General features: G+C 56.5%; 2 protein-coding genes across 7 annotated transcripts in view; both read left to right on the top strand.

Annotated features, from left to right (window-relative positions):
- Window positions 1-7,087: 7,087 nt before the first annotated feature.
- Window positions 7,088-52,396, top strand: TLN1 (talin 1). Of its 2 annotated transcripts, XM_063295938.1 has the most exons (57): window positions 7,088-7,153; window positions 17,530-17,696; window positions 18,938-19,035; window positions 19,808-19,937; window positions 20,124-20,276; window positions 20,367-20,509; window positions 20,716-20,843; window positions 21,074-21,134; window positions 21,500-21,604; window positions 21,815-21,970; window positions 22,590-22,691; window positions 22,944-23,020; window positions 23,107-23,287; window positions 23,534-23,647; window positions 23,744-24,061; window positions 24,706-24,804; window positions 25,295-25,345; window positions 26,115-26,282; window positions 26,617-26,911; window positions 27,053-27,219; window positions 27,513-27,641; window positions 27,755-27,868; window positions 28,340-28,453; window positions 28,561-28,695; window positions 28,942-29,070; window positions 29,178-29,280; window positions 29,643-29,851; window positions 29,935-30,054; window positions 30,806-31,003; window positions 32,563-32,702; window positions 32,902-32,995; window positions 33,108-33,197; window positions 33,508-33,630; window positions 33,753-33,896; window positions 34,121-34,282; window positions 34,777-34,917; window positions 35,030-35,211; window positions 37,796-37,928; window positions 38,264-38,365; window positions 40,350-40,520; window positions 40,682-40,831; window positions 41,249-41,350; window positions 41,518-41,637; window positions 42,092-42,238; window positions 42,365-42,531; window positions 42,622-42,805; window positions 42,892-43,017; window positions 43,174-43,290; window positions 43,387-43,572; window positions 43,990-44,097; window positions 47,581-47,686; window positions 48,058-48,182; window positions 48,932-49,057; window positions 49,145-49,207; window positions 49,685-49,867; window positions 51,306-51,434; window positions 51,523-52,396. In XM_063295938.1, the coding sequence occupies exons 2-57, from the start codon at window positions 17,567-17,569 to the stop codon at window positions 51,652-51,654; spliced, it is 7,680 nt and encodes a 2,559-aa protein (XP_063152008.1). In that variant the 5' UTR covers window positions 7,088-7,153; window positions 17,530-17,566; the 3' UTR covers window positions 51,655-52,396. The 2 variants fall into 2 exon arrangements, with proteins under 2 accessions (XP_063152008.1, XP_063152009.1); XM_063295939.1 differs by lacking the exons at window positions 7,088-7,153; window positions 25,295-25,345.
- Window positions 52,397-65,973: 13,577 nt separating this feature from the next.
- TPM2 (tropomyosin 2) overlaps window positions 65,974-68,083 on the top strand; it is an 18,855-nt gene continuing 16,745 nt past the window's right edge. For 4 of the 5 annotated variants that reach the window (XM_063295925.1, XM_063295927.1, XM_063295926.1 and 1 more), the window contains exons 1-2: window positions 65,975-66,219; window positions 66,634-66,759. In XM_063295925.1, coding sequence (XP_063151995.1) covers window positions 66,106-66,219; window positions 66,634-66,759 — 240 coding nt within the window. In that variant the 5' untranslated portion in view covers window positions 65,975-66,105. Of the gene's footprint in view, window positions 66,220-66,633; window positions 66,760-68,083 lie in introns of all 5 variants that reach the window. The other variant, XM_063295934.1, reaches the window with a different exon arrangement.

Below are 68,083 nucleotides of genomic sequence, written 5' to 3' on the forward strand. Positions count from 1 at the left end.
CTGAAAGTAACAAAATCAAATTTTAACCAAGTGCAAACTGCTTCCCTTGGGAAATAAAAATGAAACGCCGGATGGGGTTCCTTGGCTTGGTAGCAGCGCTTGCAAAAAGACCTGGAAATACAGGTAGTCCTCAGGATAATTGGGACAAGAAATTCTGTTGTTAAGCAACACAGTCAAAACACACAGTGTCATGTGACCGCATTGCTTAGTGACGGCAGTCCCAGCAGCCATCGTAACCAGAGGTCTGGTGGGTTGTTAAGAGGACCTCATGTGACCAGAGCCCCAGGCAAGCAGGCAAGCGCTGTGGGCAGGGCTGTGTGTGTGGGAGCACTATGGAGTGTGGAATCCCTGGATTTCCTATTCCGCAGTGGGGCACCTTGGGAGAAGGGACGGTCGCAAATGGCAATCACGTGACCGTGGCTCGCTGCGACGACGTAATCACAAGCCAGGCAGTGAAGTGCCTGGATCGTGATCACGTGACAGTGGGGATGCTGCGACAGCTGCAACTCTAAGTACCAGTCATAAGTCCCCCTTATTTAACGCCATCATAACTTTGATGGTTGCTGAATGAGTGGTTGTATCCTGGGACTACCTGTATGCACACTGAATAGAAATTGGATATTTTAGGCTGTATCAACAGAAATACTTCACAAATCACGGCAAGTAGTCACAGTCACCCACGCCCTAGTCACCTCCTGTTTGGACTATTGCAATGTGCTCTTCATGGGTCTGCCCTTGAAAAGTATCCGGAAGCTTCAATTCATTCAAAATGCAACAGCCTGCATAGTTTTCCACAAGCCTGGACTTGTGCATGTGCCACCTCTTTAGCGGGAGCTGCATTGGTTGCCGATTTGCTTCCGGGTCCAATTCAAAGTGCTGGTTATCACCTTTAAAGCCCTACATGGCTTGGGGCCAGGTTATTTGCAGGACCGCCTTTCCCCAGTCACATCCACCTGGCCCACTAGAGCGGGGAGGTAGGGCATGTTGCGGGTCCTTCAGTTAGGGAAGTACATCTCGGGGGGCCAAGGAAAAGGGCCTTCTCTGTGGTGGCTCCCTCCCTTTGGAACATCATCCCCCCAGATATAAGATTGGCCCCCTCCTTGCTCCTGTTCTGGAAGGCCCTGAAGACATAGTTCTGTCAATGGGCCTGAGGAGCCCAGGCTGCTTTGGAGCCAATCCAGTGGCTGGTATGAATGTATTTGCTGCTGCCGGGGGGTATCTATTGTGTTTTTATGGTTTTTAATTCTGTAAGCTGCCCAGAGTCACCGTGTGTGAGTTGGGCAGCCTTATAAATCTGTTTAATAAATAAATTTAATTAATAAATGCATCTTTATTTTGCTGTGGTGAGACCCCACCTCCAGTACTGTATTCAGTTCTGGGCAACACGGTTTAAGAGAAGTGGAAGTTTGTTCAAAGACGGGCAATGAGGCTGAATTGAGGAACAGAAACCAATGACTATGCAGAAAGATGGAAGCCGCCTTGAGAAGGGAATGCAGGATCTGATGGCCTTCAAAGACCCGAATGGAAGGAATGCCAAGACCCGTCTCTTCTCATTCTGGCATGCAAGATGCAGATTAATGGATTTAAATTAAAGACAAATTTCAACAGACCCACTTCTTGGGAGGAATAATGAAAGAGGGCAAGTGCTCTAATTTCCTGCTTTTGAACATCCAGAAAGATTTTTTTTCCCTCAGTGGTAAAATGTTACATTAGATTAAATGGGCTTTTGGCCTAATCCACAGGACCTGGTTACAGACTGCATTGTGCCTCAGTTGCAGCCTCTGTTCACCTTCCATATGCATTGCTTTACATCAGTTTTTTAGTTTGCAATGAACTATGCAATACGGGCTAACCTGAATGTGAAGAAGACAAAGATGCTCATAAATGGGTCAATAAACAACGTCACAATAAATGAAGAAGAAATTGCAGTCAATTTGCAGTCCACGGCAACTAACAACAACATACACTAGACTAAGATACAGTTTTAGAATAGAGTACGGAGCAAATACTGTAAGGAATATGCCAAGGTTGCATAATATTGCTTTATTGATGTAGAATAGGTATGAGAAATGCTAGACTCAAAAAAATAGAAACTGGAATTAAAACTGCATCAGCCATCTGATATGCTAAGAGCTGAAAGCAAGGAAAACAGTGCAATCTCTTATTGAACGAATAGCGTGCAAATCCGGTCCGCTGCCAGTATTTTAACAGTCAAGATTATGTCAACTGGCAATACCGACCCAATACAAATAAGCGAAGAAGCTAAACTAGTAACAGACTTAATCTTCCAAGGCTCAACAATGCAGATAGATTCTCTCTCTCTCTCTCCACACATGCACACACACAGAGCTGGGCTCTTGATTACATGCCATGAAGTTGGTGTCGATTCTTAGCAACCACACGGATAGACCTTCTCCAGGATTATCTGTCCCACCTGGCCCTTCAGACCTTACAGCAGGGCACCCGTCGCCGCCGTGATTGAGTCCATCCCCTTTGCTGCTGGTTGTCCTCTTCCTCTCTTTCTACCTTTCCCAGCATTACAGACTCTCAAGGAGTGCTGGGTTTTTGCATAGTGTCCAAAGCACAGTAATTTGAGCCTGGTCATTTGTGCCTGGACTGAGAAATCTGAATTTGTTTGATTATCTGTTTTCTTGGCTATCCATGGGTTCTCAGGGATATTCTCCAACACCAAAGTTCAAAAAGATCAATATTCTTTCTATCCTGCTTTGAGAGACTTATATGCCACTGGCATGTTGAATTAACTAGGTATCTCTTTCTGTGCTTCAGGAAGTATGTGAAAGATCATTAGCTGAGTCTTTGGAAAATTCACTACCAATTCTGATACCTGTGCAAATTCCTCCAACTCCGTCCTAATGTATGTTATAGAATGCCCCAAATCTGAAAGAGTTAGGAATGTGTCATCAACAACTAAGATTAGCAGATAGTTTTCTTATTTTTATCTTTAATTCCCTTGTTGTCATACCATGCTACTGCTAACGTTTCTATAACAGAATCAGACAGCAAAGGTGATAAAGGGCAACCTTGTTTTGTGCCTCTTGAAAGTGTATATTGTTCCAAGTCATGGTTATTCATTCTTTTCTGAGCAAAACTACAAATCTGATCTATTATGTTTGAGAAATATCGCCCAATTCAAATTCCTGCAGTGTTTGCTTTAAAAAAATCCCTTCAACACATCAAAAGCTTTGAGAATATCCAGTGGCATGATAATGTAACTGATAATATTCAACCATTTCTTTATAAGGCTTGATATACTGTATTCCTTTTAGAGATAAATCCTGACAGGCTGGGATGTATATTTTTTCTATAATTAATTTGGGATGATTAGCTAAAATCTTAGTATATAATTTATAATCCATATTACGTTATTTTGGATGTTCATCACGTTAATGAGAGAAAATATCTTTGGCACAAGAAATTAAATATAAAATGCCCCTGTTAAACCATTGGGACCTGGGAACTTAGCATTTTCAATACTTTTAAAAAACTTCCTTAACTTTTGAGAAAGAGGAATTAAGATACTGCATATGTCATATTCATCGTTCCAATGTTCTGGGTACATCGTAACGTTTCGCATGTCAGTTTCCTGATCCGTGTTTGTCATTTGCTGGGAGGGGTGTTGCAGCCGTGCCGGGCTGTAATCTCTTTGCTGTTGTTCTGGAATGCGTGTTTGGGTTATGACATGTGTTCAAGGTTACTTTCCCAGGCCGATGTCTAACGCTCCTCAACACCTGGGAGGGGGTGGTTGCTATGGCAGGGCGAGGGGCGGGATCGGGTTTGGAGCGAGGGGTTTTTAGTTTGTATTTGGCGCGCTTTCTCTCATTCTCAGCTTTCTCTGTATTTGCATACTATTCTTTCAATAAATCAGTTTCCATTCAGAACCTGCTTGTGGACCTGAGTATGTTAGAATAGGCAACCATTACAGCATATCAATTAAAGATAAATTTGGTAAGTTTATTTATTTTTGTGCCTTCAGGTGTTTGGCCCTGGCCTCCTTCTTCCAGGGGCTGAGAGGGAGGGACTGGCCCTGAGTCCCCAGTTGCATTTGTGCCTAAGGCTGGTATGGAAGGTATGGTTTCCTGCTATCTAGCCTGGTGTCCTAAACATTACACCAAACTGACTCTTTTTTCTATGCATGAACATACGTCTTTTAAAAATTCAACAATTTTCAATTAATGTCTTTAGTATTAGTAATAATGTGGCCCTAGAAATTTTTCTATTGCTCTTACATTTTTTTTCTTTTGATTTTTAAAGTTTTGCCAGTAGCCTTGAATTTTTATTATCAAAAATAAGAGTTGTGTTGAGTTTCTATAGTATCTTTTTTTCTTTCTAAATGATCCAATATTATTATATTTTGCTCATAAATTCTTAATCTCCACATGTAATATAGTTGGCCCCTGCATACTTTGCTTTTTCTCCCCCATGTTCTTTTGGCGTACGCCTTCGCCTCTTATTATAGATTCCTGTCAGTCTTGCAACAGTCCAAGAAACTAGGGAGGGTCCCTGCTTGAGTCATTCCATCGAGGGTTGAATAAGGACAATATCCTGACTGTGGCCCAGAGTGGTGTATAGTCTTCAGCCTGCTCTCTGGAGACCCTGCTCCCCTCCTCCTCCTCCATTTTTTCTTCTTCATCACTGGAGGGCAGTGCCACTTCAACTCTCTTTAGGCCTTTATTCCTTTTCCTTTCCTGGACATCTCTGTTAATTATTCTGAACAGCTAGAGAAGTTTTCAGCCAAAAGATTTTAACAGAGCTGGATCAGGAAGTAAGCAATCAGCTCGGCACGCTATCTTTCCCCAATGACTAGCCGCTCCCCCATTCCTCAGCCTTTTCTAAATCATCTCCCTTTCCATGTCAGGCTCTGTGTTGGATAATCTCAAGCATTATTTTGCTAGCATGTGAAATTAAAGATACTGTATGATAGTTTCCACACTCTGTTAAGCCTCCTTTCTTTCATACTGGCTGCTGCGTCACTCTCCAGATTTGCTGGCATACCTTGATTAGAATGTTTGCTTATTCTTCTTCTGTTTCCGTAGATAATCCATCAGTTCCTGCAGCCTTCTGACTTGGAAATCACTGGAGTGCTGATCTAACTTCATCTTCTAGTACAGGTAATCCTTGACCTATGACCATTCAGTCAGCGACTGTTCCAAGTTATGATAGCAAGGAACAAATGGTGGTTACGACTGGTCCTCGGAGTTCCACCTGTCCCAGCACCCCAGCGGTCATGTGATTGTGATCTGGGTGCTTGGCAACCCATTCACACTTACAACCGGATGCCAAGTGCCCTGTGATCACGATTGCCATTTGCAACCTTCCCCAGAAAGTCAATGTCCCCAAGCCAGCAGGGAAGGTCGCAAGTTGCAGGGGTAAGTCTCCCCCATCCATGCACCCTCCCCCATCCTCTCTGCACTTGTGCCATGCCGGCAACTCACACACCCCAACCCGTGCATCCTCTCCCCATGGCGCCTCTTGCAACCTCCTCGCACCCTCCCTGACCCACAGGGCACTTCTCATGCACCTCCTCACACCCTCCCCAACCTGCATGGTGCCTCCTGCATGCCCCCTTGCGCACCATCCCTGACCCATATGGCACTCTTCATGCACCCCCACCCTCTCTGACCTGGGCAGTGATTCTTGTGCACCCTTGCCAACCCATGCAGTGCCTCTCACACCCGCCTCACAACCCTCCCAGACCTGTGTGGTGCCTTTCGCACACCCCCTCACTCCCTTGCTGACTCTCCCTCATACCCCCCTTGCTCCCTCCCCCACCCGGCATGAATTACATGACTGTGAAAGCAACTCTATTCATCTTCCATATCCCTAATAGCAGACCGTATGATGTTCTGACCCAAAGGGTCTCTTTCAGTTCTCTGATGCTGGAGCTGTCAGTGTGTAAGCGGTTCATCTTTCACTGGGCTGGGTTTCCCCATGTTTATGCTTCTTCAGTTCCCTGTTCCCAATGTAATTCTGTCTTGGCAGCTTCAGATTTTCTTTCCCTGCATGGCAACGTCTGCAGCTAGAGGTCCCAAAGGCTTTAAACTAGACTCATGATAAAGGAGTACTACTCAGAAAGATCCTCAGCTTTATCTTGGTAGCACATTGAGGGCCACCTGAGCAGAGCAGCCCGTCCTCCGGCATGGTATCATCAATATCTTGCCTATCCCTGGGTTTTTCTAGGAGAGGTTTAGCACTACCTTTTCCTGCGCAGCATGAATTGACACCTCTGCCGTTGTTGCGCTGAAAGCAATCTTCCGCCTCCAGTATCTTCCTCTATTGCTGCTGCCCGAGAGAGCTGCCCGCTTGCTGTGCAAGCCATTTGCGCCACAGGTGGCCCTGTTGAGGGTGCCCTGCTGATGTTCTTTGCTCATTCCTCCCAAGAATACACACGTGTGCAGGCAGACCCACGGTGAAGCCGCACAGAGGGCGGGAGGGGGCCGGGCCCTTACAGGCAGGCATCCTGACATGCCCAACTTGGTTAAAAACGTAAGGGTGAAACCGAGCCCCTAGAGCAGCGCTTCGCAAGCTTGGCCGCTTTAAGAGGGGTGGACTTCAACTCCCAGCATTCCCCAGCCTACAAGTGGGCCTTGAGGTCAGCAAGGCTGGCTGGGAAATGCTTGGGGTGGAAGTCCCAGGAGCGCGAACCCTTCACAGGCTGCGCAGGGAAACCCACCGCTGCTCGAAGGAGGGTCAGGCCCGCCAGGGAGAAAGCCTCGGGCGGATGCGGGTCGGCACCCTGTGCGGAGAGGCCCGAGGACTCGGCTCTCCCGGCCCTCCCGCGGCGCAAGAGGGCCCGGCGCCCGGCCTTTCCCTAGGCCCGACGGCGCGTCCACGACGGGAAGGAGGCCACCTCCAGCGCCGGGCTCAGTGGGCCACGGGCCGGGCGGGCGCGAGCGGTTCCCGGGCGCCCCTCCACCGGCCTCGGCTTTGCCGCTCCGGAGGCGGGGGCCCCGGTTCGGCGGCTGCTGCAAGGGAAGTAAGGGCCCCCAGCACAGACGGCCCGCGGCTCCGGGCATGCGCCCTGGCGGGGGAGGCGCCTCCGGGCGGGGCGGGGCCAGGCGGGGGGTGGCGCGGCCCTCCCCGCCCTCGCTCACAGCCCTCGGCCCGCCGCCGCCGCCGCCGCCGCATCCCGCAGGTAGGAACTCGCCGCTGCTCGCCGGCAGGCCGAGCCCAGCCGCGCCGCCGGACCGGCAGGGAACAGTCGCCGCCTCTGGCGGCGGGCGAGGCGCGCCTCGGGCCCCGTGGCGCCCGCCTTCTCCTCGGGAGGGCCCGGAGCCCCCACTCCGCGGCCGAGGAGGACCCGGAGCGCCGCCGCTCCTCCGCCAGGCTCCGCCGCAGACGCAGCCCGGCCCCTTCCCTTCGCTTCCTTCCCAGCCCGGGGTTGCGAGGTGGGGCGCGGGCGGGCGCTCGAGTTGGCTCCCGGGTGGGCCTAGCCGGGCCCGCTCCAAGTTTTCCTGGGGCGGCGTGTTGCCCCCTCACCCCTCGGGGTCGGGTTTGGGGCGCGGAGAACGCCGGGTGGGTTCCGGCCGGCCTCCGGGCTTCGCGCTGCGGCTCTGCCTTCGCCCGCCGCTCCCCACCCCCGTGTCGGGGCGGTCCGGGGAGGGCCGCGGGGTCTCGCGTGAATGTCAGTGGCTCCTGGAGGGAGGCGTCAGCGCGCAAACCCCTGTGGGGGGCCAGGAACAGGGGCGCCTCCCTCGGCCTTGGGGCGCCGTTGCAGAGAAGCGCGCCGCCCCGCAAGGCGGCCCCCCTTCCTTCCTCCCCCCTGCCCCGCCTTGGCATTCCCGAGGCTTTCTGCCCGCCCCGCGGGCTCTGCTGTCCGCGGATGGCGCGAGCGCCTTGAAGCTCGCGGGCCCGCCTGTCTCAACCGGCAGCACTTTGCCCGGGTCGATCTCTTTCCGCCCCCCGGGCCCCGTTGCACCCCTCTTTGCTGGACACGGGCGCGGGGTGGGGGCGTCCTGCCATTCCAAGATAGGACATCCACGAAAACTGGGACACGGACGCTTTGGGGCGCATCGGAGGCTAAAAAGAGACACTTTGCGGCTTCAACACGCAGCCCCCCACTTTGCAGCCCTCAGATCCCTGACCCGTGTAAATTCCACTCCTACTTTAGCCTAGTCTACTTTGCAGGGTGGTGTTTGTGTGGAACAGCAGGAGAGGGAGAACCTTGCCTGCCCCTTAAATTCCAGGAGGGGGAAGAAAGGCGGGGTTTAAATATTGAGCGGTATGTGAACAAAATAGTCCCTTTTATGGTGCTGTGCTCGTGGGGGGGGGGGCAGGCCAGGGCCTGAGGGAGGGGCATTTCTCACTGGTGACGGGTCTTTGGATGAAGAGATCTCTGTTAGATTTCTGAAACTTATTTTAAATAGAAGAGAATATATGTTGCTAAGGTCTGCAAGCAAACTAAGCTCAGAGAGTACCAAGGACTCCATTTTTTAAAAACTGAACAGCATGATAGGGTTATAGCACCAGTTGTGTCTTGTGTAACAGCATGCTCCAGAATTAGCAGGCGAGTGTTTACAGGAAAAAATAAAACCACAAATGGCCAAGGTTGCAGGCTTTGTCAGATGTTTTGGGCCTTTAAGCCATTAAGATGACTGCAATTATATTGAATCTTTTGAAAACGGAGTTAAATTTTAGCTAATCTGTTTCTCTGCAGTAATCTACTTTCATTTACCACTTTGCTCTTTAAAGCGTTCTTTGACGGCTGCCAAGTTGTGACTACGTTTTCCATTCCTTTCTAAAGCTGCGCTTCCTTGGTGGGGGCTGCTGAGACCACCCAAACTTGCTTTGCGAGGAACTCTAGGACCCCTCTGAGACCCCTCTGCCCTAACCCTAACCCTCTCCAGGAGCTTTATGACCTTGGGCTCCCTTGGGGCCTTCTCCTCTTGCACCGTGCAGTGCTGGCTGGTGTCTTGAGCAGAGCAAGGCAGCAGGGCGGCAGCTGTGCCCACATGGATGCTTCTGGAGGTAGAGAATGCAGCCAGCCTTTTCTGCCACCTGGGAGATGCCTTGTAGGGCTCAGCTTGAAAGGGCACTGCCTGGGGTTGATGGCTGCAGCTCTGCATCTTCCTTGTTCTTGCCTTATCCCTGGAGAAGTGGGGTTCCCCACTTCTGAATGCAGAGCCTTTGACTGCAGCTGTAATGTCTGCTTCACTCAGCAATGCCTTGGGGAGGCAGCCCCCCTGTCATATGGGCTGCCTTTAGAACTTGGGTTAGAGCCCCTGAGAGATGCAGAAGGGCAAGGAAGCTCTGTGAGCTGGCCATGGAATGGGGTCAGAGGAAGAGTGGCGAGCCTGGGAAGTGGGTTACGGTGCTTCCCCAGGGTGGGGGTTTGACTGTGGGAGGGGGCATTGTTAGGATTGCGGGTCCCCTTCACTTTGAACATCTGACCCAAGAGTAACCCAGGCTCCCCCTCTGTTGCGGGCTGCCCTCTTCTGCCATCTGCCAATTCTTGGTTGAAAAGCCGCTCTGTGGTTCTCGCTGCCTCCAGATAGAGGTCCTGCAGCTGCCCCCCCCCCCCAGCTGCTCCTGCTGCTGCCTTCTGCTTCCCCAGCTGGAGGCCTGGGTCAGAGGTGGCTCCAAATTCCATATTTGGTAGCAGTCATTGCTGACTCTTTTGCCGTGGGAGGGGACACTTCTAGCCCAGTTCCTCCTGGCTGGAGTCTGCGGGTTGCTCCTTTGGAAAGGCCAGGGTGAGGCGCAGCTGAGAGCACCTTGCAGGGTTCCAGCTGGAGGCTCATGGCAGTCATCCCACAATGGCCAGCCGGCCTGGTTGCCTTGGTTTTCTTTAGCAGGCTGGCCCAAGGCCAGCATTGGAGGAGCAGCGGCACCTTGGTCGGGCCATTGACAGCATCTGTGGCTAGGAGGAATGCCTTCCTTAGGATCGACCAAATCTCTGGAGTGCAGATGCCATCAAAGGCGGGGCGGGGGGAGAGAAGCAAGGCTCATTGGCCACCTCCCTCCCTCCACCTTCTGGATTCTGGCTCAGGGAGAGCGACCATGGGGACAGCTTCTGGAGGGAGGAGGTCCTGAGCCTCCGACTGCTGGGGGGTGGATTCACTTCCCCTTCCCTTCCCTCCTTGGGCACCCCCGAGAGGCATTGGAAGGGGCGGCCTCCTGCTGGGGCCCCCTCTGCTTCTCAGGCCACAGCAGGCTCCCCTGCTCTGCCTCCGAGGGCCCCTTTGCCCTTTCCGTGTGTGCTCCTGCGTCTGCTTCTCGCGAGGAGGAGGCTGTTGCAGCTGTGAGCTGGACAAACAGGAAGTGAGTGGGCAGGCAGCCGACGGGGGAATGTCCTGGAGGTTCTTTTGGTCATTCTGTCCTGCAGAGTCAGGGAGCGGGCGTGTCCCGCAGCCTGCCGGTCTCCAGCAAGGCCGAGTTTCAGAAAGGGTGCAGCTTCCTGAGAAGCGGGGCTGTGATGGGCAGCACAGGGCTTCCTGGGAGGCAGAGGTTGGGCTTGGAATGGCACAATGCGGGGCAGGCTCCCTCCCCCCTTAGCAGGGAGGGGGGCAAGTGGAACGGAAGGAGGCAGAGCTCCCAGGTTTTCAGCGGCCTGTAAACTCTAGCCCAGGCTGCGGAGCAGTGGAGGCCAGGCGGGTGAGCTATTTCCTGCTGCGTTCCTCTTTTGTGGATGACTGGGTGCACTGGCACAACGGCCTCTTGTGGTTTGGTGGCTGCTGCTGCCGCTGCCCCAGCTCCCAAGTGTGGCAGGGATCCTTGCGTCTTTGGGAAGTTCTGTTTGCAGTCGTCTGATCCTACTGATTCAGCCGCTCAAAGGGAGCAGCCACCCTGCTCCCTTTGAGCAGCGCAGAAAGGGCAGGGAGACCTGGCTCCCAGCGATGGAGAATGGTGATTTGGCTGGCTTTAGGGTGCTCCCCCTTGCGCTGGGGCTCTCGGAAGCCTTTGGCCTGGGTGCCACTGGAATTGGGTCCCAGCACAGCTGGCTTTGGCTTTGGTTTTCCGGGGAGCCAGGGGGGAGGGGGAGGAGATGCCTTCCCGGTTGCCTGCTGCTGCGTGGTCCTCTGAGCTGGGATGGGCTTTACTTTTTGAAACTTGTGTTCTGCCTTTCCAGGGCGGTGAACCATAAGCTAAAGCTGCCTTGCGTATCAGTTCCTCCCATGGTCTTCTTCCAGGAAGAGGGGGGTTCAGCTCCACCACCTTCCTGCAGACCCTTCAGGTGGGCATACTTCCTGCTCCGAGGAGTCCTCTGCCTACCCCCGTTCCAGGAAGAGTAGAGGGCACTTGGTTCCCTCATTGCCTTCTGGGGCCCCCAGTTCCCTTCCCTGTTTGGGCCCCCCGTCGTCATCAGCCCCGTTGCAGACAAGAGCAGAGTCTTGGCAGGTTCTTTGTTCTGTGCCATGCACTGAAATGCAGAGAAGGAATGCAGCAAGGCTCAGCTTCTTGCTTCCTCGCTTCCCCTTGCTGCTTATTTGTTCTTAGGTTGCTCATATTCCTGCCAAGACATTCAGCGGCCCCACTTATTTTCAGGCCACCAGATGCTAAGGCTCTACTCTCCCAGATGTTCTCTGGGGCTCAGAGTTCATGGACTGAGGGTGAAGGGATAAACCTGTAGCAAACATCTGGACAGGCAATCTCTGCAGATTTACTGGGGAAAAGAATCTGTGCTGCATTTTTTAATTGAAAACTTCAAAGTAGTTAATGACTTGACAAAAATCTTCAAGGCCTGGTTAGAGTTAGGTTAGAACCCAGTTCTAGCATTGGAAGGAGTCGTGCAATGCAGCTGGTCCAACCTTTCCCAGTCTGTGGCTGCTGGTGGCTTGGGCCCACCCGTGCTCCCTCCACCCTTCTTCCACTGCTGGTGATTCTGCTCTGGGTGAGTCACCCCCCCCCCCCCCGCTTGCCTGCTCTGCGATTCAGGCCTGAGAGCCCGCAGGAAGTGTTCGTTCTGCTGGCGCTCTGGTGCTTGGCTCTGATTGGTCCTGGGGCCCTCCTGGAGGGCGGGTCTCCACACGTGCTCCCCACTGCATGCGAGGTTAAATTTGAATGGCGCTGCCTCTTCCCGCGGGGCTTGATGCCTGTGCATGGGCTAATTCCCAGCTCGGAGGTTGGCAACTCTTTCACTCCCAATTCCCCTCAACAATGTATATGTTTTTGTTCTGTGGAAAAGGCCCACCACCCATGAGAGGGCCGGGGGGGAGCAGTGGGTGCCCACTCTGAGCAAAAGCGCAAGGAGAGAAGGACAAGGGTTGGGGGTGCACTTGACCTCGGGTGGTCAGTCACTGGCTGCACTTTAGTGCTGTCCCCACGTCCTCCTCCAAACATACATCCCTCTTTGAAGCTGCTGCTATTACCCCTCCAGGAATGTACTGCTTGAGGCAAAATGTTCCTTCTGGGAAATCAGGGTGGGGAAGGGGGCACTGAGTCAGCCCCCCCCCCCCCCCGCCAGTGCATGGCTCTTACCCAGCCCATTCTGCAAACAGTTTGGGGGAAAAAAGAATTCCCTGAATTTGCCAGAGCAGCCTTAATCCTCATCCCCGCCCCCAGCATTTGAGGCCCATCTTGTTTCTGCTGTTTGTGAAAGGGATTAACATCCTGCCCTTCCGTTTCAAAAAAATGACTCTCAGGATGGCTCGCCACCCTTGTGCACTTGCACAAACACATGCAGCGTCTGCTGCAGTTGAACATTAAAAGGCCGAAGTAGAGGCTCTTTGGAGTACCACAGGATGCCAACTTATTGCCTGGGGATAAGTGCAAATGCTGTCTGTGGGACTGCTGAGAGCCAGGGGAGGAGTGGGGAGGCAATGTTGCTGGGCAGCGGCCTCCTCTTCAGCTGCCTGCTGGGAGACCAGCCCTTGCCCTGCTCTTTGGCCTCCCGGCAAGCCTTATCCTTTGGCTGGCCCTGCATTCCAGCCAGCAGCCCTGCTTCCCCAGGCGATGTCCCAAGAGCTCTCGGCGGCCTTTGGTGGGAGGGGGCCCCTGGGTTTCCCTCTGCTGCCCCCTGTGCCATCTGCCTGGTTCCTCCCTTAGTTCAAGGAGACACTTCCAGGGTACAAAAGCAGCCAGCAGTGCACGTTTCTCTTGGAAATACTGGCTGCTGCTGACCCTGCTGGGTGGGGCTGTGGGGAAGAGCTGGCCCTTGTGACCCCACAGCTTCTCCAAGTCAGTGGCCAGGGGGATCTTCCCCCGTGGCCCAGCAGGGTGGAATCAATATGAGCCCGAAGCTGGCACAGCTGGAAAAGAAGTGCCTGAGGCCGTTCACTGAGAGGCAGAACGGGCGGCAAAGGCAAAGTGTTGCTTGCTGTGTTGGGGTGGGCGGAAGAGACGCAGGCTTAAGCCCAGAATGACAGCTCAGTGCGGCTGCTCTGCAGTGGCTGGTCTTTCCTGTTCTAGGCAATGGCTGACCATGCTGCTTCAGCATCAGTAGCCAAGGCAGTGAAACCGAGCTTCATCCTTGCCCCCCGCCACACCCCATTAGGCTCCAAATTTCAGGCTTGTGCTCCTGCAGAGCAGTGTATTGCCCTACGCAGGGTGAAGCCCTGCCAGGCAGCCCCTTCTGTCTCCCGGCTTAGCTGCTGGGCCACTGCCCCAAACACCTTGTACCCTCCTCTGCCTCCTCCAGACCCTTTGAGAAGCCTTGGCTGGGGGGCATTGCGGGGCAGGGCTCACTTGGGCCAGCCAGGTGGGCCAGATGCTCCGCCAGCGAGGGCCAGACGGGCTGTGGCTCCGGTCAGGGCTGGGGGCTTGGTCATTTGGCGAAGGTGCTGCCCGTCTTGGCGATTGCGGTGAGCAAGTCTGGGCTTCTCATGAGAGAGCGGGAGACATGCTGTTTTGGGGGGAGTTGTGTCCTCCCACGTAAGGGAGTCTCTTGTAGGACGCAGTTCACGGAAGGGGGCTGGGCTGGAGATTTCGTGGAGCCAGGCGCGTGGAAGCAGGGAGAAGGGAGGTGACCTTGGGCTCGAGTTCACTGTGGTGTTCGCCGGCAGCTAACAGGTGGTGTCGCATTTGTGCTGATCAGAGCTGGCCAGGCGGGCTGCAGGGCTGAAGAAACAAAGGGGCTGCCCCCCGCCCTGTTGAAACTTGACATGTGGTCTGCTTTTCCTGTGGGCAGTTGGGAACGAGGGTTGGGGGCAGCATGAAGGAGGAAGCACTCGGGGAAGCTGATCAGAGCATGACTGGAGAATCTCTTCTGGGGACCGGGAAGGAAAGAGCAGGTCCCCCTCCCCGCCCACTTGGCTGCTGATGCTACTTCCTCTTTTGGGGGGGAGGGTGCTTAAGCAGAGGCCTGGCCCCGCCTTCCCCTCCCCAAGAAACCACAGAGCCTCCTGTTTCTGGCATTCCTGCGGCCGAGCGAGAAGCTGAAGATGTTTCGCGCCTGGTCCAATGCACGGAGCCAGCCAGTGAGAAGGTAGGGGCCTCTGACTGGCGTGCTGCAAACAAACGTCTTTTGGGCATGCCAAGAATGTAGCCCTGGAATGACTCCCTGGAAGGCGCAGCGGGGGGGTGGGGCGGGAGCGCCTGCCTCCTAGGCAGAGGCTGGAGAGACTCTGGGGCGCAAGCAGGAAGGAACTTGCCCCCATTTCCAGCTGCCTGTGGACTGGGGTCTAGGAACAGCCAGTGGATGTAGGAAGGAGGGGCTCGGAGCCCCCAGCCCTTGAGAGGCTGGCACTGCCACCTCTGGCGAGTCCCTTGGGCCTTTCCCTTGGGCCTTGCATTGGTGGGGAAGCCCAGGGGCTGGGCCATTCTGGGGTGGGGCAATTAGAGGGCTTGCTGGCTCCTGGGTCAGCTGGGGTTGGGGAGCGACATCCCAAGGAGGAGCTCGCAGGTGTTGAGCCAATAAATGCCCAGTGAAGACCTTGCAGCAGCAGTCAGAAGGCCTCACAAAGTGGAAGGGCTCAGGGTGCCCAAAGGCTTGTGCCAGGTGGGGGGGCAGGCTGCTCCGTGGAAAGCCCCCCTTTAGGGCCTTGCAGGGGAAAAGTCCTCGCAGGGATTTCCGCAAGCCAGTTTCCTGGCTGGTGGCCTCTGCTGTGGGCAGCGTTGGGCAGAGAGCTCCTGTCCCAGTTACCTGGTGCTTGGGAGAGGCCTGGGAGGTAGTGGCCTTTGGCAGAGCTGCTGGGTCTCCCAGTGTGGCTCCCTGCCAGATCCATGTGAAAGTGCCTGCTTTGCCTTGGTGCCTGCAGGGCATTTGGGGCAGGCCTACAGGCGTGTGGAGACCCCGGACTGCCTCCTGCCAACCTTGTACAGCATTCCTCTGAGCTGGTCCTTCAGGTGAAAAATGGTGCCTGTTTCTGGAGCTGTTTGGAAATGAGGGTCCATTCCACCTGCAACTGCAAAGTGACCAGCGGGGGTGGGGTGGGGGTCTCATAAACCCTTGGACTTCAAGGCCTTTCATGTGGCTTGGCCTGCAGGGAGAGATGGCCCCGCTTCCAGCTTATGATCCTCCTGCAATACCTGGCTCTGGCCCCCCCACCCCAAATCTGGTCTTGATCTCATGTGGCTTCCTTCAGTTTCTCAGAAGTAAGAACGTGGGGGAATGAGGAAGAGCCTTTCCCACTTTGGGTTGAGCTATGGCTGAGCCCGGCCACTAGGGCATATTTTCTGCTTTGGGCCTCCTGCGAACGGCCATGGAAAAGATGCCCTTGTGGCTGGGCTGGCTCCTATGTGGAGCAAGAGCTGCCCATCTCTGCCCAGGTGCTGGGACGTGCTTCCTTGGGTGCCCTCACCACACCTGGATGCTTTGGGGGCGAGAGGTGGCGGGGGCATCCAGACACACCTAGCTGGTGGGTTCCATTTGGGGGTGGGGCCTTGGGGAGTGGGGCGTGTCCTGCTCGGAGAGGAAGTGGGGCTGGCCTTGGGGTCAGGTGAGAGGAAATGGGCTGAGCTGCTGGGGCGCAGATAGGAGAGTCCTGCCCTGGCACAGAGGCCAAGCGGGAGGGCTTTGTACCTGGAGTGGCTCCCGGCAAGGACTGAAAAGGGGTGGGCAGCTGGACGGACCAGCCAGATTCAGGTACCCAGAGCAACCCTACTGGGGGGCCACAGGAAGTACTTGGTTGGAGAACAAAGCAGAAGCCCCCTGCCTGCTCCATGCCCCCCTGCAAGGGTGGGGGAGGAATCCCAAGCTGGGAGCCTGTCCTCTGGGCTCAGGGGGAGCGACTGTTCTGTATGGTGCCATTCTGGCTGTGGGCAGTGGCCCAGAAGCCTGAAAGGTGAGTGGAGCCCGTGGTGGTAGGTGATAGGCATCAGGGTCCAACTTTTCTCTCTAGGTGGTGGGGCTGATGGGTGCACCTTAGCAGCCACCCTCAGAGCTTGAGGTTCAGAAAGGCATCCCCTCCCTGGAACCCAGCTGCCAGCCCCACCCTCTGTCTAAGCTATAGGAAGGCAGTGGGACATGGATTGGATGCAGGTGGGGTGGGGAACAGCACAGTGTTGTGTTGGCGCCTCTGGTTCCTGGCATGGGTTGCCCTTCCAGTCGGGCGGGGGGGGGCTCCTCTTTTGCATCAGGAAGCACATCCCCAGCTTTGAACCAAGCTGGAGAACTCCCTCCCCTGCACCCTCTCTCTCCTGATGTGGCTGTGCTGGAGATGGTCCTCTGCGGCCCCCTGTTTTCAGGCACCAGCCTTGCTTTGTGCCAGAGGCATTGGAGGGAGCCTTCGGCTGGCGGGGCAGGGGACTCACTCTTCTTAGATGGCTTGGGCAAGCAAGGCAGGCATCGGTTACCAGGCAGGGCCCCCGGGGCTTCCTTCCTGCGGTTTCCTCTCACCAGCTGTCCTGAGTATAATCTGCTTCCTCCGGCCACCGGCCTTATCGGCTTTGCTCCACCAGGATGGGCTTCCTCCTGCGGGCGGGACTGCCACTTCATTGTGATGTGGCACATCTTCCCCTGCAGGCTCCTCCTGAGCAAGTGTCAGGACTTTGGGGTGGCCACATCCTCATGCTGCCCTTTCCTGCCCTGGGCCTGACACCCAGTGCATGGGTGTGAGATCTCTGCTCTTCTCCATGGCGCTTTTAGTAAAAGGGGAACTTCTGGGGCGGTCATGGGACATGGGGTAAGCAGGGCAGCCTGGGAAGGGCCGTGGCTTCAGAGGCTGGCCTCTCCAGCTCTTGTCTCGACTGCTGCCTCCCCTCAAGCGGTTGGAGTAACTTGCACTGGGGACCCCAGGCACATCCGAAGAATGCTGGCTGGGCTTATTTGTTACTGTTGAGAAGCCCTGTAACCCTTCCTGAGGCAGAGGAGCCAACCTGCAGAATGTCCATGGGATTGGGCAAGGAATTGCCATCTCAGTCCCCACCCACTTTCCCCTGAGGGCTGGATGCAGTCCCATCCGCCATTCCTGAAGCTGCCTCTGGCCCCCTCCCTGTGGGAAAGAAAGGGTTCCGGGTCCCACCGGGTAGAGCTGCAGGACCATGGGAGGCTGAGCAGAAGCGTGAACCGTTCTGGCAGTGGGGTGGCTTTGACCTGCTTGAGATGGGGCAAGGCCCATCTGTGGGTGTGCTCGCCTCTCTCCCCCACTCGTGGCACCCAGGGGGCTCCCTGCTCACTCCTCCCTCCTCCTCCAGCAGGTGAAGCAGGACAGGGGACATCCCAGCTGCCACCATGGTGGCCTTATCACTCAAGATCAGCATCGGCAATGTGGTGAAGACGATGCAGTTTGAGCCCTCCACCATGGTGTATGATGCCTGCCGCATCATCCGGGAGCGAGTGCCGGAGGCCCAGATGGGGCAGCGTAAGTGCCAGGAGCCAGGGGACATTTTCCCCTTGGGCTTCTTCCTGCCTTTCCCACGCAGGGGAAGTACGTTTGCTCATCCCTAGAAGTTTGGCCTGGGCGGGAGGCGGGGGGTCCCATGCTCCCGTGGGGCTGGTCTTGAAGGACTTTTCCCCATTCTCCCTCTAATGCCAGCCCTGTATGTAGGATGGTTCATGGAAGTCTGCTGGAGGGGAAATCTGTCTCCTACAGATAGATGGAGCAGCGACACCCGTGCCCTGCAAAATCTGAAAGGCTGAGAATACCAGAATATTGCTGGCCTGCGGCCTTCAGTCCTGGACATGGGGTGGGAGCCGAGGGAATGCTGCTGCTGTGGGCAAGCGGAAACCACACCCAGCATGGGGAGCAGGTCCAGGTGGGGTACCAGGAGGAACTTTCTGAATGTAGTAGTAGCGATCAGCCAGTGGAACAGGCTGCCACGGGGCCTGGTGATGACTCCTAGGCTGGACTTCTTCAAACAGAGGCCAGGTGGTCATCTGTCAGAAAGGTTCTAGGCAGTGGTTCTTAAACTGTTTGACCCGATTACCCCTTTTCCCAGTTTCAAATAATGTCATTCCCGTCACAAAAAACAGTTTCTTTTGTTTTATGCAAGCATCTTGGCAGAGGCAGTTCCAAACAGTCCTCAAGTAATTGCTCCGTTATCACTGGTATATGCCTAAATTACCCTCTTGGGTGTAGTTGCCCCCAGTTGAAGAACCGCTGCTCTGGTGGTTCCTGCACTGAGTGGGGGTTTGGGTAGATGACCTCTAAGGTACTTCCAAGTTTTAGGATGCTATGTTCTTTATCATTACTGGTATATTATTTATTGATTTGATTTAGAAGGCCACCTAACTCCGTAAGACTGGGTAGTGTACAACATTAATGTTTTTTAACTTTTAACAAAAACGTTAAAAAACAGATGATAAGAAATGCAAAGCTTGTCTTTCTGTCTGTCTGACTGAGCAGGCCTTCATTGAAGAAGGAAATCTGAAGGGGGAGGAGGATGGGCTGACCAACAAGGTGCTGCAATTGGCAGGGAAACTGGGCACGCAGAGCATTGGGGCCCGGGGGAAGACAGGACAGTTCCTTCTTGCACCTTGTCCCTTGCTCATGTGCCTCAGGCTTGGGGGGCATCACTATCTGACCTCAACCCCCCCCAGTGCTGCTGGGGAGATGCTTTGGGGTCAGTCCTGGGCCAACCCCACTCCCCGTTCTTCCTTCAGCCAACGACTTTGGCCTTTTCCTCTCGGATGAAGATCCCAAGAAGGGGATATGGCTGGAGGCCGGGAAGGCTCTGGACTACTACATGCTCCGCAATGGGGTAAGTGCTTCCTTGCAAGGGGTTTACTGAGTCAGCTAGGAGGGGGTTACCTTGATTCCCAAGGGCTCTGGGCTAACTGGCAGAGGGTAAGGTTGAATGCTCTGATCGTCAGAAACAGTCAATTAAGGGCTCATAGCCAGCAGCTCAGGGTGCCCCCCTCAGGGCTAGCATGGTCTTGACAGGGTGCAAGTGCCCAAGAGCAAAGCTGCTGCTCCAGAAATGCCTGCTGGAATTCCCCTGGAATTCCCTGCTAAAGACGGACCGGCTGAGGGACCGGTTAGCTTTTAGATCCTCAGCCGCTCTGCCTTGCTGGGATCCAGCATAACCTTCCTTCCTGCTCTGGATGCCAATAACCTCCAAGCCCCACGTCTCTTCTGTGCAAGTGTGGGGGGTGACTCCTGCATATTGATGACTCTTACCTCCTGCTGGTGGAGGACCTCTCCAAGTGGTGGGGAGAAGGCTGAGCCTTGCAGCATCCCACAGTGACTTAACCTCTATCTCCCCACCCCAACTGGAGCTGGCCACTCTAGGAGGAGCAGACCCACTCCAGCACAGTGCCCGCATTCCCAACTGAACCAGCCCAGGAGGATGCCAAGTCTGATGGCATAGCAGCCAGTCAGGAGGCCCAGAAGGACCTGGAGAGGGACTTGGTCGCTGCCTTCTTGGCTCCCTTGTGCTCACTCTTTCCTGCCCCCTTTGTTGTCTGTGCCCTTTCCCCCCAGTTGTGGCCCTGGCATTTCTTGACTCCCCACCCCTAAATCTGACTTCCCAGGACACCATGGAGTACAAGAAGAAGCAGCGGCCCCTGAAGATCCGCATGCTTGATGGGACGGTCAAGACGGTCATGGTGGATGACTCCAAGACGGTCACTGACATGCTTATGACCATTTGTGCCCGGATTGGTGAGCAGCCTGGTGCCGTTTCGGGGAGGAACGAGGAGGCATTTGCTATTCTGTGGAGTCCCTTCGCCTCCAAAGCCAGGCGGGACAACCATGTTGGCCAAGCCAAGTGGGCCGCCAGGCAGCTCTGCCTGTAGCTGTGGCCAGGGCTACTTTTTGCCCCTTGACAAGGCTGCTTTGTGCCCCCAGGCATCACCAACTATGATGAGTACTCCCTGGTACGGGAGATCATGGAGGAGAAGAAGGAGGAGCAGACAGGGACCCTCAGAAAGGATAAGACCCTGTTGCGGGATGAGAAGAAAATGGAGAAGCTCAAGCAGAAGCTGCATACGGACGATGAGCGTACGTGAGGGCCGGCCAAGCTCGGGGGGAGATGTGGGGGCCGGAGGGACCCTCAGCAGCTCTGAACGCCTCTCCTGCCTCCTCGTGCAGTGAACTGGCTGGATCACGGACGCACTTTGCGCGAACAGGGCATCGATGACAACGAGACGCTGCTGCTCCGGCGGAAGTTCTTCTACTCTGACCAGAACGTGGATTCCCGCGATCCGGTGCAGCTCAACCTCCTCTACGTCCAGGTGCCCTTCGCTCCCCGCTTCCGGGGCCTTTCCACGGCTTTCTGAGCTGGGCACGGCCCCTGTCCCTGCCCCGCCCGCTTGGGGGATCATTGCCTGGGTGCATAGGAAGGAGGCTGCTCGGGAGGGCCCAGGTCTCCAGGACAGAGCAGGGAGGAGGGTTCCCGAGGAGACATCATGCCATGCTGATTGTGCTCTTCCGGCCTCAGGCCCGAGACGACATCCTGAACGGCTCTCACCCCGTCTCCTTCGACAAGGCCTGTGAGTTTGCCGGGTACCAGTGTCAGATCCAGTTTGGTCCTCACAACGAACAGAAGCACAAGCCGGGATTTTTGGAGTGAGTCTGCCTGTCTCTGTAGCTTCCCGGCAGAGCAGCCGGGCGGCCGTGGAGCAAGGTCCCGTTGGGTCATTTCCCCAGACAGGGTACCCTCAGGGTGCAGAGTTTGCCACAGGTCCCTGTTCCCCAGGCTGGGCACCTGTCCATTCTGCTTGAGGGCCAGATGGAGCTGGGAATTCAGGCTTTGTACAGCCCCTCTCTGATGTGCGGCTCTCCTTCCCTTCTTGTAGCTTGAAGGACTTTCTGCCAAAGGAATACATCAAGCAGAAGGGTGAGCGGAAGATTTTCACGGTGAGTGGGAGGCCAGGAGAAGGCCCTCTTGAAACTGGAGCTTGCGGGCCACGTTCCTTCCTGCCCAAGCTGCAGAAGAAGTGTGGCTGTTTTAAAGGGGACATCTGCAGACCTCTACTTTTTATTTATTTTATTTATTAATCCAATTTATCACCGCCCATCTCCCAAAAGGGACTCTGGGCGGTTTACAATAAAGCTTTTGCAGCGCCTTGGAGGCCTGGCCGGCATATGGGACAGTTGCGGGATTCTGCAGAAGAATGGCTGGCAGAGCAGCTGCGATTGCGCTGAAGGGCTGGGGGAGCGATGGGGCAGGGGCCGGTAACTTGGGAGCAAGGGGATGCAACCACGTGTTCTTCCCCTCCCAGGCCCACAAGAACTGTGGCAACATGAGCGAGATCGAGGCCAAGGTGCGCTACGTGAAACTTGCCCGCTCGCTGAAGACATACGGTGTCTCTTTCTTCTTGGTCAAAGTAAGCTATATTCGGGCCCACTTTGGCCCGGCCCCAGGCTCCAAGGGGGCGACGGGAGGGCCCTGGGCTGCGGTACAGACCGTGCTGCTCAGAGGCTCTGGGGGAGGGGAGGTGTCTGGCTCCCACTGGGGCCTGGCTGGGGCTTTCCTGCTCCAAACCGGAGTGGAGGAGAGTGGGACGCATCCTGTGATGCTGGCACCTCCCTTGCAGGAGAAGATGAAGGGGAAGAACAAGCTGGTCCCCCGTCTCCTGGGTATCACCAAGGAGTGTGTGATGCGGGTGGATGAGAAGACCAAGGAGGTCATCCAGGAGTGGAACCTCACCAACATCAAGCGCTGGGCAGCCTCCCCCAAGAGCTTCACCCTGGTAACGGTTTCTCCCTCCCAGCACCTGGGATTTCCCCAGTCGATAAAAGAACAGAGTGATAAGCCGTGCAATTGATCTACTGCAAGAGATGCGAGAGTTCGTTAAGCCACCGGGGCCACAGAGTCCCCCCGTCTGGCCCCTGAAGCCTACAGGCTTAAGGAAGATCTAGAGGGGAGGGGCTGCCCTGGCCTGTTCCCTGGAAGTGTGGGGGGGAAACGCCTGGATGCCCCAATAGGGGGAACTCTCAGAAAGTGCCCGGCCTTCCTGGGGTGTGCAGGTTCTGCCTGGGTCCTGCAGATCCCCAGGTCCCTAACCAGACAGGGCTTTACAGGTAATGCCACTCCCCAGGGGAGGCCCTGGCTCAGCTTTCAGATCCCGGTGCCTGCTTCAGCACGTCTGAAGCCGCAGCAGGCTGGCTAGTGGCGCCAGCGGCCTGGCGTTTAAATCTGCCTGAGGCCGGCTGCAGAGGAGGTGGTTCTTGCTGGCCCAGGGGTGGGGGAGTCACAGGGAAAGGCGGTTGCTCTCCTGGCCACCGCTTCCAGCAGTAGCATCGGGGGTGGGGACAGCAACCTAGCAGGAAGTTCCCCCTCCAATGGTTGCCTTGGCTTTGGCGTGGCAGGATTTTGGGGACTACCAGGACGGCTATTATTCTGTGCAGACCACTGAGGGGGAGCAGATTGCCCAACTCATCGCCGGTTACATTGACATCATCCTGAAGAAGGTGGGTCTCCGGTGGGGGTCTGGGCCAGGAGGGGACCACAGTGACCCAGGGCAAGAGGAGAGCTGTCGCGATCTCTGCTGCTGTTGCCCAGACCAGGGGGTGTCTTCAGGCCGCAACCTCACTGCACGCGGGGGGGCGGGGGGCGGCCCTGCCCTGTGTGGCTTGAGCTGCTGTTGGAGGCAGTGGGGCCAGGGCCGCTGGGTCCGGGCCTCGGTGGTGAGCAGGGATAACTGCTGCCTCTCTGCCCTGCAGAAAAAGAGCAAAGACCACTTTGGCTTGGAGGGGGATGAGGAATCCACCATGCTAGAGGACTCCGTGTCCCCCAAGAAGTAAGGCTGGTTTCACCAGAGCGGGAGTGAGCTTCTGGGGGGGCAGGGGAGTTGGGGCTGCACCTCATAGCCTGCTTGCCTTGTAGGTCAACCCTTTTGCAGCAGCAGTTCAACCAGCTGAACAAAGCTGAGCACAGCTCAGTGGCCCTTCCAGTTATTATACGCCCAGGTGCCAGTGGGCCAGAAAACTTCCAGATGGGTACCATGCCCCAGGCCCAGCAGCAGATCACGAGTGGCCAGATGCATCGGGGGCACATGCCCCCTCTGGTAAGGGTCCTGGGCTGCAGGCTCGGCTCTGGACCTCCAGAGATGGCTGCTTGCACAGACCTCAGCGCCACCAACTGTGTGCCCTGTATCTCCTGTCGCTCGGGGTCTTGGCCTTGGGACTTCTCCCGCCCTCACAAGCTTGGTGTGCTCTTGGGGAATGGGAAAGCAGCCCCTGCATTTCCCCCCTCACCCAGTCCTGCTGCTTGGGAGGACAGCGGCTCACCCATCTTCCACTCTGCCCTGCAGACGTCTGCTCAGCAGGCCCTGACCGGCACCCTCAACTCCAGCATGCAGGCCGTGAAAGCTGTGCAGTCCAGCCTGGATGACTTTGAGACACTCCCACCCCTGGGACAAGACGCGGTGAGCAGGCTGGGGAGAAGGGCAGCCGAGCATCTGTGGGGAGAGGGCTCTCCCGGGGCAGGACTCCTAGAATGACTCCTGCTGCTCCATTCTCAGGCCTCCAAGGCCTGGCGAAAGAACAAGATGGACGAGTCGAAGCACGAAATACATTCTCAAGTCGATGCCATCACCGCGGGCACAGCTTCGGTGGTCAACTTGACCGCCGGCGACCCGGCAGAGACAGACTACACAGCCGTGGGGTGTGCCATCACCACTATCTCCTCCAACCTGACTGAGATGTCCAAGGGGGTGAAGCTGCTGGCAGCCCTGATGGAGGATGAGGGTGGCAACGGGCGGCAGCTGCTGCAGGCGGCTAAAAACCTGGCTGGGGCCGTCTCAGAACTGCTGAAAACAGCCCAGCCGTCCAACGCTGAGGTGAGTGGTGGAGGGACTGGACTGGGAGATGCCCCAAAGGGAGAGCTGCCCCAAGAGGCTTCTGCTGTGGGAGACCCAGGGCAGGGTAGGAGCCGGGGGGGAGGGGCACTGGTTCCCGTTCCTCTTGGGCATGGGACCTCTCTGGGATCTTTGGGCCGATCTCTCCTTCTTGGCCCAACCCACCTCACAGGGTCATTGTGGGGTAGATGGGGAGGAGGGTTGAGCCCCTGTGCAGAAGGTGGGTACACATCAAACAGAAAAGAAATCTGAGGAGGATGTGAACTTGGCACTGCCCTCTGAGGTGGGTGCCGTCCCTTTGTACTTCTCGTCCTGCCCAGAGGTGGCACTGAAGGACAAGAAGCAGAGGTTGGGGAAGGTGGCACGGCCTGAGGTCCAGAGTCAGCCTCCAGACAGCAGCCCTGGGTGAGGGGCTCCGGGGGTCCCTGCGGGGGCATTGGAGGTTTTCTGGTTAGGCTTTCATCTCACCACACCCAGGCTCCCTGCTGCAGCTGCCTTCTTTGTCCTTTGGAATTGCTCTCAGAGGGAAGGGGGGACTGGCCATCTCCAAGCAGGTTGTGGTGTGCCTTTCTCCGGTGTGTGTGGCCAGGCCGAGAGCTGACGTGAACCTGCTTCCTCCCTTCCAGCCCCGGCAGAACCTGTTGCAGGCAGCTGGCGCGGTGGGGCAGACCAGTGGAGAGCTGCTGCAGGAGATTGGAGAGAGTGACACTGACCCCCATTTCCAGGTAAGACACGTGCCAAGAGCACGCTGATCCCGTCTTGTGATCAGACTGGCCCAGGAGTGGCTGAAGGGCGTCTAGGGGACTGCAGTGAAGCTTATAGGAGGGAGGCTGGGAGAAAAGGCAGTGGGTAGTGAGGGGGAACAATGGCCCCCTTCTGACCCCCAAAGGGGTGTCGCAAAGAAGGCCAAGACCACCCTGGTGGGCATACAGACCAATGAGTTTGTTGAGCAGTCCTGCCTCCGCTCTGGGGAAGGCTCCCTGATGGTCAGAGCAGTTTCACGGCGCAGAGCGAGTGAGCGAGCTTGCCCTGCCTGGAGGACTCTGAGCCTTTGCTGGGGAGGATCTGCGATGGGGGTTCCTGCCCTGAGCAGGGTGGAACTCGGTGGGGCTCAATGGCCCAGAAGGCACCTCCCAACTCCACGCTGGGCAGCCAAGGCCCACGGGCTCAGCCCGTAATCTCTCTCTCTCTCACGTTGCGGATGTTCACGCACAGATGGTGGAGAGCCGGCACCTCCGGACCTTGTCCGCCCCTGACGCCAAGACGGTAAAAGGGCTCGAGCTGGGCTGTGGCTGCGCTCCTTGCAGAGCCCCTGCCCTCTCCGCCCGGTCCCCAGTTGGTGTGCTTGCCAAAGCGGGTTCCTGTGCAGCTTTCTCTCTGCTGGGCTCTTCCAAGCCAATCTTGGGCTAGGCTCTGTCTGCTGCAACCCCTCATGCACACTCACACTCACACACCCCAATCTAACCTGAAAGCAATCACTGCAGATCTGGGACTGGGTGATGCAGGTCCTGCTCTGGGACTCTGTAGGACGCTGCTGCATTTGGCAGCTAGTCTGACCTGCTTTGTCGGGGGAGGAAAGAGGGAGGAGGCCTGCTACTCTCCGCAGACCCAGAGGCAGGGCCCCTTCTGGGGACAGGGGTTTTCAGGGGGCCAGCCCAGGAAAGGAGGTGCAAAGTGAGTGGGAGGCTTCCGACTGGTGCAAGAGGGGGCTTACCAACTTCTGGCCTTGGTACCACCTGTTCCTGAGGCCCCTGCCCCCAGCTTTGGCTGCCTGAGCTTGGTGACGGGCTTGGTGTGCAGTGCTCTGGGCCGGAGGTTGAGGCTGCTGGTGGTGGAGACTCGTTACTCACTGGGAAGGCTGGCAGGAGAAGTACAGCTGCCTCCGGGCAGGAGACCTGGGGGGAGTGCGGCTGGGGTCCGTTCCAGTGGCTGGGTGGCCTTAGTTTAAGGGGGGAAGGAGGGGAGGGGACAGAGACCCTGCACTGGACATTTCACGAGCTTCTTGACTGTGGCCTGATTTGCCCTCCTTCTCCAGGACGTGCTGATGCAGCTAGCCAAGGCGGTGGCCAGTGCAGCTGCTGCTTTGGTTCTGAAGGCCAAAAACGTGGCCCAGAAGACGGAGGACTCGGTGCTGCAGAGTCAGGTGATCGCGGCAGCCACGCAGTGTGCTCTCTCCACCTCCCAGCTGGTGGCCTGCACCAAGGTGGGTGCTTCCGACTTGGGATTTGGGTGGTTGATGGGGCCGGCCATAGCGGCAGCACGGGCCCCTCCCTTCTTTGCCTGGGCCAGGGGAGCAAGGGCCAGCGTCCTCTCGTCGAGAGGCTCTCTCCCCCAAGGGGGGGAGGCCCGCCCTGCTGCTGCTGCTGCTGCTGCTGCTGCTGCTGCTGCTGCTGCTGCTGCTGCTGCTGCTGCTGCTGCTGCTGCTGCTGCTGCTCCAGAACACAATTCAGCCCGGGCAGGCTCAGTTTTCCTCCACTGGAGAGGTCACCAGAGAGCCTGGCTCTTGACCTGGTCCTCCTCGCTCCTTCCCCTGGCAGGTGGTCGCTCCCACCATCAGCTCCCCCGTCTGCCAGGAGCAGCTGATCGAGGCTGGAAAGCTAGTGGCCAAGTCGGTAGAAGGTTGTGTGGATGCCTCCCGGGCAGCCACCTCTGACGAGCAGCTGCTGAAGCAGGTGGGCGTGGCCGCCACCGCCGTGACCCAGGCACTCAATGACCTGCTGGAGCACATCAAGCAGCATGCCACGGGCGGGCAGCCAGCCGGGCGCTACGACCAGGCCACTGACACCATCCTCAACGTCACCGAGAACATCTTCAGCTCCATGGGAGATGCCGGTGAGAAAGTGCCATCTGCAGAAGCAGCCCTGTCTGCGTGCCCCAGAAGCGGAGGGTGGTGCCGGCAGTCGGGCACTTGATGGAGTCCTCCAGGAGCATTGTGGCCCCCCTTACGGCCTCCCTTGCTCTTCTCCCCCCCAGGAGAAATGGTTCGCCAGGCCCGCATTCTGGCCCAGGCAACATCTGACCTGGTGAACGCCATCAAGGCTGATGCGGAGGGGGAGACCGATCTGGAAAACTCACGGAAACTGCTGAGCGCCGCCAAGATCTTGGCAGATGCCACGGCCAAAATGGTGGAAGCAGCAAAGGTCTGGCACTTTGTATGCGTGGGGTAATGGGGCATTTAGACAGGCAGTGCCTGTTTGACCATATGGTCAGTGCTGGACCGGGCACAAACGGCCCTCTGTCCTTGGCAAGCAACAGCTGGGAGGCGGTGTACCTTCTGGGGAGGCAGAGGCGTGACCTTCCCCTGCAGGCTGACTTGCGGTGAGCCCCGCAGGCAGCCTCCTCTTGGGGGTGGCTGTTCAGAAGAGCCGCCCCTCTGGGACGGAGCAGAGGGGGTGTGTGAGCTCCTGATGTGGGCCTCCATCGTTCCTGCCAGGGGGCCGCAGCTCACCCAGACAGCGAGGAGCAGCAGCAGCGCCTGCGGGAGGCAGCCGAGGGGCTCCGGATGGCCACCAATGCTGCAGCCCAGAACGCGATCAAGAAGAAGCTGGTGCACCGGCTGGAGGTCGGTCTCGGGGGTGGGGGCTTTGGGGAGGGGGCGGGGCTCCTCCCTTGGCTCTTTCTCGCCAGCCAGGTTGGGATCCCACCAAGGAGTCCCACCTTGCTCTTTCTCTCCAGCATGCGGCCAAACAAGCTGCTGCGGCTGCCACCCAGATGATTGCAGCCGCCCAGCACAGCGCCGCGGGGAGCAAGAACCCTTCTGCCCAGCAGCAGCTGGTGCAAAGCTGCAAGGTAAGCAGGAATGGGGCAAGGACTTGAACTCGGGGCCCCCTCGGATTCCTTGCCCCGGATGCTGGTGGGGCCGGCTGGCCTTCGCCCGGTAGAACAGTGAAGGTCTGGCGAGCGGGCGGGCGGCAGTTGAGCACAGCGCTCATTCAGCACCCCTTGGTCGCTTGGAGGCAGCCAGTCTGGCAGACAAACCCAGCTGCTCTGGGCACAGAGGTCTTGGTGGAGGGTGGCTTCTCCATGTAGTTGGCAGAGTGGCACAGGACGCAGGGACCTCTGGAGATGCCAGGATGAAAGGAGGGAGGCTGATCCCCGTTGTTAAGCTAGAGGAGAATAGAGGCACAAGACGAGGAGGTGTTCAGTTGGGTGGGGTTGAAGGAGGCCCCGAGGCCTCGTATCCCTGAAGGCCAATCCAGGGTGGGCCCACAAGCCAGAGCAGCATGGCCAGAGGCTTCCTTTCCTTTTTTCTCTTGGCAGGTGGTGGCTGATCAGATCCCGATGCTGGTGCAGGGAGTTCGTGGCAGCCAGTCCCAGCCCGATAGCCCCAGTGCACAGCTGGCCCTCATCGCTGCCAGCCAAAACTTCCTGCAGGTGAGCAGACACTGGGCCTGACCGGGGGGAGGCAGAGGGTTCATGGTGCACGGTCTGGCAGGCCTCGCCGCTCCGCGTGATGTCTATCTCTCCCATTTCCATTGTAGCCTGGTGGGAAGATGGTGGCTGCTGCCAAGGCTACGGTGCCCACCGTCTCGGACCAGGCCTCTGCCATGCAGCTCAGCCAGTGTGCTAAAAACCTAGCGGCAGCTCTTGCTGAACTCCGCACTGCAGCACAGAAGGTAAGGAAGTTCACCTGCAGGTCTCTGGGGATCGGCCTCACCCCGGTGGAGTCCCAGGAACACGGAGGAGGCGCCTTGCCCTGTCTAGGAAGGTTCCTTCTCATGCTGGGGCTAGGGTAGTCCCCCTCTTTCCCTGGGGAAGCCCCTTCCCTCTCATTGGGAGAATGTGAAACTCCTGACCTTGGCAAGAAGCCCTGAGAGCAAAGGGGCACTGCTGACCAGACAGGGGTTCTCCTGTTCCCCCAGGCACAGGAGGCCTGTGGCCCTCTGGAGATCGACTCGGCCCTTGGCCTGGTGCAGAGCCTGGAGAGAGACTTGCAGGAAGCCAAGGCAGCTGCACGGGACGGCAAGCTTAAGCCCCTTCCAGGGGAGACGGTACGTGGGGAGGAATGCGGGGTGGGGATTTAGTGGAGCCATGGGAGGGAGGGAAGGTGGCATTTGAAGGCTCCCAGGCCCTTCCTGATGGCCTGTCTGTGCTGCAGATGGAGAAGTGTGCCCAGGACTTGGGGAACAGCACCAAGGCTGTCAGCTCTGCCATTGCCCAGCTGCTGGGGGAGGTTGCCCAGGGCAATGAGAACTACACAGGTACTTGGTTCTCCTGGGGCCCCAGCAGTCGCAACTGCAACCACAGCCACGCGTGCTTGCATGTGCCCTCCCCTGTCATTTGGCCAGGACACTTTCCTCCCATGTCCCTTCTGAATGTCTGGCTTGAGAAGCAAGGGGCTTTTTGCACTGCAGTGCTGCCCCCATTTCCCTTTGGGATGCCCCAGCCCAGATGGGGTTCGCCCTTCTTGGGGTGGGGCATGGTCCTTGGTTCACTGCTAGAAGCAAGAATGTTCTCCAGCCAGCCAAGAAGGCTGGTCTGGTCAGGACAGGGCAAGGGTGCCTGGGCTAGCCAGCAGCGAGGATCCCCTTGTCTCCCCCTCTCCCCCTCCCCCTCCCTGCAGGGATTGCAGCACGGGATGTGGCACACGCACTGCGCTCCCTGAGCCAGGCTGCGCGGGGGGTGGCTGCCAACACGGAGGATCCTCAGGCCCAGGCGGCCATGCTGGACTGTGCGGGAGATGTCATGGACAAAGCCAGCAGCCTCATCCAGGAGGCCCGCAAGGCGGTGGCCAAGCCCGGGGATCCCGAGAGCCAGCAGCGCTTGGCCCAGGTGAGCCCCAAGCTCCTCCCTGGTCCTGCCTGGCAGAGGGGCTGCCTGGGAGGGCAGGTGAACACTCTGTGCTCTCTCGGCAGGTGGCCAAGGCTGCGTCCCAGGCCCTGAACCGTTGTGTGAACTGCCTGCCGGGCCAGCGGGATGTCGATGCTGCCATCCGCACCGTTGGTGAGGCCAGCAAGAGGCTGTTGGCTGATTCTGTGAGTGTGGGGCTGCTTTTAGCCTGGAATAAGGCCCAAACCAGGATGGGATGGTGGGTTAGGGTGGCCCTGGGCCGGGAGAGAGCCCCAAGCCAGACCAGCGTTGGCAGGCAGGCTCTGTTTTGGATGTCACTGACGTGCGCAGAGAGCCACCCCCCTCAGAGCCCTTCCAAAGCAGCCAGTTTGAAAAACGCCCCCCACCCACTCCAGTGCCACAGAGGCACTCAAGCTGTGCTCAGCCCCGGCTGCGTGTTAGAGACCCTCTGAGAGCCACTCTGGCTCTGGGGTGTTGGTCTTTTCACTGGGGCTGTGGTGGAGCAGGCGTTGGCTCTGCTGCTCTCCTCTTGGGGGTTCTGGCCCCATGTGGTGAGGTTCTGCAGAGCCCTCGGCCTCCTTCCTTGGCTCTGCAGGAAGACTTTGCTTGAGCAGGGGGATTAACAGCCAGCCCCGAGGCGTTGGGTTTGGGAAACTGGGCCACGGATTCTCCGCAGAGAAGCTGCGTTGCTCTGGCCAGGAGAAGGGGCCATGTTCTAAGCCCCAAGGCGTGGTGACGAGGGCTGGGCCAGAGATCTCTGCGCCTATATCCTGGGTCAGAGGGGAGCTGAGATGGAGAAGGCGGGAGAGCCGGATGTCGCCACCTGGTCATTTTGCAGCAAGTGGAAACCATCTGGGCTGCGGCGGCTGCCTGCTTCGTCAGGAGGGCAAGGAGGGCCTCTGGACCACCGAGCTTGACTCCTGTTTCTGCCCCCAGTTTCCTCCCAGTGCCAAGAATTTCCAGGAGGCCCAGAGCCACCTGAACCAGGCAGCGGCCGGCCTGAACCAGTCAGCCAACGAACTTGTGCAGGCATCACGCGGAACCCCCCAGGACCTGGCTAAGGCCTCGGGCAAGTTCGGCCAGGACTTCAACGAGTTCCTGCAGGCTGGGGTGGAGATGGCCGGACAGTCCCAGGTAAGAGCTGTGTTGGGGAAGGAAGGTCTGCTCTGTGTGTACAGGAGGGAGCTCCTTGTTCCAGGAGGAAGGGCTCCTAAGGAGCACGTGTGTGCACACTCAGGTTTGCACGCACGTGCGTGGTGTAAGAAAGGCCAGCAAGAAATTTGGCTGGGCAAAGTCCAGGGCAGGATGTCCATCCTGCAAGTCCAGGGGAGGTTGCCAGGGGGCTATCAGGCAGAGTGCCATGGACACCCTCGGCCAAGGGGTCTGGGTGTGCAGCATCAGACCCTGTAACCAACACAGAGGGTGAGGCCTCCCTTCAGGGGAGAAAAAGCCAGTGGCAATTAGAGATTCAGAGCCGCTATCCTTCCTGCAAGGCGGTTCCTGTGGTGTGGGGGTTGCGATATCTGGGCCCCTCTCCCTGTGGTGGCTCAGCGGTTAAGACGCCAGGCTTGTTGACTGGAAGGTCGCAAGCTCGGTGGTTCGAGACCCAAGCGCTGTGTGACGGACTAAGCTCCCGCACTCGCCCCAGCTCTTGCCAACCTAGCAATTCGAAAGCATGCAAACGCGAGTAGTTAAATAGGTGCTGCTTTGGTGGGAAGGTAACAGCGTTCTGTGACTGTTGTGCCGGCCACATCAACACAGAAGTGTCTTTGGACATCGCTGGCTCTTTGGCCATGAAACAGAGATGAGCACTGCCCCCTAGTGTTGGACATGACTAAACGGGAACCTTTACCTTTCCTTACTTCCTGGGCGTGGGCCTGCTTGGGGGGAATCTGAAGGCATGGCACAGCTGCAGGCAGGCCTGAGCAGTCACAGCCAGAGACTTGGGGGGGGGCAGCGGCAGGGCCAGCCAAATCCCTCCTAGCTCTGCCCTGGCACACTGTTGAGGGTAGCGACACCACCCACGTAGCTGGGTAAGGGCACACCACAGCTCCCCCTCTTGTCTGGGGACCGAGCAGAGGCAGAGCCTGGTCTGCCAACAAACCTTTTGGCTTGTGCTTGGTGCCGCCCTAATTTCAGAAGGGACATAACTCTCAAGGACAAGCAGCAGGGAAGGTGGAAAGTGAGTTTATGCAAAGCCGGATGTGGGCTGCCTTCATCTTGTAGCTGTCCCCGTTTCTCGCAAGCTGAGCAGAGAGAGAAGTTTAAGCAGGAGATGGAGCTGCCCCCATCCAGTCCAGGCCTTGAGACTTGGTGCACTGGCCTCCAGGGCTACCGGAGGAGACAGCAAGGGCAGCATGCAGGTGCTGCCATATCACGGAAGGCCGATTGCAACGAGGGGGTGGCTGGGGGTGGCTTGGGTGCCAGGTGACACTCTCTGTCATGAGTGAGGATGGCGAGCAGGGGGCTCCCATCCAGGCTGTAAAGCGCATGCATAGTACTGAGGAATTAGGTGGCCATTCAAAGACACAGATTGGGCCCGCCTTAGTCTTTGGGGTTTATATGTCTGGGTTTTCCCACGCTTCTTCAGTTTGTTAGGATTCTCTGTTATGTAGCAGTAAATAAACACTAGAGACCTATTCCTTGTCTCAGCGTGGTTCCTGGCTGTTAGGACACTCTCTGTCTCCTTGCAGTCCAAGGAGGCCCAGGCCCAGGTGGTGTCCAACCTGAAGAGCATCTCCCTCTCCTCCAGCAAGTTGCTTCTCGCAGCCAAGGCCCTCTCAGCAGACCCTGCAGCGCCCAACCTCAAGAACCAGCTTGCTGCAGCTGCCCGGTACGCAGCCCCTCTCATGGTGGCATGAGCACGCCCCACCTGAGAACTGGCGGGATGCCTGCGGAGGGCCACCCTCGGGTGAGGCAAGGGCCAGATGGCTGTTCTGGGCTCAGATGCCCATGCCCACTGCTGCACTCTGGGGGATGGGGGCGGGCCGGGCTTAACGGCGGCCTCTCTTTCTCTCTTCCCATCCTGGCAGGGCCGTGACAGACAGCATCAACCAGCTGATTACCATGTGCACCCAGCAGGCACCAGGCCAGAAGGAGTGTGACAATGCTCTGCGGGAGCTGGAGGTCAGCCAGCCTGCACCGAGGAGAGGGCGGGTGCTGTGATGCTGTGTGGGGGGGAGGTGGGGGGGAGGTAGGGCGGGCCCAGCCTGTGGTTTAACTGGCTTCTCCTCTGCAGACAGTGCGGGAGCTTCTGGAGAACCCTACCCAGGCAGTCAGTGACATGTCCTACTTCAACTGCCTGGACAGTGTCATGGAGAACTCCAAGGTGAGTGGGCAGATGGGTCCGGGGCAAGCGGGGTGGGCAAGGAGTTTAGAACCCTAGTTGGGAGGGGCTGTTGAGGCCTTCCAGTGCCCTCTGCCCAAGCCCAGGGCAGGTATCCAGACAGGGTCACCAACTCTTGGGAAGCTTTGCAGACCTCTGGAATTCTTTCTCCCCTCTTAAAACCTGCATTTCTGGATGGTGTGGGAGCTGCTCCCCGCTGACCCGGTGCCAGAAGCTCCCAGAATCCATAGCACCACACACACGCACACACACACTGCACTTCCCATGCCTCTGTGCCTTCCTTCTCCTGCAGGTGCTGGGCGAGGCCATGGCCGGCATTTCCCAGAATGCGAAGAACAGCAAGCTGCCCGAATTTGGCGAGTCAGTCAGCACGGCCTCCAAGGCCCTCTGTGGCTTCACTGAGGCGGCTGCCCAGGTATGAGGCAGAAGCCCCCTTGCACGGCTGACGGGCACAAAGCTCCTCGCTGTGGAGCGAAGGTGTGGCAGGGACTTTGCCTGCCCTGCTCTCAGGTCTTCCCGCCCCATGCTCTGTTGCAGGCAGCCTACTTGGTGGGAGTTTCCGACCCCAACAGCCAGGCTGGGCAGCAAGGCCTGGTGGATCCCACCCAGTTTGCCAGAGCTAACCAAGCCATCCAGATGGCCTGCCAGAACTTAATTGACCCGGCCTGCACGCAGTCCCAGGTAACTGGCCACCCGTGATGGGGATGGAGGACAGAGGGTGAGGGCACTGGCCCCTTGAGCGGGCCCTTGAGAACACAGCCTTCTCAGTGCGAAGGTGGTGGCTGAGCTCCTCCCACGGAGGCGGGGCGGTGCTGCTGTGTCCTCCTCCTCATGGAAGGAGCTGGGTGATTCCTGTCGGTCTCCTGGGTGGGGCTAAGGCAGAGGGCCCTCCTTGCCTCCCTCAGGTCTTGTCGGCCGCCACCATCGTGGCCAAACACACCTCTGCCCTTTGCAACACCTGCCGGCTGGCCTCATCCCGCACTGCCAATCCAGTAGCCAAGCGCCAGTTTGTCCAGTCTGCCAAGGAGGTAGCCAACAGCACAGCGAACCTCGTCAAGACCATCAAGGTACCCCCAGATTCCCAACTGGGAAGATGATACTCAGTAGAGAGAAATGGGAATCCGCATTTGGGTGCTACAGGAGTGCAAGGCATGCCGAGAGAGATGCGCAAATGTAAATAAGATGTCCGTGTCTTTCTGGACCATGGACTGAACAGCTACGTTTGCACTGCACGCTTAACCCTTTTTCTGGGTTTGACCAGTACCCTGTACATCTGACAACTGAGGCTGGCCCAAGAACGGATTTTAGGCAGACTGGTCATCCTGCAAAGGACTAGGGAGAGTTTCTGGCCAGATGGGTGGCTGTGAGGTTTAAATGACCACCTTGCCTCTGCAGGCAGGCTCCCTTCCACCTTGGCTGTGTGGCTGCCTCTGAGTTGTCCACGGGTCGGGGGTCTCTGTGGAAGCAGGAAGCGGGTGGTCCTGGGCCCCAGGCTTGGGTGGGAGCTGCAAGGCCCATCACAGCATGGAAGCTGAAGGCCCGGATGTGGGTCTCCCTGCAGGCCTTGGATGGTGCCTTCACTCCAGAGAACCGTGAGCGTTGCCGCGAAGCCACAGCCCCACTGATTGAAGCGGTGGACAACCTGACCGCCTTTGCCTCTAATCCTGAGTTTGCCACCATCCCTGCCCAGATAAGCCTGGAGGTAGGTGGAGCATGCTGGGGGCCTGCCAGTCTTGGCTTGGAGGAGGAGGAAGGATCCTCTCTGGACAGCCCTTGGCCCATTGCCCCGAGTGACCCACGCTGCTCCCTCATAGGGGCGCAGAGCCATGGAGCCCATCCTTTCCTCTGCCAAGACCATGCTGGAAAGCTCTGCTGGCCTCATCCAGACTGCACGCTCACTGGCTGTCAACCCAAAGGACCCTCCTAAGTGGTCAGTGCTGGCTGGTCATTCGCGCACTGTCTCCGATTCGATCAAGAAGCTCATCACCAACATGAGGTGGGTGCCTGCTTTTTGCCCTCACTCCACAGGGGCCCAGCTCCTTCCCCCATGGAGCATAAGTTGAGGAACTCAGTCTGAGGCACTTCAGATCTAGGAGAAGGTGCAGTTGAGCCCCTAAGGGGCCCATCCTCAGAAGCTGGGAGAGAGGCTTATCTCCCTTGCCTTGTGCAGCTGCTGGAGGTTCTGGCCCCACCTGGCAGATGGTCCAAATCCAGATGTGCTTCTGTCATTGGCCCGAGTGGGGCTGAGGGGCAGAGTATCATTCTCCAGTGTTCTGATTGCCACACTTCAAAAAGGCTAACACAGGTAGTCCTTGTTTGGCGACTGCCTTGTTTAGCAAGGCAGTCGCCAAACAAGGACTTGTTTGAAGTTATGGTGATGAAAAAGTAACTTACGACCAGTTCTCACATTTACGGCCTTCACAGGTCAATAAAGCAAAGGAAAGCTGATCATAAGCAAAGTTGTGGTTTTGCTTAGCAACTGCTTTGCTTAACGACCAAGTTGCCAGTCCCAATTGTGGTCGCTAAACAAAGACTACCTGCATAGGGATGAAAAATGGGGCAGCCAAAAACGAGGAGGGGCTGGAACAGTTCCCGAGCAAAAAATGGCTACATCACCTGAGGTTTCTGGGCTCAGGGCAAAGGCAGGTCCGGGGAGATACCTTTAAGGTATATAGATTATCTGGGATGCAGGAAATGGGGACAGAGGTAAATTTCTGTCCGCTGTAGTGTTTGAAGCAGGGTCCTCTGTTGAAACTAAACTTAGGGAGATCTGGATGGAGAAAAGGAAGTATTCCTATGTATAGAGCCAAACTCTGGAACTGTGTGCTGATGATCTCCATGCAGCATGGCTGGTTTTCAAAAGGAACAGGATAAATTCATGAAGGATCATGCTGTCCTGTGGCTTGGCCTGAATACCAGCTGCTCAGGAGGCCCAGTGGAGAACCCTCCTCACGCCACTGAGCCTCCTGATGCATCTGAGTGGTCACTGTGGGGTTTAATAACAGAATTGATGACACTTAATTACTGTATATTTATATCCTGTTTTTTCCCTGTGGTAGGTAGCACAACATAGGGACGCGGTGGCACTGCGGGTTAAACCGCTGAGCTTGCCGATCGGAAGGTCGGCGGTTCGAATCCGCGTGACGGGGTGAGCTCCCGTTGCTAGTCCCAGCTCCTGCCAACCTAGCAGTTCGAAAGCATGCAAATATGAGTCGATTAATAGGTACCACTTCGGCGGGCAGGTAACGGCGTTCCATGTAGTCATGCTGGCCACATGACCACAGAAGTGTCTATGGACAATGCCGGCTCTTCGGCTTTGAAACGGAGATGAGCACCGCCCCCTAGAGTCGGACACGGCTGGACTTAACGTCAAGGGAAGCCTTTACTTTAGGTAGCACAACAGTGTTCAAACAAACATGCAAACAAGTAGCTATGATGAAATGAAGTCTGCAGGCACAAGAGCTTAGAAGTTGCATTAGCCGCGCTCTCTTAGACACATGAGATGCTAGGGGACCCAAAGGAAGCTGCCGTGGGTCAGGTTCTTGTGGGAGAATGTCGTCCGCCGAATACCCTGATCCCTGGCCAGGTAGACCAGTGCAGAACTAAGGTCCAACAAGGATGTTCCTTGTCCCAAGAGTTGGCTCCAATCAGTCTTCCAGGCAGGCCAACGCAGACAGGGTGGAGGGGGGCCAGGCATGCTTTAACAAAGGCATGTATTGTTATGGCTGGCTCCGAAGTGTTCAGGAACAAAATGGGGCAAAGCAAATGCCTCGCCTTGCCCTTCACCTGTGCAGCTGGTCTCAGAGCTGGACTCGGAGGCTTCCCAGAATGGAGGCCTGGCCAGCCGCTCTTTCCAGACAGACTCCGTTCCTTTCCTGCTACAGGTGTTCCTTCTTCAGAGAACTTTCAGCTTGTCAGTATGAAGATACCTGCAGGAAAGAGCAAAACTTGTTGAGCCTCAAAGTCAGAGCAGTGGCCAGAAGAGATGGGGGTGGGGGGGTTTAGGACCCTGCTTTGCTGTTCCCTTCCTGTTCTGTGCTAAACAGAATGTCTTCTGCTGAGAGTGAAAAATGGATGTTGGAGTAGCCAAAACCAGAGAAGCAGTCCAAGGACTGGGCCTGTATAATTTTGCGGACTTGTAGAATTGCCTGCGAAGGGCAGCTGTGCATACAAAGGCACTTTCTCGGCTGCAGCCACAGCCTCTTCTAGCCGATCCCTGGCCCAGATCCCAGTAGTGTGTCAGGGAAACTAAGGTGTTTCCTCCCCGTACTTTACATTCCCTTAGCCCTTGCCATTTCATGCCCATTTGCACAATTGGAGAGATCCTCTTAGGATTTGGGGCTTGCCACCTTTACTTTCTTGCCAGATGTCTGAAAACTGGCTCCCCCTGAACTCCACATCGTTAGCAGTCTGCTGGCACCTCTGCTGTCAGTCCCCTGCATAGAGTCGGCAGAACCGGGCAGGGGAGAGCAGATGCGATAGCTCGGGATGGGGGCAGCAAGGCCGGGACAGCAGGGAAGGGGGCTCTGTGTGCTGGGAGTGCCCACGTGTGCACATAGGGCTGCCGTTGCTGTCTGCAGGGACAAAGCTCCTGGCCAGCGGGAGTGCGATGAGGCTATTGAAACGCTGAGCAAGTGCATCCGCGATGTGGACCAGGCCTCTTTGGCAGCCATCAGCCAGCAGCTGGCACCCCGGGAAGGCATCTCCCAAGAGGTGAGGGAATGCCGCCCCCTTGGCCCTCATCTTGCATCACACTGGAGGAGCAGCCGGGCACTGGCCTTTTCTAGAGAGGCTGACCGCCTGTGGGAGCCCTGCCTGTTTGTCTCCGAATTGGGAGGTCCCTGACCCACGGGCACCCAAGGGCTGTCCGTTTCCGGCAGTGGAGAAGAGGAGGCTGGCCTGCCCCTTCTGGCCGGAGGCAGGGGACAGAAGGCCTTCCTGTGCCAGAGTTGGGCCCAGCTCCTGCTTCTGGGGATTCCACTGGCAGCTGGGGGGGGAGTGCCCTCCCCCTGCTGCAAACTTGTGCTCAGGGCTGTCTCCTTCCTCAGGCCTTGCACAACCAGATGCTCACAGCTGTTCAGGAGATCAGCAATCTCATTGAGCCTGTGGCAGATGCCGCTCGTGCCGAGGCCTCCCAGCTCGGCCACAAGGTGAGACAACCTGGCTACGGGAGGAGGAGGAGAGGTCCACGCCAGCCCTGGGCAGGCACAGCAGGCTGGCAAGGCCATGGGGCCAACTGTAGGGGTACCTTGTGGTCTGACTTCGAAGAGCCCATTGGGTCAGCCTGAGACTGGGGTGCTGTGGATGGGAGGAAGGGAGTGGGGCCGAGGAAGGCGTGTCTTTGTCCTAGCCAGCACTTCCCCAGGGATCTTCACCGCTGGGTCTCTGTGCAGCAGGGAGGGCCTCTGGTCCCACTGCGTGGTTTGGGCCTCTGCAGCCCTGCATGAAGACAGCCAGCTGCTGCGGGTGTGTCAGATCCTCCTCTTGCTCTGGGCAAGAACCAGCCTTTCTGGCACTCTTGGCTGTGATGCCCCGGCTGGGTTTGCAGGGGATGCTAGACCCGGCTAAAATGAGGCTTGGTGGCATATGGTTATAGAGCACGGGCCATCACATGGAGCCATTGTGGGGTTAATTTTTTGGCCGTGGTCTGTTGTGCGAACACAGCTGTTGCGTTTTGTTGACTTGGGTTTAGGGTGACCTGTACTTTCATTGATTCCAGTTCATCCTCCTCAGCGAACTCAGGAAGTAGATGTTGCTCTTCCTTTCCCTGCCCCACCTGATCCTGAAAACCACCCCACAAGTGAGGCTAGTTTCAGGACAGATGGCTGGCCCACCAGCTTCTCATGAACTTATATGAGTGCCACCAGTTGCCCTGCAGGCATGTCGCCTTTGCCTTAGTGTAGGGCCAGCATTAAGTCACACAGGAAAAATGCAGCCTTGGAGCCCCCAAGTGGGTGGACTGGTATTCAGCTTTTTCAGTTGCAGCTACTTAGATTTCTTTTAAATAGAAGGAAAAACTTGGCCGATGGTAAGGGCTGTCTATCAGTGGAACAGTCTACCTGTGGCGGTTGTGATTTCTCCGTCTCTGGAGGCTTTTGAGAAGAAGCTGGACATTAATCCTGAGAATGCTTTTCTTGCTTGTGGCAGAGGGTGGACTAGGTGATCCTCAAGGTCCTTTCTAACTCTACAGTCCTATGATCCTCTGGTGAGGGGTTGGGCAGTTGAAGGGGCAAAGCTGAAAACCCCAGGACTCGGGACTCTAGCTAGGTGGGCGTCAAGCACTAAAATAGCTGCTTGAGCCTTAATTTGCCCCCTTAGGAGCCCCCCCCCCAGTCAAGGAAAATTAGGTCCAAAAAGTGTGCCCCACCTGCTCTGGCAGCATCATGCTGTAACCCTGACGGCTGTCTCGGCACCTCACTTTTTCATTCCAGCGTCGGGCATCCCTCCAATGTTTAAAAATGGGAAATGACATTCAAGGGAACGGGGGGGGGCATTCTGGGTTGTGATTGGCGTGGCTTCCCCAGGCAGGTGATGACTCCAGGGCTGGGGGCACAAAATGCTGCAGGAAGGCTACCAGCTGGGGGTCTTGGGGCTGGACGCAGCTGGGCCCCTCTGGACACTGTTCCACCGCAAGCCGTGGTGGGGAGGACCAGGGGTGTCCCTGGCCAGGCCTTGGCCTGCTGTGGTTGGCAGGTCTGGTCGCGATCCTGCTTGGGCTGCCTGTGATGCTACAAGTCTGGCCTGCCTCTCGTTGCTGCACATGCACAGCTCTAGGATGAGACGTTCAGCGTGGATGGGTGTTGCCGGTGACGGTTCCTAGGGCACTTTTGCCTGGAGGAGGAAGACTTAGGCGGGGCCTGACAAAGGTTGGAGGGGCTCCGTGTGGGGCAGGCAGTGCTGGGCTGAGAGCTGCCTTCGGCCCCTGAAGACTCAGAGCCTGCAGAGCTGTCCACCAGACCACTGCACCCGCATTTGGACTCAAGGATGGGCACCTTGATTGCCCACCCACTTGTGCACGTGGTTTCCCTGCTGGTCCATTTGCAAGGGTGCGCAGGCACCCCAGAGAGCCGGCCAGGTGGGGGGGGCTGCTTCTCCCTGTCCCCCCATGTTCTGTCTTCCCTTCTCCTCCTCCAGGTCTCCCAACTCGCCCAGTATTTTGAGCCCCTGGTCCTGGCAGCCGTGGGTGCAGCCTCCAAGATGCTCAATCACCAGCAGCAAATGAACCTCCTGGACCAGACCAAGACGCTGGCAGAGTCGGGCCTGCAGATGCTCTACACGGCCAAGGAGGCCGGGGGAAATCCCAAGGTACCCACGGGACTGGCTCTGGCTTGGTCAGTCGATGCACACAGGGTGTCGCGTCAGTGTGGAGACTTGTGCCGGCCTGGCACGGTGCACATGCCGCCTGGGCTTGTGGGGGGTGGCCGCAGGGTGTGACTGCAGGGCGTGACATGGGCCTCTCTCCACAGCAGGCAGCTCACACGCAGGAAGCCCTCGAGGAAGCCGCGCAGATGATGAAGGAGGCCGTCGAGGACCTGACAGCCACCCTGAATGAGGCAGCCAGCGCTGCAGGGGTGGTGGGCGGCATGGTGGACTCCATCACACAGGCCCTCAACCAGGTGAGCGGGGAGGGCTGTGGTCCTGCCCCCCAGCACCGCTTCTGCAGGGGCCAGATGTGCCGGGCCCCTTGACGCCCACAGAAAGTGCATCCCCAGGAGAGTGCCTCTTCTCTAGGGAGTCCCTGTGCTTGGCTCCCCTTTGGCGCTTTCTTAAACTTGGTGGCACTGGCTCCCTTGCAGAGGCAGCCGGGCACGTCCAGAGGGGGTCTGGAGGCAGCCAGGGGGGTTCAGGTTGGATCTGAAGGCTCGGGGCATTTGCTGCTGAGTTTCAGGGGGGCTGAAGTCCCCCTGTCGGCCAGCTTGCTGGCCCCTCCCCCCATTGGTGCAATCCTTGTGCCAGGAAGGAAGGCACTGGGTAGGGGGAGGCACAGACATGTGCTGGGTTGCCTGACAGGGTCTCTCTTTCTCTTGCCGCAGCTGGACGAGGGCCCCGTGGGAGAGCCCGAAGGAACCTTCGTGGACTATCAGACCACCATGGTGAAGACGGCCAAGGCCATAGCCGTGACGGTGCAGGAGATGGTGAGCCGGTTGGGTGCCCTCTTGGGGAAGCATGGCCTTCACGCACAGGACCGCCAGAGCTGGGGCGACCAGCTCCTGCGCTGACCGCCCTCCAGATTCTTTCTCCCCCAGCGGAAGGAGCCGTCCCCACCCACCTTCACTAACCCATATCTTTTGTGCTGCTGCAGGTAACCAAATCCACCACCAACCCGGATGAGCTGGGCATCCTGGCCAGCCAGCTCACCACAGACTATGGGCGCCTGGCCCTGCAGGCCAAGCCAGCTGCCCTCACGGCGGAGAATGAAGAGGTGAGGAGACGGTGGCTGAAAAGGCAGGTAGTGAGGCAGGGGGCACGAGATTTGGGGGTGGAGAGAGCCACAGAGGTGGTCTTGCCAGGGATATTCAGAAGCTGCCCCGGAAGCCCTGGGAAAGGCGAGCGCGCCAGGCAGCTGATTCTCTGGGGTGTAAGAGGGAGGGAGGGGGCAGGCAGGCAGGCTGGCCAGGTTCTGCGGCTGAGTCTGGCTCAGTAGAGTAGCTCTGCCTTCCTGTGGAGTCAGCTTCTGGTTGGGGCTGACGGCCCATAAAAGCTGAGGGCAGGGGAAACGTTAGGGCCCATTCTGTCAGGGGTGGGTCTGGGGTATCTCCAGGGTGGGCTCCTTGAAAAGAAGCCAGATAGTGTTATCTCCACCCCCAGAAGGGCACTCAGATGGCAGGGGCTGGCAGGGAGTGACTCTCTCTCTCGAATTCTGTGCTCCCCTCCAGATTGGCTCCCACGTTAAGAACAGAGTGCAGGAGCTCGGCCACGGCTGTGCCGCTCTGGTGACCAAGGCTGGAGCCCTACAGTGCAGCCCCAGCGATGCCTACACCAAGAAGGAGTTGATTGAATGCGCCCGCAGAGTTTCTGAGAAGGTGACTCTGCCTAGACCCTGCCGGGCCTAGGGGGGAAAGGTCCCGGCACCCGCCTTTCTCCTGGGCTCGTGTTGGGTGTCAGACCCACAGACCAGAGCAGGGTGTTCTGCCTTTGCTCCCCTGCAGGTGTCACACGTGCTGGCAGCCCTCCAGGCTGGCAATCGGGGCACTCAGGCATGCATCACGGCAGCCAGTGCCGTGTCGGGCATCATCGCGGACCTGGACACAACCATCATGTTTGCCACAGCTGGAACCCTCAATCGCGAGAACGCAGAGACCTTCGCTGACCACAGGTGGTGACTCCCAGGGGCTGGGGGGATGCCAGCAGCTGGCTTGTGGTGCCGCCACCTCTGGCACATTCTGAAACGCTCTTCTCTCGGCAGGGAAGGCATCCTGAAGACGGCAAAAGCGCTGGTGGAAGACACCAAGGTGCTGGTGCAGAATGCCACCGCGAGCCAGGAGAAGTTGGCCCAAGCTGCCCAGTCCTCAGTGGCAACCATCACGCGCCTGGCGGAGGTGGTGAAGCTGGGGGCGGCCAGTTTGGGCTCCGAGGACCCAGAGACTCAGGTCAGGGCAGCGACCACAGGTGGGCGGGGCAGGCGTGCCTGACCTGGTCCTTGCTGCTCTGGCTCACCTGGCCTTTCTGTGCCCAGGTGGTTTTGATCAACGCTGTCAAAGATGTTGCAAAAGCCCTGGGAGACCTGATCAGCGCAACCAAAGCTGCTGCCGGCAAGTCCGGAGACGATCCCGCCGTGTACCAGCTGAAGAACTCAGCGAAGGTCAGGCCTGGGCCGCTGGGGCGGGGTGTGCTGCAGGGCAATTGGTGTGCCCAGTGGAATCCTTCCGTTTGGGGGGAGGGGAAGTGAGCACTGCACCAGGCGCACAGGGGATGGGCCGGCTGATCCCTGAGCAGCTCTCTGGCTGGTCATTGGCAGGTGATGGTGACCAATGTCACATCGCTCCTGAAGACCGTCAAAGCAGTGGAGGACGAGGCCACCAAGGGGACCCGGGCGTTGGAGGCCACCATTGAACACATTCGGCAGGAGCTTGCGGTGAGTGCTGGTGCCCTGATCCCTGTGTTCGCTGACCACCTGCCCACCACTCTCCCAGGCTGACTTGCCTTCCTCCTCCTCCTCCTCCTCCTCCAGGTGTTCTGCTCCCACGTGCCCCCTGCCAAAACCTCAACACCAGAAGACTTCATCCGCATGACGAAAGGCATCACCATGGCAACAGCCAAGGCGGTGGCAGCTGGCAACTCCTGCCGGCAGGAGGATGTGATAGCCACGGCCAACCTCAGCCGTCGCGCCATTGCGGACATGTTGCGCTCCTGCAAGGTGGGGAAAGGCCTTTCAGGCCCTGGGACCATTTTTCAGGTGGGGTGGTATGCGGGACCTCGGCTGGTTTTGAACGGTGGGGTTTTCGATGAGGAGGAAGACCCCAGTGCTTGGAGGGTCCCCCTGGAATTGCCTCTGATTTGTGGCCTGAGAGGTCTCGCAGGATGGCACACTCAGGCAGGCTCTCTGGACAAGTCATGCTGGGGGGCTGGAAGAGGTGGGCGGGCTAAAAGCCGGACTTGTCAGGGGTAGATGAGTCCCCCGAGTCAGCCCTCCAGCTGAGCCCTCGCAGCCCTTCCCTAGGGAGCAGATGCCTTCTTCTAAGGGGCTGTGCTTGGGTGCTCGGGGGGGGTGGGTGGTCCCTCTTCCTCTCTATGGGGGTTGGTGAGTGTCTTTCTCAGGTTATCTGCCTTCCAGGAAGCTGCCTGCCACCCAGAAGTGAGTAGCGAGGTCCGACACCGAGCCCTACGCTTTGGCAAGGAGTGTGCCAGTGGCTACCTGGAGCTCCTGGAGCATGTCCTGGTGGTAGGTGCCTGGCCCCTCCCCACCTCGTGGGCTGGGCATCCACCCCTGCCCCCAACAGCCTTTGCTTTGCCCCATCCCTTCTTCCCTATCCTCACCTCTGCCCAGTTGGTGAGCATGGCATGTGCTGCATGCAAGGGCACGCTGTGAGTCTGCACAGGATGAGACCCTAGGGAAAGGGAGGGGTCAGTCCCAAGTCATTAGGCTGGGGGACCAGTCATTAGGCTGGGGGGCTGAGGATGGCTGTCTTCCCCTGCAGGGCAGGACCTAACCCCAGGCTTTTTGGTGTGCTGGTCTTTGTGCTGCAGGGGCATTGCTAAACAGCCGTGTGCAGGGCAGCTAACCTTCCTTGTGGAGGGCAGCGCTCTGTGTCCATGTCCCTGCTTGGCCAGGTTGCTGAGGGGCAGAAGCAGCCCTGGTCCTGTGAGCTGCGGGGAGCTGATGGAGTTTTTAAAGGTTAATAAAAGAACTCCAAGCAGCTAACAGCAATCTTGCAGAGTAAAAGTGTGAACCAAAAAAGGAACTTGCACATTAAGCTTAATTATGTTCAGAAATAAATTCAGTCTTCACACTGTAGTTAGATGAAGAAAATAGATATAGCTTACCTTTATTCAGTAGAACTGGATACAGGTAGGTTCATAGTAGAAAGCACTTAATCATCACTGGTTCTTTGTAGACACTTTCTAAAGGGTGAGAGCTGCATCCTGCAGCAGCTCCTGCTTGCAGGTCTGCCAGAAAGGTAACGGAGACTGTTAATCCCCAAGCCCAAGAAGAAGGAGGAAGTGGAAATCAGGTGACCTATGTGACATCCCACAAGCACAATAGAGATGCGTTTGGTAGAGACCCCCTTATGAGACAATGCTGAGTTGACCCCTGATAATTCCAACAGAGCGCCAGGGGACCCCCACTTGGGGAAGGGGTTCGTGTTCTGCACGCAGCTGCAGGGCTGGCTCACACCACCCGAGCCAGACAGGGCGGGCAGAGGGAGGGGCTGCTTTATCATAGGATCATATCATAGTATTGTAAGGTTGGAAGGGAGCTTGGAGGTCTTTTAGTCCAATCCCCTGCCTAAGCCCGAGGCAGGAATCCTCATACCATCTTGGACAAATGGTTGTCCAATCTTTCCTTGAAAGCCTCCAGCAATGGAGCACCCACCACTCCGGGAGGCCAGCCGTTCCACGGCTTCATAGTTCTCACTGTCAGGAAATTCCTCCTTGTTTCCAGGTTGGATCTGCCTCTGACGAGCTTCCACCCATGGCTTCTTGTCCTGTCTTCAGGTGCCATGGAGAATATGTCGACACCCTCTTCCCTGTGGCAGCCCTTCAAGTATTGGGAGACTGCTATCACGTCTCCCCTCAGTCTTCTCTTCGTTAAGCTAAGCATACCCAATTCATTCATTCATTCATTCATTCATTCATTCATCAAATTTGTCACCACCCATCTCCTCCCACTGGAGGGACTCCTTTAGCTGTTCTTCATAGGATTTAGCCTCTAGACCCCCATCGTCTTTGCTGCTCTTCTCTGCACCCTTTCTAGGGCCTCAGCATGTTTTTTGTATTGTGGCCAGAACTGGACGCAGCATTCCAATTGTGGGCTCACCAGTGTGGTATAGAGCGGTACTTTCTCTCCTTGTGATCTTGATACTATCTCTCTGTTGATGCAGCCCAGGACTGTGCTGGCTTTTTTGGCAGCTGCAGCACACCGCTGACTCATTCTTAAGCGGTGGTCCACCAGGACACCCAGATCCCTCTCATAGGCACTACTGTTGATCCAGGTACTGCCTATCTTGTACTTGTGCATTTGGTTTTTCCTGCCTAAGTGTAGGACCTTACAATTCTCGCCATTGAACTTCATCTTGTTGTATAGGGCCCAATGCTCAAGTCTGTCAAGATCCTTTGGAATCTTGAGTTTATCTTCCAAAGTGTTAGCAATTCCTCCCAGTATTGTGTCATCTGCAAATTTGATGAGCACCCCTTCAGTCCTCTCATCTAGGTCATTTACGAAGATGTTGAAGAGCACTGGGCCCAAGACAGGACCTTGAGGTATCCTACTGCATACTTCCTTCCACGTAGATGGAGTTCCATTAAGGGCCACACGCTGAGTGTGGTTGGTCAGCCAACTGTGAAGCCATCTGGTAGTGGTACTGTCTATCCCTCATTGTTCTATCTTACCAAAGAATAGGCTATGGTCTACTTTATCAGATGCCTTACTGAAATCTAAGTATACTATATCCATGGCATTTCTCTTATTACTTATTTAGTGACTTATTTAGTCACTTTATCAAAGAAGGCAATGAGATTTGTTTGGCATGACCTGTTCTTAACAAACCCATGCTGGCTTCTAGTAATCTCCTTGTTCATTTCTAGATGCTCACAAACCCGCTGCTTGGTTACCTTTTCCAGGAGTTTCCCAGGTATTGAGGTCAAGCTGATTGGTCTGTAGTTTCCTGGATCCACGTTTTTCCCCTTTTTGAAGACTGGAGCCACCTCAGCTCTTTTCCAGTCCTCTGGCAGCTCCCCTGTGCTCCAGGAGCTCTCAATGATTTCATTCGGTGGTTCCACGATCACATCCGCCAGCTCCTTCAGTACCCTGGGATGTAAACAATCCAGTCCAGGAGACTTGAACTCGTTCAAAGCAGCGAGCTCTTCTCTTACTGATTCCTTACCTATTTTGACCTGCATTCCTCTTCTGTCTCCCACGGTGCTGCTTTCGACAGGTTGGACTACTTTTCCCTTTTGCGTGAAGACAGATGCAGAACAGGAATTAAGCAGCTCCACCTTCTCCCTGCTGCCCATCACCTTCTCGCCATCTTCTCCCACTAGCAGACCAACCATTGCCTTGACTTTCCTCTTGCTCCTTACATACCGAAAGTAACTTTTTCTGTTGTTTTTGGCACTCGTTGCAAGCCTTAGCTCGTTCTGAGCCTGGGTCTTCCTGACTCCGTCCCTGCAGATTCGGGCTCTTTGCTGGGATTCTGCTCTCGTTAGGAGCCCCCCGTTCCATTTTTCATACTTGTCCTTTTTGTCCCTTGGCTTGTCAGAGAGCTCTTTGTGCAGCCACACTGGTCTCGACAGGCGTCCCTTGTTTTTCTTCCTCTGTGGTACTGTTTTCATTTGGGCCTCAATTATCTCGTTCTTTAGAATTTCCCAGGTGTCCTGCCCTGATTTCCCCTCCAGGACTTCCATCCGTGGAACCCTTCCTTTTCTTCCTTGTAGTTTGCTGAAGTCGACGCTCTTAAAACCTAGAACAGAGGCCTGACTCGATTCAGCTGCCCTCACCCTCTTTGATGCCTCACCAGCTCCTCTGGCCTTTCCGGCCCATCTCTCTCTGGGCAAACCCAAGCCTCCCTTGCCTTCCCTCCCTCTCCTGCCCCTCCCTGCTTCCCTGGCATCTCTTCTCTCCACGGCCATCTTCGCCCCTCGCCTTCCTAGCCGCTGGCAGCCATGGGCTCTGGCGGGCACTGAGGTGCATCTCCTCCTCCCTCAGATCCTGCAAAAGCCAAGCCACGACCTGAAGCAGCAGCTGGCCGGGTACTCCAAGCGGGTGGCCGGGTCGGTCACGGAGCTCATCCAGGCTGCCGAAGCCATGAAAGGTAGCTTTGGTTTGCCCATGAGCCTCCCACCCATCTATCCAAGGGGATGTCAGTTGCACTCACACGACGCGTCTCTCCTTTTTCTGGGCTTTCAGAATACATTGAATGGTGAACCTGCCCACTGGGCTGCATTTACACAACACAGTGAGCCAAACCCCCTTGAAATAAGGGGAGACCGAGTTGAGCCCACTGTGTGAATGCCACGGGGGGCTGGTGAAATCCCTGCTGCTTATTTAAGATGGGGAGGCAGCGAGAAGGGTGGAACTTTCCAAAAAGGGCGGCCTTGATGGAGAGGGAGCTGGGAGTCAAGCCATTGTTTGCGTGAGGCCAGGAGTGGACTCTGGACCCCTGTGCCCTCTTGTCTCCTCCAGGGACGGAGTGGGTGGACCCCGAGGACCCCACCGTCATTGCCGAAAACGAGCTGTTGGGGGCAGCTGCTGCCATTGAGGCTGCAGCAAAGAAGTTGGAACAGCTGAAGCCACGAGCCAAGCCCAAGGTGGGTCTTCCCTGCTCCCCCCTCCCTGACCCCAGCAGAGCACAGGAGCTGTGCTAGCTGAGGTCTGCAAGGGCCAGGGTGCCCTTCCCACACCACCAGGTGGGACAAAGAGGAGGCCCGGCCCCGCTTGCTGCACCAGACGCCCTGGGGCAGTCCCTCCAGGCGCATGCCAAGGGGGGTTGAGCCTGGAGGAGGACCCCAGCCTCTTCTCGTCCAGCCTCGGCTTAGCTACGCTGCGCTTACGTGGCCCGAGGGCTCCCTGCGCCGGCCGGGCTTCCTCCCCTTTGGGGTCACGAGGGTTTTAGGCTTAAGTAGGGCTAGAGGGGAAGGAGCTGACCCACACAAATGGGCACATCTGGTGCTTGAACATCCGGGGCCTTTTCACGCCCATTCCAGGAAGAGTGTGGAAGCAGAACCGCTCCCACTTTTTTTTCCAAGATGTTTTTTATCCCATCATCATCATCATATCATCATCATCATCATCAAGATACTTCACACTCCTTCCTCCTCTTATTTTCCCTGCAACAACCACCCTGTGAGGTGGGCTGTGCTGAGAGAGGGGCTGGTCCAAAGCCACCAAGCTGGCCTTCATGCCTCAGGTGGGGCCAGAACTCCCTGTCTCCCAGTTTCTAGCCTGGACCCTCACCACCAGAGCAAACTGGATCAGAATCCCAGGTGTTGCTCCCCATGGAGAGGTTTTGGGGGCAGAGGGCATTCCCTTCCTTGCTGATGGTCCTCTTCCCCCCCAGCAAGCAGACGAGAGCCTCAACTTTGAAGAGCAGATTTTGGAGGCGGCCAAGTCCATTGCTGCGGCCACCAGTGCCCTGGTGAAGGCTGCCTCTGCTGCCCAGAGGGAGCTTGTGGCGCAAGGCAAGGTGAGTGTGGGGCTCCTGGGCAGGAAGCCCCCGTGTCCAGCCTCAAGCTGAGCCCAGGCCTTCATCCATCCCATCTTTCTCCGCCAGGTGGGTGCCATCCCGGCGAACGCCCTGGATGATGGACAGTGGTCTCAAGGACTCATTTCAGCTGTGAGTGTGGGGGGGCTGTTGGGGGGTCTGTCCTCATCCTGGGCTGCCTCTTCTCTCCTGGGAAGGGCTCCTGACTTGCTTAGAATGACTGCCTTTCGTAATGAGAGGGAGGCAGGTGCCGTGGGCCTCTCCTAGGCCTGATCTCTGCTCTTCCTGGCATGGGCCTCCCATTAGGAGAGTCTTCTCAGAGCTCCTGTGCAGAAGGGCCACAGCTCTGCCCTGGTCCCCAAGACCCTTGGGCTGCTTGGGCGGGTGGGACCTGCAGCTCACACCCTCCCACCTGCAGAGCAGAGCACCACCAGTGAGAGGAGGGAGGGAGCCGCGAGTAGCCGGGGGCTAGGAGAGCTCCAGGCAGGTGGGGGGCTCCCCAGGCGGCAGCAGCTTCCAGGGGTCTTGTGGCACCAGTCTAGACTCCCAGCAGCTGCCACCCTCCCCTCTCGCTCATCCCTTGCTCGCCTCCCTTCTTCCCTGCCCAAGGCCCGGATGGTCGCCGCTGCCACCAACAACCTGTGCGAAGCTGCCAATGCGGCCGTCCAGGGCCACGCCAGCGAAGAGAAGCTCATTTCCTCAGCCAAGCAGGTGGCAGCCTCCACAGCGCAGCTCCTGGTGGCCTGCAAGGTCAAGGCTGACCAGGACTCCGAAGCCATGAAGCGCCTGCAGGTGAGCTTCCCCTCTGCTCCCAGAGGAGGGCCGGGGCCTCGCTGAAAGGGGCAGTGTCCCCTTGGCTCTCCAGTGTCAAACCCGCCTGGGGAGCAGGGCCTCATCGCAGCCCCCTGCTGCCACTGTCACCTGGGCCATGCCCTGTGGACAGCAGTGGTTGGACCTCTGCGTGGGAAAGAGGTCCCCCCCCCCCCCGCAGCATGGGTAGAGTCCAGGGAGGGGGTTGGGGTGGAAGGCAAAGGGGCCTGGTCTGCGTTTGGATTTTTGGAAAGCGTGTGCATATATCAAATCACAGCACAAGACATGTTTTGCCCATAACAGCCCTGTGAGGTAGGTTGGGCCAAGCGGGCATGACTGGCCCAAGGTCCCCTGGGATTTCTGTGGATCAGGGTGGCTCAGCCCTGGGTCTCCCATGTCTGGGTGGCTTTAACCCCTACACCTCACCGGCTCCCCACAAGGCTCAAAGCCTGCCTGCTTTTTCAAAGTTCACCCCTCGGACAGGCTTCATCTAAAATCCCCTTTGCCCCCTAAGAGCTCGCCCACGTTCTCTTTAAAGAAACAAGTGGAGGAACGACGAAAAGCAGCCAAGAAAATAACTTGAGAAAACGTCTCAGACAAGCACCTCCCTAGTCACACGAAGATAAATATTTGTTTCAACTGATAGTGTTATTGTTCATCACCCAGAGTCACAGCTGGGGGAGGCGCAGGGCCAACCAGAGCCAGGGTCCCAGAGACCCTCCCTGTGGGGTGGCCACTCTGCCTCTGCCCGCCCTGTGGCTGGGTGTGTTGCCCCAGAAGGGGGTCCTGGCAGGGAAGTGGCCTTGGCTGCTCAAGCGGGGGCTCCCTGGGCACGTTGGCAGCCAGATCACCTTGCATTGGCCGGTTTTGTGTGAGGTTCCTGTGGCTGGGCAGCTGCTTTCGGCCACCCATCCCTGAATGGGTTCCTGCTGTTGTAAGCCAAGTTTGTCATGCTGGGGGAGGGCTGCCATCAGTTCCCTCCCCTCCCCTCCCGATGGAGGGGCTGACTTGCAGGAGGGGTGTCCGTGTTCCCCCCGCCCATTCCAATGGCCACTGTCCTGCCGTCTTTTCCTGGGTCTGATACATGTTGGCAGCCCGTTTGGGCCTGGTGGACTCTGTCAGGACTGAGCCCCCTGCCCCTGGGGCTGGGCTGGGGCTCCTTCCAGCTTCTCCCCACCATCACCAGTGGTGTGACTTGCTCCAGGCAGGCCTGGCGGCACAGCCTCACAGATGGGGGGAGCGGCACAGCTACCCGCCACTCACCGGCCCAGACCACCTCCTCCAGACCTGCTCCTTGAGAGGCTGAAAGGTTCCCCAGAGAGGATGGCCTCCCCAGCATGGGCTTGCCCTCGCCCTGGAGGCCTGGGGAAACTGAGGCTGTCCCAGTGAGTGACCCTCGGCCCCTCCCCATCTCTGCCAGGCGGCTGGCAATGCGGTCAAAAGGGCGTCGGACAACCTGGTGAAGGCGGCACAGAAGGCTGCTGCCTTCCAAGATGAAGAGAACGAGACGGTGGTGGTGAAGGAACGGATGGTTGGCGGGATTGCGCAGGTAAGGCCCCGGAAGAGGGGTGGAGCTAGACCTGGGGGCTTCCCGGGCAAAGCGCCCTCAAGGTAACCTGCCACTTCCTTCCCCCCAGATCATTGCTGCCCAGGAGGAGATGCTGCGCAAGGAGCGGGAGCTGGAGGAGGCCCGCAGGAGGCTGGCCATGATCCGGCAGCAGCAGTACAAGTTTCTCCCCTCTGAGCTGCGCGACGAAGGGCAGAACTGAGCTGCCCCGTGGCCTCTCTGCTGCCTGCCCCTATTTAATGCCAACCCCCGAGCAAGGGCAGCCCTCCTCATATCCCGGCCCTTGGGGGGCCCCTGTCGCTGGGCCCACAGCTTCTCTTACGCAAGCCCTGAAGCCTTCATTCCATACTCCGGACTGCCTTCCTGGGGGGCTGGGGGCCTCTCCTGGGAGTTTTCCTTGTGCCTTGGCTGCTTGCTCAGCCTGATTGCCCTGGGGGGCCGTGGAGCCCCTCTTGGGGAGCCCCTTGGGGCTGTGCAATCTGTGGGGGGCCGTGTGCTCTGCCCACCCCTCCTCACTTCTGCCTCGGTGTGCATTTGCCTTAAGGGCGGCTCTGGCCTTGTGGTGGAGTTCCCACTGCAGCCCGTGACTGGAGGCCTGCGTCCGCTCCCCCTCTACTGACTGCTCTTCAATTCCCAAGTGCCTGCCAGGCCCCTGCGGCCCTTCCCAGCCACCGGTGTCCTTGGGACCCCCCAGCCACAGCCTCCTCTGCTGTCCCTTGCCCAGCAGCTGGAACTCCTCTTTCCTGCCCAAGCCCCCAAGTGCCCGTGTGCTTGACTGCCTTTGGGGGCCCTTCACAAGCTGAGGCTTCTCACCTGTTTGTAATTTTGATACATCCATAAGCCAGGGAATCCAGGGAGGGGAAGCGGGAAGGTGGAGGGGCAGGTGGGAGCTGCACCCCAGGATGTCTGGAAAGGGCTGGTCTGGAATAAACTGGTTTCCCTGCTGTCCTGCCTCTCTCTCGAACCAGGGAGTTGCCCTTGTGGCCAGCTGGCCCAGCCCTAGGGCTTTAAGAAGTGGGGGCTCTTGGCAGCAGACCTGCCCTGCCTGGAGGGGTCTGAGCTGGGGAAGGAATCTCTCGTTGGCCTCAACACTGCCCAGCCCCAGCTGTCTTTCCTCCCTCTAGAGAGCGGGGCATGCTCAAGCAACTCATAGGGTGAGGGAGCCAGGAAGCCCTGTCATAGCGAACAGGTGCGTGCTTGCCAGCCTCCTGACATCAGCTTCTGGGGGGATGGCCTCCCATGGGTAAAGCCCACCACCCACCCCAGCGACACCGTATGGCCTTGTTGACTGGGCCTGCTGGTGCAGGTAGCCTGAGTCCTTAGCTGCCCTGCAGAGCGGAAGGTATGGCCAGGCCACAGCCTGCTGGAGCCTCGGCCCGGGCTTGGGTTTTTCATAACCCTCTTGCTGGCTGAGAACAGAGGACACTTTTGGGAGGGGGGAGGTGTCCCAAAGAAGCTTAGCCTCGCTCGTGTTCCCCCTTCCCCCACCTGGACGTCAGAGCTGCCTGAGGTCGCTGCCCCGAACTCCGAGCTTGTCCCATCCCTGCCCCGCCAGGCTGCTGCTGCCACCTCTGGCTTCTCCTGGGTGCCATTCTCTCTGCAGAGCTCCCAGCACATTCCTACGATAGCAGCATATCCCTGGCAGCAGGTGCCGTGATGTCACACGGGAAGAATGCCAGGACGGGGCCGAGCGAGTCAGGGCTGCAGCAGGAGGGGGGCCACTGCCAGGCCCTGCCTCAGAAGCGGGAGAGGAAGCTGTCCAGAGTCTTCCACAGTATCTTGATTCCCATCCTAACCCTAACCAGAACCTCAGCAAGCTTTGCCCTCCCTGTGCAAGGCCGGGTGCCTCTCCCTGGTGGGTGCGGAGTCTGGGGAAGAAGGAAGAAGCCCTCTGGGTGTGTTTTCCCCTCCCTCAAGAAGGGCAACAATCCAGCACTCACAGAATCGTGGGGATCCCGGTCTGCTTGGGCAGTGGATCCTCAGCCGCCTCTCCGTGAGAGTGGCCCCCTTCCGTAGGGGTTTTTTTCTCCAGTGGAGCAGATCAATCCTCCTGCTCCCCAGAATTGGCCAAAGGAAGAGCCCTGGCACAGCTATGGGGGCATTCTCTGAGCAGGCACCAGGTGGAGCCTGCCAGCTGCCAGCCTCTGCCAGAGGTGGGAAGCCACGATGATAAAGAGTGGCATCTACCCACAGACACTGCAAGGTTCAGCCTCCACCACCACCTTCGCAGGTGAACCCCTTCCTGAGACTGGGGAGCTGCTCCTGTCCACCTGGCTTAAGCGGCACCCGGTGAGACAGGGCAGAGGCCAGACTTGGCCACGGGCAGCATTTCTGCTGGTGGGGCTCCCCTGGAGGAGAAGATGTGGCCTGGAGAGGCCTCCGCAGCTGACCTTGCCAAAGAAGCCACTCCAGCCGCCAAGTGGGTTTCTGGAAGGTGCTGTGGGCCTGCTGGGGCCACAGTCTTGGCTTCTGTGGTCCCTAGCATGGACTGTGGGGCTCGCGCTCCTGAGAGTGCAAGGCTCGTTCTGAGGGTGTGCAAGTCATATTGCGTGGCATCCTGCTGACCTGTGAAGCCCCGTTGGCCCCAAGATTGCAGCCGGCGGAGCCGGTAAGAGCAGAGAAGCAGCAGAGGCCTTGGGCGAGGGGCACCTCCCAGTTCCTCCTCCTGTTCCCCCGGGGGATGGAGGCCTGCGCTGAGCAGGCTGCTCTGCCATTCTGCCCCCCCCCCCATAACCTGTGGTGGCTCTTTGCCAGCCCCAAAGAACATCCTGCTGGAACAGGGGCAGCCAGGTTTCAGGTAGGCTCAGCCTGTGCTTGCCATTCCCCCCCCACACCACCACCATTACTTCCATATTATCACAGCAATGCCAAGCTGTGGAAGCTGCTTGGGATCCACCAAAGAGCTGGGCACCCTTCGCAGAGATGGGCCTGTGCAAGAGGCCACATTCTTGGCAAGCAAAGTTGCTCCTAATCCCCAGCTGCCTGCCCTGAGCCTGGAGCCAGAAATAGCCCCCAGGGACTGATCTGATGGGCAGGCATCCAGGTAGGCACCCCCTTCCTGATCTACACCTGTTCCTGGCCCATCACACCAGCGAGAACGAGCAGGCAGGCGTCCTGCCCCACAGCCTTTGGGCTGCACAGCAGGAGGGACCTGCTCTGCCTCCCTGCCCTTGCTGAGAGAGCTGTTCGTTGCCAGGGAAGCCTGTGCAAGGCGGCCATGTTCACATGGCACACTTCGCTCCAGAGGGAAGCAAACACCCCACACAAAGCTAAAATTAGCCGATCTTTTGTGCCAGAGTGGCCATTAGGTTGCTACAGTCAGGACAAGAAATGTTGGAACAAGGATAACTTTTGGCTAGTCAGGCAGTCATTGACTGCAAAGGATTTTCATCCAGGTATTAAAGGCGATCCTCATGTTTGTAATGATGTTGGTTGGTTCCATTACTTATGAGCCGCCAACGATGGGTGTGTGTGTATGCCGCTGGCTGTACTTCCTGAATGGTTAGTGCCCCACTTTTGTCAAACCCCTTGAATGACAGCTGAAAGTCCTGACTTTGCTCCCACCTGAGTGTGTTTCCTTTCAACCAATGTGGTGATGTACAGAGGCCAAATGCCCAAACAGTTGTCCTTGTTCCAATATTTCTGGTCCTGACTGTACCTAACCTGGTTACGGGTCTTGTGTGAATCAGCATTGGGCTGTAAGATGAGGTCTTTGACAGGAGATGTGGGTGGAAGGGGTGGCCTAAGCATTGCAGGGAACAAGGCAGGTGCTGCTCTGTTGATGATTGGGGTTATAGCCCATCTTTCTACACAAAGGAGCCCAAGATGGCTAGCGTAACCATAGTGTGTCCTGTGTGGACCTTAATGGTGGGTACAGAGAACCTGCTCTCCCGTGAGGGAGAAACCCTGAAGAAAACCCATCTGGACCCCCTCCTGAGGCATCAGAGCCTTGGAGGCTGTAGCCCCACCCTCACCCCAAATGGCATCCAGAAAGCAGTTGGCAGCTGGTGTGGATGTGTGCGTGTGAGCATAACATGAAAATGATTTTACATGATGGAATCTCTCAGGTCGTGTAAAATGGTGGGTGGGGGACATAAAACAGGTCAGGTTTTCCAAAGGGTCTCTCCAAGTAGGAACCATTTGTCAGAAACCAGCACAGCAATAAAATCAGCACAGGGAGAGAATGAAGCCCAGAGGCTCCCACTGCAGCAGTTGTAACCCAGCATCCACTCCTGATAGAAGTCGGGCCTCAATATGAAATCAGCACTTTGCATGCCAAGCAGGCAGAAACCCAAAGAGAGGTTTAACAATTGAAAAACAGCTCAGTATTAGGGCCTTCAAAGACAAGTCTACTCCTGACATGTGTATGCACAATTCAATTTTAAGGAGGCCTTTCCAGGGTCAGAGAAAATAAACTCTCTTCTGCTGTGTTACCTCTGCCCTAACTGATCCTCAAGTAAAGGAAGCCACGGACCCCGTGGGGGAAGGAAGGGCTTTGGGGCAAGCAGGACAGCCCAGAAGCTGCTGTTCTTTGGACCCGGGGACTCTCTCATCCACCCCCAGACCCTACAGGATGCCCTGTGAGATGCAAATGGCCACCCAGTGTTTCTTATAAACATGGATGCAAAACCCTAACTGCTGCTGCAGCTGCACAGGAAAATGCCTCCTTCCATCTACCAGAAGATCAGTTCCAAGATGGCTGTGGTAAGAGGTGTGTGTGCTCAGTTATGCCTCGTATTACACACACTACAGGATTTCCAGAGCCGGCTGGATGAGCAAGTTATTCATGCCTTGATTACAACTCCTCTTGACCATTGCAACACCTTCTATATGGGACTCATCTTGAAAAGTATCACACAATTGTAGTTGGTGCAAAATGCCACAACTGGGCTGTTGTCTGCATCAGATACCAGTCACCTCTTGGGCAGAACCGGGGCTGGTTTTCACTTCTGAAGGTGTAAGTCGCTTAGGACCTTGTCATCTGAGGGAGTGCTCCTGCCAGAGTGAATCTGCCCGTGTTTTAACATTTCTCTGGTTATTGGCACTCTTGGTGATCGGTCTGGGTTTATTTCATCTCGTATTGAAGTATTTGTTCATCTTGCAGCCCCAGGTATCCTCAAGGAATACTTCAAACCGTTCTGTTGGTATCAGCTTTGTTGCTGGCAATATTTTCTAGAGTCCAATAACTTCCTTTCCAGAATATCTGAGTCCAGTGATCAAAGGTTTGTATGTGTCACTGATCAGGGGGTCTTTTTTATGCCTCCTCTTGATGTTATCTTTCTCTAGTAGATCTTTGTCTTTTGGCATGCTCCTATTTGCATAAAAGTTTCTCTTGCTTTCTGTAAGCTCCTCAGATTAATCTCCCTCCCACTGAAGTCTTCTCTTCCTTTGCATTGCTCGTCCTCATTCCGTTCTTCCCTGAAACTCGGGGCTTAGCTGGGCAACGCTTTCTCCAGCTCTGTTCCTGATGCGAAACCACCCAGCATTCGCAAGACTGGCAGGCGGCTTTTCCCAGACCTCCCCCGTCTTAGGCAGGCAGGGAAGAGTGTGGGATGGGGAGCACCCCGGGTGTGGGATCCCTGGCCGTCCCAGGCTAAGGCCGCCACCCCCCCCCCTTCCTTCCCTCGCAGCTGCCCCAAGGCGGGAAAGCGGGTCCGGCCGGGGGCTGCGCGCGCGCGCGCGAAGGGAGGGCTCCGCGGAGACTTCCCGCTGCAGCGCCGCCCTTGCCGTTCCCTCTGCTTTCCTCTTTCCTCCCGCTGTTTTCAACGCGGCAGCCCAGGCGGTAGCCATTTTGCCTTGGTTTTCCTCTCGCCTTTCAGGATGTTTTTGGCGTCACCCACACTGATGCCACCAATTTTTATTCAGGGTTTTGTAGGCACTCTGCTTATCACAGATCTATACCATAATCACATAACCACATTAAATAATAATGAATGTGTTGTAAATCTTTGTTTTCTTCTGGTACTTTGCAAGAAGGAGTTCATGATCTGAGTTGCAGTCAGCTCTGGGTCATGTTTCTGCTGACTGAATAGACCTTCTCCATCACTGCTTGCAGAGTTTAGGGACAATTCGATCTCCCTGCTGTCAGTCCAGGAATTTCCCTTTGTAGTCTTTTAGCTTGTTGGACAAAGGAATTGACATTGAACTGTCTTGGAAGAACTCTCTTCTGCTTCATTTCATACATGGAGGCCAAATTTTCCCATTATTCCAGATGCTATTTTACTTCTTGCTTTAGAAGTCCAACAGCTGGAACACAGACTTCATAGAATTAGAGGGTTGAAAGGGACTCTGGAGGTCATCTAGTCCATTCCAGTGCAGGAATCCTGAAACCATCCCAGAGAAATGGCTATCCAGTTTTTCTCGCACACCCACAAGTTCAGGGGGCAGACTGTTCCACAGCCTAATAACTCTTACAGTCAGGAAATTCCTCCTTATTTCAAGTTTGGATCTCTCACTTCAAAGCTTCCACCTTTTGGTTCTTGTCTTATTCTTGGGTGCTTTGTAGAATAAATCCACACTGTCTTTCTGTGACAGCCCTTCATGAATTGGAAGACTGCTATTATGTTTCCCCTTAGCCATCTCTTCTTTAGACTAAACACAGCAAGTTCCTTCAACTGCTTTTCGTAAGATTTAGCCTCCAAGCCCCTAAGTGCACTACGTCAACAGCATTCCCCTGCTCTACTCATCTAGTCACTGTCAAGAAAAGGCAATTAGATTAGTCAGGCATGGCTGGTTTTTAACAAATCCACGTTGGCTTCTGGAAATTACCCTGTTGATTCTAAGTGTCTGCAAACCCACTGCTTGATGATCTTTTCTAGGATTTGCCCAGGAATTGATGTCAAGCCGATTGGTCTTTACTTCCCTGGGTCCATTTTTTCCCATTTTTAAATACTGGAGCAATGTTGGCTCTTCTCCAGTCTTCTGACACTTCCCCTGCACTCCAGGATTTCTCAGATTTCAGTCAGGGGTTCTGAGATGACATCAGCCAGTTCCTTGAACACCCTTGGGTGTAATCCAAGGCAACTAAATGTTCTCTCACCGATTCCTTACCTATTTTGATCTGAATTTCTCTCCTACTCCCCAAGGTTTTGCTTCTGACCAAGCTGGACTGCTTTTTCTTTTGTGAAAAGCAAAGTTTAAGCAGTCCAGCCTTCTCCCTGTCGCTTGTTACCATCTCACCAGCTTCTCCAACCAGTGGATTGATGGTTCCCTTAACTTCCCTCCTGTTTCATACATACCAAAATAACTTTTTTGTTATTTTTGGCCATCGTGGCAAGCCTTAGCTCATGCTGAGCCTTGGCCTTCCTGACCCCATCCTTGCAGATTCAGGCTGTTTCCCAATTTTCTGCCTTTGCTATATGGCTCTCCATTTTTTAAGCTTCTCCTTTGTGTTTCCCAATTTATCAGAGGGATCTTGATGCAACCCTGCCGGTCTCATCAGGTTCTCCCACTTTTCTTTCTCTTTGGTATTGCTTGTGTTTGGTTGGGCCTCAATTGTCTCGTTTTTCAGAATCTCTCAGTTCTCCTGAACTGTTTTTCCCTTCAGGACCTCCATCCATGCAATCCTTCCTGGTCTTCCCCTGGCTTGTTGAAGTCAGCTCTCCTGAACACGAACACTAGTCTGGCTAGCTTCTGTCCTCCCTGCCTGCAGTATGGGGAATTCCAGGATTACCTGGTTACCCTCTCCCAGGCTCCTACCAGTTCCATTTTTCCAACCACTTCTTCCCTGTTAGTAAGTATTGATGATCCTCTAGTTCCCTTCTCCACGTTTTAGACAATGAAGTTGTCCTCAAGGCACATCAGGAACATGTCGGAGCTCTCCCTTGCCACAGAGTTCACATCCCCAAGGGTGTCAGGGCGGTGGAATTCCCATTATCGCAGTGGTGTGTTTTCTGGATTCCTTGGCTATCTGGTTCAGGAAGGTTTCATCTGTAGCTTCTGCTTGGTTAGGTGGCCCATGGTACACACCCACAACAACTGTTGCTTTCACTTCCTTTCCCCTTAATATTCTCCTGGACGCTTCCAGCAGGGCTCTCCTCCTTGAGCTTGTGAATTTCCATGGAGATGTGATCGTTCTTTCCATATAATGTGACTACACCTCTCTCGGCCCTTTCGTCGGGTCTGTTTCTTTGGAACAAATTCCATCCTTCCAGGAATGTATTGCAATCATGAGATCCACCCCACCAAGTTCCAGTAATATCCCCGGTATCATATTTGCCCTCCTGTACCAGGACGTCAAGTTCTGCCTGTTTGTTGCCCACACTCTGGGCATCAGGGTATGGGCATCCGAGTCCTTCAGTACTGCCCTTCCTCAGTTTCCCTGCAGTGTCTCCTGGCCTGTCCTTCAGTACGCCCTCCTCCTTGCTGCTTCCTTCCTTGCTGTGAGGGTCTCTGCCTTTGGCCTCCTGCTTTGGGGTGGTTCTCGGCAGTGGTCTCCCTCCCCTTCCAGATTTGGTTAAAGCCTCCAGATGACCTCAGCAAGATGTCTTCCAGGGCATCCTTCCCAGGCTTTGTTAGGGTTAGCCCTTCTCTCCCCAGAAGCCCTTCCTCTGGGTGGTAAAGACCGTGGTCCAGGAATTCAGAGTTATCTCGGTTACGCCGTCCCTCAGCCAGCGATTCCCCCATCCCCGCCAGGCGCCCTCTCTTCTTGGGGGAGGCCCTGAGTTCCTTGTCTCCATGGCAGTCTGCCTCCCTTTCCTTCCTGGTCCTGGAAGGCTGGGTGAAATCCCTTCTCTAGAAGCTGCGGGTGAGTTGTCCTCCAAGCGGAGCGCCCAGGACATTGTTGTGCTGGCAGGGGGCGTCTCCGGCTCTCTTGGTTCCCCGAGTTGCGAGCTGCCAGCTTTCCTTCTCCCTTTCCTTTTCTCCGCAGCCATGGCTTCCTGCCCGTGGGAGGGTTAAAACCCCAGCTGCCCTCTCATCTTCTCATTGCAAGGCAAAACCTAATTTATAGCTTGGCAGCCCAAGGGCAAGGGAGGCCCTCGGCGTTTGCCTGAGGTTCTGAAAAGCCTGCTGGTGCCCTGCTGTCCAATGAAAAGTTGCTTGTTTTTTAAGGAGTGCTGACAAAGGTCCTGCCAGGGGTGCATAAGCAAGAACCCACAGTCTGCAGCACTCTACCATTCCCAGACGATTTAAACCGGCTGAGGTGGGTAACTGAATGCTCTGCTTCATAGGCTCCGGAGTCAATTCCCTCAGTCTAGTGGACAGGTAAGTCCTGAATATGACCCTCTAGGGACATGAAATTGCAGCTTTTACAAATTAGCTTTTCATCCCCTTTTGGCCAGGAATGTTAATAAGGCAGCAAAGTCCTCTCGACGGGAGGCTGAGTCCTTCGGTACCACTAATAAGTCATTGACAAACTGACCAGGAGAAGAGCCACAAGGGAGGACCAGGACCGTTAAGTCCTTCCTGAGGCAGCAACATGCCCAGCAGGGCTTTCTCAATAGCCCTGGGGCTCAAGTAAAGGCATACTGGTCTCTGTCATATGTAAAAGCGAACAAACTGAGAATCAGGGTGCACCAGTATGAGAAAAAGGTGGAATATAAGCCCACCACGGTGAAGAAAGTGGCTTTGGGGGTGGCAGCTGGGTTGGCAACACTGGGAAGATAGGATTTACAACCTGGTTTACGGCATGTGAGTCTTGACTAATCTCCCAGCTGGGGACCTGGATCCTGGCTTCTTCACGGGCAAGATCAGAGTGTTGCAAAGGCTAGATGAGCAGATCAAAATACCTGCTCCAAAAGGGAGCATATGGCTGGGGATATGCCCTCTACTGCAGCTGGACAAGGCGCACTGGGGTACCCGAGGCAATGGAACATCAAGTTTTAATCGGACCCAAACTGGGTCAGCAGATCTAAAAAGGCCCCAACCAGATTTAGAAGTAGCCTAAAGCTCTTGTGGAATGCAATGCAGAAGCAGAACTGGCAAGATGCTACACTTAGAATATTATACACAATTACAGTTTCCAAATCATCTACTTTGTCTGGGGTTAGCGGGAACCGATACTTCCAGGACGCTCCCGACATCCCTGGTTGGGGTTCCCCTACTTCATCCAAGGTGATCAACTCTGCGAGCGATTTGCTGGGTGCCGGTTGCTCTGGCTCTTCCCCATCATCAGATTCTTTCACATCAGAATTGGAACTCAATTCATCCCGGGAGTCTGAAGGTTCTGGGGTGAGGTTCAGTTCTCTGCTCTTGACCGTCGACTCGGGCATCAAGCTAGCCGTCTCCTCAAGTCCCCCGGTCATGAGCTTGGACTCAGCCATCGTTAACTATTTTCCCGCGCAAGAAACTGATCTTGGTAGGAGCTAACGGTACAACTTTAGTGATTCTCAGCTTTATGTAATGGTTGCCTATTCTAAAACACTATCAGACTCATGAGCAGGACTTCAAAGATATCTGATTTATTAAAGAATAGTATGCAGGATCACAGAGAAAGCTGAGAATGATGAAAGTGCGCCAAATTCAAACTAAAAACCCTCGGTGCAAATGAGATCCCTCCCCCCGTAGAGTCTTCTCAAGTTCACAATCCCAGGTGCTCCTAACGGTTTCTGACGGTCTCCGGGAAAAGTCCTTGAACAGATAACATAACACAAACACATTCCATTGTACTGATTCCATGTACAGAGCTTGGTACAAGGTCTCACAGCAGCCCCCTCCCAAACAGAAACGCGCGTCAGCACCATGGCATGGGAAACGTTACGATGTATAAACTACATTGAATCAGTGAACATGACAGTATCACTGATGGACTGATTATGTGCCATCAAATCATTTTCCACTCCTAGAGACCACACAGATAGATTTTCTCCATGGCGATCTTTCCCTAATCTGTTCTTTCAGGTCTCCCCATGGTGCACTCATTGCCACTGTAACTGAGTCCATCCATCTTGCTGCTGGTTGTCCTCTTTCCTTCCACTTTTCCCAGCATCACAGCCTTCTCCAAAGAGCTGAGTCTTCACATCATGTGTCCGAAGTAGGGTCATTTGAGCCTGGTCATTTGTGCCTCAAGTGAGAACTCTGGCTTGATTTGTTCGATGAGCCCTCAGTTTTTCTTGGCTGACAACAATCTCTTCTCAGGAGTCTTCTCCAACACCAAAGTTCAAAAGCGTCAATACTCTTCCTATCTTGTTTCTTCAAAGTCCAACTTTCACTTCTATAGAGCGTCACAGGGAACATCATGACTTGCACGATTCTGATCTTTGTAGGTGGAGACACATCATGGCATTTGGATATCTTTTCAAAGACCTTCATGGCTGCGCTACCAAGAGCTAGTTTGTGGCGTATTTCTTGACTGCTTGTTCCTTTACCATTGATGGTTGATTCTAAAAGCTGTCCACCAATTTGATATAAGTAGCCTCAGGTTACAACCCTATCTGGGACCAGAATTTCCATCACTAAATGAAGTGGTTGTTAAGCAAAACATCACATGACCACCTAGCAATGGCAGTTTCAGTCATTAGGCCGGAACTGCACAGTTGTTAGGCAAGGACCTCACACTTCTCCTGCCCTGCATGAACTGCTTCTGCTTCAACTCCCCTCACCAACTCCCCCAAGGCAGCGGGTCAGCACTTCTGCATCATCTGTTTGCCCTAGGGACAAGATTTATAACTGGGTGTCATCAGCTGATGGGGTAATCTCCCCAAGTGGCTTCACAGAGATATTAAAAAGAAATGGGAGATGAGAAATCCCTGAGGCACTCAAGAAGAGCCAGTGCAGAATAGCTGTCCCCCTGTCCCACCATTCCAGTTCCTTGCAGACAGCCCAGAAGGATATCATGGTATTGAAAGCCACCAAGAGATCAAGGAGGACCAGGAGGGCTGTCCTCTTCCAATTCCTGTCTCTCCAAGCATCTCTACAAATACAATCAATGTAATTTCTCTGCTGCATCTAAACTGTGATCTAGACCCTGACTCCAGGGTCCAAATAAATTACTTCCTCTAGGGCTCTTTACCACTTTTTCTATTAAAAAGGAAGGCTGAAGACAATTCTAAAGTTTTCCAAAGCAGATCCAGTGAAGGCTTCTTGAACAGGTGGAACAGAAGTGATGGAAGCACCTCCTCATTCAAAGAAACACTGATTACTGCTTAGATCCAACCTCCAAGTGTAAGACATAGAATAAAAGTCAGAGATCAGGTTCTGCTCAAATGTCCTAAGAGCAGTGCAGCAATGGAACCCATGTCCAGAGGAGCTGGGGGTGGGTGGGGGAGGTTCCTTTTGTGAGATGCATTCAGGTGGAAGCTTAATGGCCAGGTCTTATGGGTCCTTTCAGCTGAATCCCTGCATGAGCAGGGAATTTGATTCTACAGTCTCAAGGGCCCCTTCTAACTTTAGGAATAAAAGATTCTAAACTTTAGTAAGGATATGCTAGTTGTTAAGCAAAACTGGGAAGTATGTCTTTATACATACACATACTTAGATTTAAGATCAGATAACTTAAGCTGTCATTGAAAATGTGTATTACATCAAATTTCAAATAGAACATAAATTCCAATTAATTTGGGGAAATTTTCTTGAACCAGTCACAGAACAATGTGAGCTTCCACTAAGTTGTAATACAGAACTTTTCTGCATTTTATTTTTTGTTTTTAATGTAACAATTTGTTCACTTAATTTTTTCTTAACTTTTAATTAATGCTGGTAACTTTACTTCCCTCCAGGGTGTGAAGGCTGCATTTTTACCGCACACGAATCAGACTAAAACTGGGCTTGGCTTGGCCAGCTGGGGTCTCTTCTCCCTTGCTCCTCTGTGTGGGATCACCAAAGAGCTGGAACCTGATGATCGACCGCAGAGGGCGGGCCAACTCCATGCAGTCGCCTGCACAAGGGAAGGGTGGCAAGAGAAACACCCGTGGGCTGAGCCATCAGCCTCGGCTGCGGGACTGCAAGGGCTTGCCTCCGGCTTCCTTCCTTATGACTCTGTTTCTAAAAGGCTCTGGGCTCTTCATTGCACTGGAGTCTGGAGGGAGGCTCTGGGACAGCCAATCAACAACCCAGAAGATTCAGCCAAGCGGCAGCTCCGCCAGTGCTGGAGAAACTGTTCAGACCATGTCCACGGACCCTGCCCAGCGCTCCCTGTCTCTTCGTGGGCCTTGGGCCTTGCAGAGCCATTCAGCCAGATCCAGAGGCTCCTTCACTTCTGCACTATGGACGGTCCAGGTGGCTGTGCCAGGAAAACCTGGGTGGAAGGCTTAGCTCTGCCACACAACTGGGAATGGCACTGCTGAGCTGGGACACCTGAAGGACCATGACTGTGCCTGTGGTCCTGATTTTGCCACGGGGTGGATTTTGTGCCCCACCAGTGCCCAGAGAAAGCCTTTCCTTTGGGCAGAGGCAGCCTCCCCCATCAACCACTGCACTTCAAGGCAGGTGCGCTGGTAGCCCAGCCCTACACATGGGAAGGAAGGTGTGAGGGGTGTGAAAGGCCACCAGCCTGGCCCTGTCTGGTCCCCATGCCTAGCTCCAGGAAGACTTCTAGCCTGACAGTGCACCAGGACCCAGGCCAGGTCTCCCCTTATGCCTAGCCATGGCACATCATTACCCTGCCTTGCCCCATCAGGGAGGCAACCCAGGGACAAGTTGGGCATAAATCCCCTTCCCTGCTCCAGAATTAGAGAAGCGGCTCTTGTTCCCCCACTGTGCAAGGCCAGCCTTGGCTGCTGGGCCCTCTCCAGCCCTCTCTGGATCAGCAGAAGGCCATAGCAGCGTGGTCTCCCCAGCCAGCTCCTGCCCCTTGCCTCTCTCCTCAGTCACTGCCAGCCCCCACAGGGACCCCCTTCCCCCTTGTTTCTTACCTCGGGTGTCCCTTCATCTCATTCCCAAATCCCAGCCTGTGAGTGAGACAGGCACGCTCTTCAGGGACTGAGGGACCCCAAGTCTTCGGGCTGCTTTAGTGCGTGATGTGTGCTGCACTGCAAATGCAGGAAGGGAATTTATTCAGAAACCAGGCTACAAATGTCCTGTGGGCACAATGGCAGTCTGCCCACAGACATATATACACACACACACACACACACACACACACGAGTTCCCCAAATCCCAAAGGTCCTTGGACCCTTGGACCAGGTTGCCTGCCTGCCATGGTAGTTCTGGGCAGCACCCTGGCACGGCTGGATAGCTCCGGGTTCCGGGTAGGGGGAGCCGCAGCCCAGGCTAGGCGGTGGCTGGGGGCTTCACCTAAGCCACGACGAGTGACTGCAACACTTGCCCCTGTCTCCCAGTCCAGGCGTCGGTGCTTTTGCGCGGGGTAGTGGGCTGCAGAGAAACAGGTCGCGCGGGTAGCGAGCTGCAGAGAAATCCGGCTCAGCGGGGCTAATGGAGCCTCCAGGCCGCTCTGACTGGGGTGGCTGGGTGGGGGCGCTGCGAGAATGCCGAGGCGCTTACGGCCAAGCGGGGAGAGACGTGCTGCCCGCTTGGCCGTTTGCCTTTCTCTCTCCGCCCGCAGGCCGGTCCGAGTTTGCCAGCTTGTCCCTAAAAGGTGCTGCTTGGTCGGCGGGGGAGGGACCAGCCCCTCCCCAGCTTTTAGGCAGCGCGAGAGGTCCGGGGCGCCCAGCCAGCATCCGCCGCTCCCGGCTCCACTCGGCTTTTTAGTGCCTCCGCCGCCTGCCCGCCTTCTCCTTTCTCCATCCGTCGGTTCCGTCGGTCTCCCGCCGCCGCCATGGAAGCCATCAAGAAAAAGATGCAGATGCTGAAGTTGGACAAGGAGAACGCGATAGACCGAGCCGAGCAGGCGGAGGGTGACAAGAAGCAGGCGGAGGACCGGTGCAAACAGGTGACTCCTGCCCATCCTGACTGCCCCGGAGAGGCCGGATCCATCTGGAGCCTCTGTCCCGGGGCACCCCGGCTCCCCAGAGGCCCATTAACATTCTTCCCCCCGGGGATCGGAGCTCGGAGATCCTGGGCGTCCTTCGAAAAGGCGAGGGACGCTCTTGCGGCTCCCTCCCACCCCACTCTCCTACGGTGGCGGGGGTCCAGAGGGGCACCCCGTGGCTCTGAGTTTAGTGGCGCCCACTAATCCAGACTGGTGCCTCCTCCCCACTCCCCCACCCCTCGGTTGGGGCGTCTCCTTCCCACAGCTCCCATCTCGGGCAGGCCCTGTTCGCCTCGCTGGTGGGCAGCGCGTCCCAGCCAGGGCCACCTCCTGACTCCCGCCTCTCTCTCCCCTCCTCCGTCCCTTTCCCCGTAGCTGGAGGAAGAGAAGCAGGGCCTGGAGAAAAAGCTGAAGGGAACCGAGGATGAAGTGGACAAATATTCCGAAGCGGTCAAGGAAGCCCAGGAGAAGCTGGAGATGGCCGAGAAGAAGGCGACGGACGTGAGTCGAGTGAAGGGCGGCGGGGCGGGGCGCAAAACCGCGGGACGTGGGAGAGTGCTCTCGGGGTAGAGGTCGAGCCTGTGGGGCGGGGTCGGCCAGGGCGCACTGATGAGCAGCGGCAGATGAGACGCGACGCCCCTGCAGGTATTCCGAGCGCGTTAAGCCTCGAGCAGCTGCTGCCTGCAGCGCCGGGGAGGGGCCGCGCCGCGGGTTCCACGCAGTGTGGATTGAGCTGCCCGGAGCTTAAGAGAAACATCGCTGGGCGCCGTGCCAGCCGCCTGAAAACTTCTCAAGGGCCAGCAGTTACTTACAATTCTTGAGCCCCTTCGCTGTCCCGGGCAGACTGGCTCTGACCCCTGCAGAGAAAGCCCCGCAGGTGGTCCGGGGCTGGTCACTGAAAGGCACTGGAGAAGTCCCTCTCCCCCTCCGCTCCCGGAGCAAAAGGGTCTCTGGCCGCGCCGGGGAAGGTGCCGCAGCGGGCCAAACTGAGGAAGTGGCAGCTGTGGATAATGTTAAAGCCAAGCCTTCGTGGGACTGTCAGGGCATTTGGCACCCTATAAATAAATGCTCCTTTCCGAGTTGGGCCCGGGCCTCGGTGGAAACCAATCCGGGAAACTTAAGGAGCTGCTAAAACAGAACCACCGCTTGGAGGACAGCCAGCGCACACCCTGGCCATCAAATGCCCTAGCGGCAAGCAGGACCAGCAACTGGGAAGGCTGGCCTAGCCCAAAAGGGAGCCAGTGGGCCCCTGAGGACTGGGGGCAGGGTACCTGGCAAGAGATGATGGCACCTGGGCCAGAAGGCTCTGCCTGTCCTGCTGGTTTCCTGGGGCCCAGACCGTGAGGGACTGAAGTGCCGTGGTCCCAACTGGTTGCTGAACCCCCAGTCCTGGCTCGTGGGCCAAATAATGCAGCAGAGACAGAGATGCTCAGTGTGCTGGAACGGAGAGCCCTATTCGCTGGGAGCAGCTTGATGTGGCCGCCTCTCAACCCACAGGCTCTTCCAAGATGGTGAAGAGGTGCCCACTGGATGAGCCAGGCTCAGCCGCTGAGATGTACGAATGGACCCCTCCTCCCAGCTGCCTCTCTGGCACCGAGACCAGGCTCTGACAGGAGTCACTTCCCTGCACTGGAGCAGCTGGAACCGCTCTGCACGAGGCACCAGCATCAAAGAACCCCTTCTCCAGCTGCTTCGTAGTTGCAGCCCCCTTTTCCCCAACCCCTGAGAACACAAAGTGGTCCCAAGATGCCTCCCCCCGACTGCCGAGTGCTCCCCAGAGGTTCTCCATGCCTCCTGGGGCCACGGTCTCCAGCAGAAGCTCCAG

The sequence above is a fragment of the Candoia aspera genome, chromosome 2 (assembly GCF_035149785.1).
Source record: "Candoia aspera isolate rCanAsp1 chromosome 2, rCanAsp1.hap2, whole genome shotgun sequence".
Lineage (NCBI taxonomy): Eukaryota > Metazoa > Chordata > Lepidosauria > Squamata > Boidae > Candoia > Candoia aspera.

Excerpts from the sequence above, each read along its gene's own strand:
- TLN1 (XM_063295938.1), top strand. The coding sequence starts at position 17,567 with ATGGTGGCCTTATCACTCAAGATCAGCATCGGCAATGTGGTGAAGACG. Across the intron at positions 21,605-21,814 it reads TCTCTTTCTTCTTGGTCAAA|GAGAAGATGAAGGGGAAGAA; the intron begins GTAAGCTATATT and ends CCTCCCTTGCAG. Across the intron at positions 51,435-51,522 it reads TGGTTGGCGGGATTGCGCAG|ATCATTGCTGCCCAGGAGGA; the intron begins GTAAGGCCCCGG and ends CCTTCCCCCCAG.